The 72,089-nt window shown below is 36.6% G+C and overlaps 1 protein-coding gene across 1 annotated transcript; it reads left to right on the top strand.

Annotated features, from left to right (window-relative positions):
- The first annotated feature begins 27,919 nt into the window (after window positions 1-27,919).
- Window positions 27,920-48,109, top strand: NPFFR2 (neuropeptide FF receptor 2). The gene is made up of 3 exons (XM_008057939.1): window positions 27,920-28,273; window positions 33,435-33,534; window positions 47,026-48,109. Exons 1-3 carry the CDS (start codon window positions 27,946-27,948, stop codon window positions 47,858-47,860), a joined length of 1,263 nt encoding a protein of 420 aa, XP_008056130.1. The 5' UTR covers window positions 27,920-27,945; the 3' UTR covers window positions 47,861-48,109.
- Window positions 48,110-72,089: the final 23,980 nt, after the last annotated feature.

The following is a 72,089-nucleotide window of genomic DNA, read 5'->3' as shown; positions in this document are numbered from 1 at the left end:
ATGTCTAGTTTTTTACATTTAAAGGAAGATGGATTTCAAGGAACAGTTAAAAAAATCACTTAAAGTAAGTAGTATGATTTACATTTTAAAGATAGCTTATATACTATTTGTATAATATATATGAATCTATAAATATAGATATGGCTATATGGAGAGGGAAAATATAAAGAGATATGTACTTATATTTATGCTTGAATATGTATTTTTGAAGAAATATATTTCTTTATTGACTTCTTTATTCATCTTTTAAAAATATTTTATACATAAATGATTAATATGATAATTAATAAAGATTATTTTTCCATATCGTCCCTCCTCAGAGGCTTTCCTTTCTTTTTCAATTTTCTCTTTAGTGAATAATTTTTTTTGGTAAAATAAATGAACAAAAGCATGTTTACCATAATATTAATTTTCAAAGGGTTAGTAAGAAAAACATGAAGTCAAAATCTCAGCACTCAGAAGCAAACATTGATAACATCTGATGGACATAGTTATAGAAATGTCCAACGCATGCTACAGCTAGCTTGGTCTGTCAGAACTAACTGTATGCATCTCTTCCCAGTTCCGTTTTCAGGGAGATTACGTTAGTAGATGGAAATCAGTCATGTTGGGAATATTCACACCATGGAAATAGGCTACACTGAAAGGTTTTTTGGGTGTTGCTGTTTTGTGAGCCAATCATTAAACATTTATAAACCCCCCACCACTAGACATATTACTTGAAAGATAAAAATTTCTATACAGAGTCAAATGGAAATTACCTCATGTTCCACAATATTTAATAATATGTATTCAATTTAAAATTACTTTTAAGTTTTAGAAGAAATAGGTGTGAATTTAAAGGAATTGCTGAAGTCTGGAGGGTGGAGGAGGCACTGTCATGGGCCCTCTGTAAACCCTGTATTGTTTTCTCTTATCCTCTGGGGAGAGGGAAGATAATTCTTTGTCAGGAGTCTGCCCTGAGAACTCTGGCTGCCTTGGGTCTCCCTGGATTTTTAACTTCCTACTTAGCTCAGAAAGTCTATAGGGCTCCGCTCATTCTTCTCTCTGTATCCCCAGAACTCTCTCAAGGCAGTCAGCTGGATGGGTACTCTTTGGGTTACCCTCATTCATTTCCCATTTCTCAGTGATGACTATCCTTACTACCTGATAGTCAGTGTTTTTGAAACTATTGTGTCAATACATTTGCTCATTATCTGGTCATTTCAGATGACAAAGTGAATTGAGTTCTCATTATCTCATCTGGGATAGAAGTTCTAATTTGATATGTCTATATAAGGTCTTTTTCAAATTGTGTTGATACTGTGGAGAATTTAGCATTTCTTCTGATAATCTTCTGCCTTTATTTTTTTGAATTGGAGTCTCACTCTTGTCGCCCAGGTTGGAGTGCAGTGGCACTCTCATGGCCACTGCAGCCTCGACCTGCCGAGCTTAGGTGATCCCTCCGCCTCAGCCTTTCAAGTAGAGATGAGGTCTCACCAAGTTGTCTAGGCTGGTCTTGAACCCCTGGGCTCAAGCATCTTCTACCTTTAAAAGGGTTGGAGCCATGCCAACAAAATATTAGATGGTGAAGTCTTGATAAAATAAAAGGTGCCAAATAAATATGGGAAATTTTAAGAAAGGTGGTCTGTGGATTTGTGACATGCATATGTTCTGATAGTAGAATGAGATGTAAAATCTGTTTGAAACTAAAGCTGACCATTATGTTTCTACTTTTGTATTGACATTCATTGAGTATATAAGCCTTTATATTCCATTAAGGTGACAATAATGCATACTCTATCATAACGTGCATTCATCATCAAACACAGTGTTTAATGAAGAGTAAACACAATAAATACTGTTGAATTACTGTTTTATTTTGAAATGTAGATTGGATAAAGCATTAAAAGACAAGATAATATGATTTTTTATATGAAATTTGATGACTATACTGTGAATGTATTGTTTTGAGCAGAATGCTTATCTCATTTAAAACTCTTCTTGAGAATCTATTTTTAATATTGTCTAAAAAGAACTGTGTCAATAACAACCAAATCTCTATTCTTTAGAAATATATGATTTTAATGAAGTTTACTAACCCGGGAATTTTATAAGAACTAATTAGCATCTTATTTATACACACTAGAGATTTGTGCTCACTCAGTTATATATTCATGTAGTCAACAATTTTTTATACAGATGTTCCTTGGCTTATGATGGCAAACCCATCATAACTCAAAATATTACAAGTCAAACACATTTAACATTTCCATAAACACATTATGAAATTAAAAAATTGTAAGTCAAATCATCTTGTCAGGAACCTTCTTTATAATACAAATAAATATTTTTCCATAAATAAATCACGTCATTAAAAGTTTAACTGTTGTGTAGAAAAGTTGAAACATAAAATAATACTTTCAATAGTAATCACAGTAATAAAAACTTTATCAAGTATTATAGAAGGTTAGATGTTCCCACATTTTAGTTTTCTAAATAATTGAAATTTTCACTAAACAGAATCAATACTTCCCAAGAGGATTATTTGCTTATCATGTAATTTTTTTCCTGAAATGCATTCCATATATCTCTTTCTTCTTAAGCTTACACAATTTACATTTTAACTAATGATTCATTGTTAATGCTTGAATCATCAAGTACTGTTGTGTGGCTATAATGTATTCTTTTTTCATTATTTGGTTGTTTCAGATGACAAAGTGAATATAAAGTAGGAGTTCAATAATGTGTATTGGATAGAATAGATATTCCTTTAACAATTATACAAGCTACATGATGTTTTGTGAAATCTATGGGATCAATTTAAATGAATAATATGTTAGGCACCATATTATGTGCTGAAGATTACACATATTAGTAAGATGTAAGCCCTCTCTGTCAAAAGCTAAATATACATAAAAATATAAAAGGTGGTACAGAAATAATTTTGATACTGTATTTGTTGGAATAGGCCAGAATATATATGCTCTGGTAAGTCACAAAGGTAAAGTTGATTTATTTTAGGACTCTTATTATTTAAGATTACCGTGATAGAAGTTTAACGAAGTATCTTTGTATGAATTTTCCATCCTCATTCATATTGAGAAAAATGTTTCTAGTTTCTTTTCAATGGTAGTATCTATAGCTGAAACATAATCACTTAGAAACAGTCTTAAGAGCTAGAATTTACTTTAAAGGAAAAATAAATATTTATGCTATTTTCACTCACCTACATATTAAATAATAAAGTTACATTAAGAAACAAAACAAAATACTTGGTTTCAAAATTTATCATTGTTCTGCACATCATTTCATTTTATTTTAACACATTTGAGGTAATTCATATACCATTCAATTCACCTACTCCTGCACATTGCTTCTTGAAGAAGATATACCTAAGTGTATGCAATCTAAGATTTCAAAGATAAATCAAAATAAACATATTGGTATTGAATACCAACTCTAAAAAGATTAGAATAGATGAATAGGCACTACAAACAGACAAGATACTTATATGCTTTTTCCTTCAAGATATTAACATTCAATTATAGGAATAGAACATAGGTACACAAATATTTAAACAAAATATTAAAGCATAATTGCTATAATATAATAGAAGAGATACTATATAATAGTCAATGACTAAGAAGCAAATACATGGCATAAAATACAGGTGTTTAGGAATTTAAATAAAGAATATATATTATACATGAGATTCGTCAATAAAAATTTCCTAGGTGAAATAAGATTTGTGTTGGGAGTTTAAAGAAGGTGAGAAGAGAAGGAGAATGCTCCTGGGTAAAGATGGAGGAAGTGGTCACAGCATGAACAAAAGCAAAGGAGTGGAAAACTAAAAGATGCCCTTGAGGCGCAACGTGTGAAAAATAATCAGCTGTAAGAGAGTTTTGTTCTTGAGGAAAACTAACATATTTGCCAACTGGGACTCATGAGTTAGGTTGTTAGCCAGGAGTTCCAAAACGCCACAGGATATGGAGCATATCTTTCTGAAATATTATATTTAGGTGGGAGCTTTAACTTAAATGTGATTTTTGTTTTGAAAACTGATGTATACAAATTGGAATCTTATAGGTGTTTTAGCAAATCCCTCTAAAAATCAGGGGTATGGGTTTATTCATCTTAACTATTTGAGTTTTTTAGTGCCAAAACCAGACTATCAAGAATTGAAAAAGAAAAGATTGATAAGATCAATTGGGTTACGTTTATGGAGGAAATTGAATACCAGATTATTGAGTCTGGACTTCATAGTAGGAGTGAGAAGCATTCAAAGAATGCTAAGTAATGGGAAATATGAAGTAGTCTTTTAAAACATTACTATGGCAACTTAATATACAGGATGGGTGAATGAATAGAGATAATATGAGGAGGGAACTCCCACAAACCAGGAATAATTTATAAAAAATTATGTGTTTATTTTTATATGTTTAGACTTCAGTCATCTTCAAAGTACTCCCCGTATGATGCAATATACCTATCAAGACACTTTTTCCACTACTCAAAACAGTTTTTGAACTCATCAATTTCAATGCTGTTTAGTGCTTCTGTCTTTTTTTGTTTTACCTCTTTTACATGGAAAAAACGTTTCCCTTTGAGGACTTTTTCATCTGGGAAAGGAAAAAAAAGTCACTCAGGGTGAGTTCAGGTGAATAGGCAGGGGTATTGGCATCATGCTGTTTTTGGTCAAAAAACTGCTTAACGTTCAGCATGATGTGTGCGGGTGTGCTCGTAAATCACCCATCATGAAATAGGCAAGTGAGTTTAAAGAATCTTAAAAAAAAAAAAAATTAACTGAAGTTGAATGCAGCTTCTCACAACAATGTTAGCTGGGATCCTGATGCTGATGGGTTCCTAGAACACTTACATAGTGGGGGAAGCCTATATTATCAGAAGCCTGCCCTCAAAAAATAATTCCAGTTTTATTGGGGTCTCCCCTCATATGCTGTAATCAGTTTAAAATATGTAAACAAAGGACTTATTAAGACAGTTGCATCATTTCAAGAGCCAGTTCTATTATCTGATTTACAAAAATTGTTTGGGTCCTGTTATGGTTTGAATGTGCCCCCTAGAATCGATATGTTGGAAACTTAATCCTCAATGTGACCATGTTGACAGGAGGTAATAAATGGGAGGTGTTCGGGTCACGAGCATAGGGATAGAATAATGCCATTATAAAATGGGCTTTCAGGTGTGTGTTTGTTCCCTTGTGTTCTTTGACCTTCTTCTATGTGTTGACGCAGAAGAAAGGTCTTCATCAGATGTCAGTTCCTTGATCTTGGACTTCCCAGCTTCCAGAATTCTGAGGAAATAAATTTGCTTTTGTTTCCTTTTTTAAAATAAATTACTCAGTTTCGCAGCACAAATGAATGGAGACAAGCCCTCTTGTCTTTGACTATTTCTTGAAGATTTGAGAGCCCACTTCATTGTAATCCATAATGACTAATTTAAAATTTAAGAATTATTTACAGTTATAGAAAAATGTATGAAAGCTGTAGGTTTTTCTTTAAATAAATAAAAAGTGACAATAAACTAGTTATTTTGCCATGTCATGTCTAACCTGAACTAATAGAAAATATTACCCATTAATAGTCTGTGTTGTCTTCATCAGAAAAAAATCTACCTTCTAAACATATTTGATCAAAAATTATTCAAGAAATACATCTTATTTTGCATAAGAAATTGAAGCAGTTCTAATCATAAGCTATTATAAGTAGCAAGTGTTGCTCTGATCATCTGTCTTCCAAGAAAAATATCAGGCAAAAATTTTGAAATTGTTCTTAAAAATTAGTGATTTTATCAAAAGGTGGTAATGTTTTTTGATGATTAGCACTGTTGATGGAATATTTAATCTGCAGTTTTTCTGTAGTTCCCTAGCAGAATGAAGAGGTCCGTGAATGGTGCAAACCTTGAGAAGATAAGTGGCAAAGTTCACATTTCTTGTTCAGCAGGATCTCTGTTACATCCACACGAGTCTTCAGCCATTTTGAGCCTTTCATTTCTGCAGATGGTAAAATATTCTTTCACAGGAAATAGAGAAGCTACCGGGAGAATAAAAACTCTTGGGGTGCCCTATCATACCTAAGCTTCCCTTGCTGAAAACTCTATTTTTGACTTTTATTCATTTTCTTTCAGGCATGAGATCCTGTTTCATAATAAATAGGAGCATCTCAATTTCTTGTAGCTGCCAGAACAACTGTATTACAGCTGTCTATTTTCCACAAACACTTACAAGATGGTATATGGTGAACTCCCTGGTTAAAAATGTATTTTTTGGGTACATTTCTGAAGAGAGGCAAACTACCTCGTTTAAATACTCCTGTGCCTTCTGAAATCATCCAAGAGTCAAACCTCATAATTCCCAGAGCTAGGGTTGAAGTAAAGTGGGCTGAGGATACCTAGAATCAGTTATGTTCCATGTTAGAAAGGACACAGAACTAATTTTTCTATATGGTGTTTTTCTTATTCTTCTTTTAATGGAGTCCTTACAAAAGATATAGGTATTATTAACTTCTGGAAATCAATTCTTGCCTTAAAATTGTTTCAGGCATAAAGCCAGAAGTGACTATTAATGTTAAAGGAATATTTAAGTTCCAGAAGGATTCATATGAAATATATACATTCATAGTATATTGATAGATGCCACAGGAAATTTGAAATACTAAGTGATCTTTCCATAGTCCAAATATTTAAGAATTAATTATAGAAACTTATATAACATAAAAAATAGTTATAAACAACTGCAGTATAGTGACAAATTTTCTGTCAAATTTTAGAGATGTATGAAGTACTGACAATGCAAGTATGATTTATATTTAATATTTTCTAGGGATGTATAGTTGACATATTCAAAATCTTCCACTTAATTTTCAACAAAATATATACATTTTGAGAAGTAAATTTAGGTGTTTATAAAGTAAACAAAAAGCAGCTAAATTTCTCCAAGGTGCAATAGAGCACATGCATTAGAGTAGTGCTAAATAATTATATGAAGAAAATTTGGATAAATCTCAGCTATGTGGCAACATCATTTTTATTTGAAAAATTAAATTAAAAATTTTTTTAATTTTAAATATGTGGGACACAATTCAGGGTTAAGTATGCAAATGTTCATTATGCAGGTACCCATGTCGATGAGGTGTGCCCCACCTTCCCTGGCAGTTTCTCACTACTGCTGATCCCTTTCTTATAGTATTACAATACTTGTTCAAGGTCTGCTTATGAGTGAGAACATGTGATACTCTGTTCTTTGTTTCTGTGATTGATCACACAATATTACAGTCTCTAAGTCCATCCAAGTAACTGCAAAGTTTATAATTTTGTTCTTCTTTATGGTTGCATAATATTCCATTGTGTATATGTACCATATTTTTTTTAGCCAGTCCTCTTTTGATGGGTAGCACGGTTGGTTCCATGTTTGTGCTATTGTGAATAATGCTGCAATAAACATGCGTGTGCAGTTGTCTTTTTTATAGAGTGATTTGAGTTCCTCTGGGTACATTCCCAGTAGGGGGATTGTAGAGTCATATAGGAGGTCGATTTTTAGATCTTTTGGGAATCGCCACACTGTTTTTCACAGAGACTATACTAGTTTGCACTCCCACCAACAGAGTAGAAGTGTTCTCTTTTCGCCACATCCTATCCTGCATGTTATTTTTTGAGTTATTGATGATGGCCATCCTGACTGGAGTTAGGTGCTATCTCAGTGTGGTTTTAATTTGCATTTCTCTGATGACTAGTGAGGCTGAGCATTTTTCATGTATCTGTTGGTTGCTCATATGTCTTCTTTTGAGAAGTGTCTATTGGCATCATTTTCTCACTTTGTAATGGGGTATTTGTTTTTTTCTTTTCTGCACATTTGAGTTCCTTGTAAAACCTAGATGTTAGACCTTTATCAGATATACAGTTGGCAAATATTTTTTCCCAGTCTATGGGCTGTCTCCGCTCTCTCTCAGTGGTTTCTTTGGCTTTGCAGAAGCATGTCAGTTTGATGAGATCCTACTTGTCTATCTTATTTCTTATGGCATGGGCATTTGGGATTTTGATCAGGAATTGGTTGTCAGTTCCAATTTCCATAAGGGTATCTCCTGCATTTTCTAAAGTTCTTATAGTTTGAGGTTTTATGTTTAGATCTTTGATACATTTGGAGTTGATTTTTGTGTATGGTGATAGGTAAGGGTCTTACTTTAATCCTCTGCATGTGGTCAGCCAGTTTTCCCAGCACCATTTACTGAATAGGTTCTCCTCTCCCAGTGGTTGGTGGCAGAGGTTTTGTCAAAGATGAGTTGTTTGAACAATAGATGTTTTGCTTCTGTAATCTCTATCCTGTTCCACTGGTCTATATGCCTGTTCTTGTACCAATACCAGGCTGTTTTGATTACTGCAGCTTTATAGAAAGCTTAAAGTCTAAAACAATTTACAAGCAATATATAAAGTCATAAAACATAAAAATATATCAAATAGCATAAAATATATGAAAATACTAACATGATTCCAGAAAGACAATCTTATAAGAAACACAAAGGATATAATGCCTTTTACTACATAAAAATATGAATATTTTTAACTAAAAACACTGCATAAATTAAATGTCTAATCGTTAGCTGGAAAATAGATGTGAAACCTATGTGACAAAGGATAAAATCTTTAATAAGAAAGGAGTTGTGCCAGGCTCAGTGGCTCAGCCTGTAATCCTGCACCTTTGGGAGGCTGAGGTGTGTGGATTGCCTGAGCCCACGGGTTCGAGACCTGTCTGGGCAACTTGGCGAGACCTCATTTCTACAAAAAATCAAAAATCAGCCGGACATGGTAGCGCACGCCTGTAGTTCCAGCAACTTGGAAGGCTGAGGCGGAAGAATCGCCAGAGCCCAGCAGGTCAAGGCTGCGGTGGCCGGGGGCATGACACTGCACTCCAGTCTGGGCGACAGAGTGAGACTCCATCTCAAAAAAAAAAAAGAAAGGAGTTGTTATGAATCATTAACAACCACCAAAAAATGGGCATTTCAATATGAAATATAATGAAGGAAATTAACAATTCACTTAAAATATACAAATTCCCAAAATCTGAAGCTAAAGTTCAATTTCATTAATATTGTTTAAACATACATTAAATAAGAAGATAGCTATACTTTAAAATAGTACAATATGTCTATGTAATGAACATATATTGGTACCCCCTGAATCTAAAATAAAATAAATAATAATAATTTTATGTTGATCACATTTAATTTAAATTATAGCATTTGGATATCTTAGGTTGAATAAAATATTACAATAAAATAGTAAGTTGACAAAGATTTAAAAATGGGCAATGGGAATTTCAGCACCTACTATTTACAAGGAAGAAGCAGAAAGCATTTTTAAGCACTTCTGGGATAAATACATGGATCAGCTTTCTAGTATACATTTATTATTATCTGTCGAGTGGAAAAATGATCATACCTTTTGATCTATTCTCATTTTAAGAATATTCTAATAGAATATAGAAAACACTAATAAATATAAGCAATGATAAAATATCAAAATATTACATTAATACCAAAAGACTAAAATTTTATAATTGTCCAGTAGGATAAATACATTATTGTATATCTTATAACACATGAGTAGTCACCAATTAAAAGGAAAGAGTATTTCTCTATATTAACTTTGGAAAGAGTATTCCTTGATATGAACAACACCTTAAATGACAAAAAGAATATAAACTCTTTTTTTAGTACAATTTCCATTTCAAAAGTTTTCAGGTAACATGATTGTCACTTGCTAGACTATTCTTAGGGTCTCAAGCCTTTTGGGTTTATCCTTCTGATAATTACGTAACAGAAGTTTTATATGTAGCTATTCTGGTTCTCATTTCAGCTAAAGTCCTAAGACTATTTTGTGGGGCCACCATGCAGGAATCATAAAGGAGGGTAACAAGGAACAGATCCTCAGGCTGAGGAGATAAAAGACCCAGGGTTAGACATTAGGAGAGCCTTGAGCGAGCAGTTTGTTGGTGTGTGGTGAGTCCTACCCACTTATAAGATGGAGGAGTGAGTGCACTTTTCTTTCAAATCAAATGTGGGAAAAGAAATTAAAGGAGAAATACAAAGAGTTTAACATACATGCCTAGTATTTTGGAGCACACAGTGGAGACTCATGTCTGCCTCACACCTGAGATAGCTAAAGTGAAAGGGCCTAGCTGGCTGGCTTCTCTGATAGAAGGAAAGTTTGGTGACTCTGGCCAGCTTACACTCCTAGATTCTTTTTATACTACAGATGCATTCATATTAATGATGAGCCAGGGATAAGTGTCATATGTAAATGAAGGTTAACTGTGACACTACAGTCAGGTAAACCATAAGATTTCTCAAGGCAGAGGAAAGAGCCAGCAGCGGTCAGAGGTGAATTTCCCCACATGCAGAGAACATTAGGTGATAGCCATAGCAACAGGTTAGTGTCTCCGAAGACCCAGGAAAGTGCCCTCAAAACTCGGGTCAGTCCAAGGAATACCTCAAGACAACCCCAGAAGAGAAGTAAATCTTTTCTTGTGCTTTTCTACCTTCCTAAACTCTGATTCCTGCCCATGACTCTGGTGAGGATGGAAACTCAGATTGACAATATGGAAAGGGATATGCTGCAGAACAAGTCAGGAAAGAAAAAAACAAACAACCCCATTATAAAATGCGCAAAAGACATAAACAGACACTTCACAAAGGAAGACATCTGAGCAGCCAACAGACATATGAAGAAATGTTCAACTTTGCTCATCATCAGGGAGATGCAAATCAAAACTACACTGAGATATCACCTAACTCCAGTCAGAATGGCAATTATCAACAACTCGAAAAAAAAATAACAGCTGCTGGAGAGGGTGTGGAGAAAAGGGAACACTTCTACACTGTTGGTGGGAGTGTAAACTAGTGCAACCTCTGTGGAAAGCAGTGTGGCAATTCCTAAAAGCTATAAATATCAACCTCTCATATGACCCCACAATCCCCCTAATGGGAATATATCCAGAAGAACACAAATCACTCTACAAAAAAGACAGCTGCACACTTATGTTTATCACAGCATTGTTCACAATAGCAAGAACCTGGAAGCAACCATGCTGCCCATCAAAAGAGGATTGGATTTTAAAAATGTGGAACATATACACGATGGAATACTATGCAGCCATAAAAAAGAACAAAAGCATGAATTTTGCAGCAACCTGAATGGAACTAGAGTCTATAATACTGAGTGACCTCTCACAAAAACAAAGGTCCGCATATCACATGTTTTCACTCATATAATGGACCTTGAACATCCAATCTAATACTATAAGAAAATGACTGACAGTAGTGGGAAACTATGGAGGGGAGGGAGATGGGATTAATGGGCAAATATCTGTCTGGGGATGGGGAAGCACCTTTAATTAATAGGGTGCCTGAATGAAACGTATTTGTATACCTAACCCTTAACTGTACCCCACAAAAATATTGATTATCGAAAAAAAAGAAAAGAAAAAAAGAAAATGTAAAGTTCTGTTTATTATACCAGACTGAAAATATTAATTACTATGGCAATATTCGAAAGCATAAGTCTGTTAGAAACGTAATAAGACTTTTTTCAAACTTCATCCAGGGGCAAGGGAGAAATTACTGTCAAATAATAAAATTAAATGGGTAGCAGAGTAAAAATATAGTTGCTTTTACATTGAATCTCACAAGTCATGCTTGACAATACAGCTGTTATATTTAACTACAATTGTCTCCATTTCATGTACATTAGAGAATTCAGCATGCACCTCTATCCACCACCACAGACTTTGGGAATTCTCCTGGTCCTTGTCATCATTTATAGCTGCTTCTTTCTCCCTGTTCTATGCTAATTCAAATATTAGAACACAGGTCCTTTTCCTTGATGTTTGAAAAATATCTCCCACAAAGGCAGTTATATGTAGTAGACTCCTGCTGGCAATGTGGGATTATAGCAGTGTTGGGAGTGGTTTAATTTTCTGTATAGCACAGATGATAGTATAAAATTAAATACAAGCCGGGCTCGGTGGCTCAGCCTGTAATCCCGCACCTTTGGGAGGCTGAGATGAGTGAATTGCCTGAGTCCGCGTGTTCGAGACCCGCCTGGGCAGCGAGACCTCATCTCTACAATAAATCAAAAAATCAGCCGGGTGTGGTAGCGCGCACCTGTAATTCTGGCTACTGGGAAGGCTGAGGCGGAAGGATCACCGGAGCCCAGCAGGTCGAGGCTGCGGTGGCCGGGAGCGGCCACCACACTCCAGTCTGGGTGACCGAGTGAGACTCCAACTCAAAAAAAAAAAAAATTAAATACAAGTCATGCTAGATTTTAGAAATTCCTTGATCTTACTTATTTTAACTTCATTCTGGTCAGTTTTCAACCCTCAAGTTCCTCACTCTCTAGCTACGTTGATGGCTTTCACACTTTGAGGATATCCTCCTATATGTTTCCCAGCTTTGCCAGTTACTATTTGTGGGGCCTGTGTCAGATTACTTATCTTCCACCTTAATTTCCTTATCTATTAAATTGTGATACTCTTAATAGCTGCTTCATATAATTGCTAGAAAAATTAACTGGTTTGACACATGTAAAGCAATTAGCTTAGTGCCTGATACAGAGTCAATATTTAATAAGATACTCAACTATTTTTTGTTTATTCTACTCATCATAAGTATGCCCTAGAGGGTAAGGTATGATGGGAGTAGTTTCTCATTTGAAGAGCACTCCTCAAAGTGCTCACTTTTCCTAAGTGAAACAATCCTCACCCCAATATAATGTGTTACCTCCTTGAAAATAATGTTATTTTCCTCTCTAGGATGTGTATGTAAAAATATAAAATAAAAAAACTGGTAGGAAATACACTAAAAAAATATATATGTGTCTTTCTAGATATAAGATTATGAAAGTTTATTTTTATGAATATTTTACTTTATAGAGGAAACCTGTATTGCTTCTCTAAAATTCAGAAATCTTACATGTGATCATGACTTATTAATAATTTTATGAATATAGGCAATCAATGAACTCAATCAAAGAAGTTCTGGGACATTGAGGGTATTCCTTAGACCCTTTCTCTTGCATTGTATACTAAACTTCGGCCCAGAGTAATTGATGAGGCCTCCAAGTAGGGTTTTGTGGTGTTACCTAACACAACAGAGTGTTCAGTCTATGAAATATTTTCATTTTATACCCCAGTTTGCATGACATTTTCCAGGAAGACATGCCTCATAAATCCACATATTCTGTATTTACTTACTATAAGCAATACTTATTTATTTAATGTCTTCCTATGAAGACATTAAATAAGACATCCTAAAAAATATCTTTAGTCTTTCTAGAAGGCTAATTATTATGCCTATAAGAACATTAATCTGAGTTGTCAGTCTTCTTTTATTTTCCTGGGTGCATTCTCCTGCTAGCTAGGGAGAAATTGATTACTGGCCAGCTGCTTTAGCACTTTCAACCAATTAACTGTCTGAGCTCAATTAATATATTCTTGGTAAACCTTTCTTTGGTTATTATTATTTGTCTTCTTGCATTTTAAGAAAAGAATAAGGCATCCAATATCTCAATATCTCAATGACTAACAAGATTTGAACCACTCAGTGGGGAGTATGAATAAAGTATGTTCATAATGGACTTATTTCTTTAAAGGTTTTTTGATATATTCATTACATCTTAATTACTGTTCATCTTCAACTGCACAAAATTATTTAGACCTTTTTATGTTATTTAAAGTAGACATTTAATTGAATATGCAATGTTTCTAAAGTCAAATTCACTTTTTCCTTTAGACAATACACTTCAACATTTTTTTAACAAATGGGAAGCTTCAATTCAGATTTTCAAAACATTTTCTTGTCCTGGGAAGCATTATTTGCATAAGTCTTCTTTTCATTTAACTACATCAATGGAATTACAGACCCTCTAATACATCATGTTGCTATTTGACAGAGAGATTAATGTAATGTTTGACACACCATACATTAGTAAAGCTTACATTATCAATCAGGACAACGCGTCTTTTCTTTTCTTTAGATTATAGATTAATGGGAACCCAATCTTCTCTCTCTAGAGAAAAGAAGTCTAAGGTTTTTTTTTCCATATTGGTCATTAGTCAGCATCAGATCTCAAAGGGATGTCTTTCAATATTGGTCATTAGCACCAGATCTGAAAGGAATGTCTTATAGTGTTATTCTCTCTGCCCTTATGTGTTGGCAGGGAAATAACATAGTTGTCTCTTTCCCTGGGATTGAAATTTACTTATAAGCTCTTTTACTGTTTGCTGTGATCTGTTCAAACCCACATCCTTCTTCCAGTAGCTGAGTTTTCTAAATCAGCAGGCGTGTAACTTACCACAGAGCCAGCAATAACAGCAACCTTGCTAGTACTTCCCTCTTGTCACACTTCCAGGGAAATGTGGTGAGTTTCGGTGTATAATGAATCATAAAACTGTCCTGCCACTTGGTAAAGGAGTTTCATAGAAACCATGAGAAAACCTTGACATGATGCACAAAGCAAATTTTCAAGTGCATGTCTTGGTCTGTTTGGGCGGATACAACAAAATACCTTAGACTACACAACTTATAAACAACAAAAAATTATTTCTCACAGTTCTAAAGGCTAGAAAATCCAACATCAAGGCACTGGCAGGCAGAGTCAGTGTCTGGAAAGGACCCTCTTCCCCACTGCACCTTTAGCTGTGTGTGTCCCCACATGATGGAAGAGGCAAACAAGCTCCAGTAGGACCCTTTTGTAAAGACACTAATTCCATTCATGAAGCCTCTGATCTTTGACCTGTTCATTTCCTAAAGACCCTTAATCCTACTGCATTGGGCATTAGATTTCAATATATGAATTTTGGGGAGCACAAACATTCAATCATAGCAGTGCACATTACAGAATTGTCAACTATAGGCACTATGTTGTATGGCAAATTTCTTGAGCTTATTTATCTGCATAACTGAAGCTTTATAGCAGTTGAATTACTCCCATTTCCCTCTCCTTCTAGCCCCTGATGATAACCATTCAATCTTCTGCTTCTATGAGCTTAACTAATTCAGATACTTCATAAAAGTGGAATCATACAGTATTTGTCTCTCTGTGGCTGACTTACTTAGCACAGTGTCCTACAGAGGTATCCATGTTGTCAGAAATGGCAGGATTTCCACAGACATTTTAAAGTGATTCTTTCCCTGTTGACTGACCTTGGGGGACAGATTCCTGTTTTATTAGCCCTTCAGTACATGACTTGAGAACTCAATGCCTGATCCCTTCAGGAACCAGATAATGGTTCTTGAAATCTGGCTAAAGCATCTTTCTTATTCCAAATACCTTCTGAGACAACAACTGTAGGTACCCCTTAATACTTCCTCTAAATTCCCATAGGATCTTTTTTTAATGAATGCTTATTTCCCTGACTATACAGGGATATTGACTATAGATGAAGAACTTTTGAACAGCTGTGCTCTCAGTTCACTGAGTGGGTTTACCCCTGTCTTGTTCCATCAAGCTTTTCTTATCTACAGAATGTATTGCTACTGATTTCCAAAAAGTAAGGTGTCACAATCCAGAACTCCCAAGAGTGAGCCAGACAGTTTCTCTTGCTTCAGTTGGGAGCGATTCATGAGACAGCACCTCGGTAATGGGTTGGAGAAGTCTGAAGGCTTTGTGCTAGCCCTTGTGGCAGTGAAGTAACCTGCTCCTGTGTGCAGCGATTCCCTTTTGTGAACTTGCTCTCCTTCCAAAGTGGGCTTTTAATATCTTACTTCCAATTTATGAGTGACCTTTTGTTGTGCTGCTTGATCCTTATATCAGTGTCTCTGACATCACCCAAGACAAAATTGTTATTGCTAGCCTCAATATTTTCTGATGGGTGTGGGCAACTTTGACCATTGTGGTGTGGGCAACTTCTGTGGTGTGGGCAACTTTGACCAATACTCAGTAACTGGCTATCAGTTGTCATTCATATGGTTTATTAGGACTAGCTATCTTGGTCAGAGTTCGTGCTCAAAAGTCAAAAAGTCTTCACTGAACTATTTTATTCCTGCTGAATGCTCCAGTCTGTGTATGTTCTGGCTTCAGATGTACCTTACATTATCTGAGCCATCAAATCATAAAATCCTAATAGACTTCCCTCTATCATCACCCTCTGGAAATCCTTTTGCAATTGTTTCTGCTCAGGGCCCCTATTCAAATTAAATTATCTTTCTGGTGATTTTGTGAATAGGGGCCACTAGGATTCTTAGATGAAAAAATTTTTAAAAAGCTTCTGCCAAAACCAAAGTAAGCCCTATTTGTCTCTGAGTTGCTTGCTCATTGACAGATGCTCAAATAGACAGCTTTTTTAAAAAACAGTTTCAGGAATGTCTCTGTTTGCTCCAGTCCATGTGATTTCCAAGTCTCTGAATTTCAGCTGAATTTATCAACCTGCCTCTATATGTCAAGTGAATCACTATAGTCTTTAACTCCTCATGATTTCTTTCTCAGAGAAACAGTTAAGATAATCAATGTAATTTACTAACTTGTTTGAATGTTTATTAAGCCCAAGTCTCACATCATAAAATTATGGCAAGTATGTCAGTAACTTCAAACATACTTCTGACAATACAGTAAATGTATACTGAGTTCTATTCTGTGAAAATGCAAATTGGCCTGGCTGTTTCCTAGAAATGGGAATGGAGAAGAAAGCACGAGCTGAGTTTATAATGGCATTCCAGTCCTCCTTGGCCTGTTGTGCCTTCTGTATAGCCTTTATCACATCAGGCACAATTGAAACTACCAGGAGAAATACTTGCTGAAAGCTTGATTATCTAGTTAGTCTCGATGTGCTGGCTGCACAGATCTGTTAAAAGAAGAGCTAACAGGAACCAGTAATCACACCTCAACTATTCCTTAATCAGGATAATAGTCTCTTATACATTCCTGGCATTCTATATCACTTACAATTTATTCTGAGTGAACACAGGAAGTGCCAAAAGTTCCCATTCATCATGGCCAATTATTCCAGAAAGAGTGATTTAGGCCAGATTCGGTAGCTCAGCCTGTAATCCTAGCGCTTTGGGAGGCCGAGGTGAATGGATTGCCTGAGCCCACGGGTTTGAGACCCGCCTGGGCAACTTGGCGAGACCTCATCTCTACAGTAAATCAAAAAATCAGCCAGCTATGGTAGCGCATGCCTGTAATTCCAGCTACTCGGAAGGCTGAGGTGGAAGGATCACTGGAGCCCAGTAGGTCGAGGCTGCAGTGACCGGAAGCGGCCACTGCACTCCAGTCTGGGCGACGGAGACTCCAACTCAAAAAAAAAAAAGAGTGATTTGGACAATATTACCCTGGCCTTCTCAAAAAAGAATAAAGGCAGCATTCTTCATTGACACATAATATCTGTTCCAATTATGCATTCAGCTAAAGGCCATGTAATCAGTGAAGACCCTGGTCCCTCCAATATCATGTCTCCAAATTCTCCAACTTTCACCTTTGGGCCCTTCTGAGCACCATTTCTATCTCCCATAAGTGCTACTGAACATTGAAAACCTCTAGCTATGATACTAAGAAACTTTGCCTTCAAGTCTCAGGTTCTTTTACCCAAATCATTGCAAAAGGCCGAATCTTCCTTGTTGGGGAATGTGTAAGTGTACTTCAACCTCTCAGTCAATCTTTTTCAAACTTGATAGTTTTATTCATGAAAATACATTCAGGCTGCTGTTCAAGTACTTTCTACTTTGAACTGGGATTATCATCATTTGATTTAACTTCTTGCAGACTACAATACTTAGGGTGAACTTGTAGTAACACTTTAAGAGGGGGAAAGAAGGGTCAGAACAGCGCTTTACCTTCCAAATGTCTTTTTATTTCTCTCCTCATGCCACTCCCTTTTGTAAGCATAGATTTCTTGTCATCAACAGCCCTCTGTGCATTAACCGAACCAGCAAGTCCATCCATTGTCTCATGAATATTCTCTTGACTTCCCAAGAGCAAGATTGTATAAGAAGCACAAGACAGGAGGGCTTTTCGTATTAGTGTCTCTTTTCATTATCTGTGCCAGGAAAATTAAATTGAGAATATCTTTATGGTCGTCACAAAACCTGCTTGTGGTCACCTGTAGCATGCCTATAGTGTGTGAGGGCTAATGACATTTGTGTTGAGTGATAAGGGAAATTACCCCTCTTAGGATAGGTTTGCTTTGCTTCTACTTTTTTACCAATTGTAGTAGATTAGCTGTCATACATCATGAATTACCTGGTCAAAGATATTTGCAGCTATTGAATATTGTCCTTCAACTTACATATCTCTAAAATTAGCGAAGTGCCCTACACTGTTTAAGAATCTCTACAAATAATGCTTCATCAGACATCTGCTGGTATTCTTCTATAAAATGTTTGAACATTTTCACAGAATATCCTTGGGATTCAGAAGCTACCTGGCCGTGTCCTCTAGCTATGTATGTAGTTTTTTGAGTATCAATGACCTTAATTATGTTACTTTGTGAAGGAGTAAGACATCACTCCAAGTAGCCATAGAAGCATGAGTAGGTCTTCCATAAAAACAAACAACAACAACAAAAAATCCAGCCAATTTCACAGCGTTCTCTTAAAGGTTTCACTTTACCAGAGGTCCCTAGCACTAGCCAGGGGATATAAATTTTTCTATGATTCCTTCTTCCAGCCACCTCTTATTAATAATCTTCTTAGCCATTTCCCTTCGATCTAAGTCTACTCCCTCCACATTCCATCACCTCAAAACTTTGCTATGACCTACCAACGATAGTTGGCATTCATTCTTTAATTAGAATTTCATTATATTTTTCCCATTTACTTTTTACTGATAAAAATCACCTTAGCCATTATGATGTGTGGAACTAAAACAGTCCTGCTTTCATTGTCAATCTGTGCTATCATGAAGTCCCAGTACCAACAAAACATGATCCAAAAGCCTTATCCATTATGAAAATATACTAATAATTTCATGAACACAGGCAACCAAGAAACTCAGATCATCCAGGAGAGTTGTCTGGGACATCAAGAGGTGTTTGAGAGGTGGTCTCTGGTTCAAGTGGAAGATGAAGTCTCTAGGTTGTGTTTACTTGGTTGTCACAAACAGCAGGAGGAATATTTAGACTGTGAATATTTCCATTTTATACCCCAGTTTAAGGGACATTTTCCAGGGTACACAGCATCATAAATCCTTAGGTTCTCAATGTATTTTTTATAGGCAATCCTCGACCAAGGACACTCTGTTAAGAATGTTTCATAGATAAGGAGTTTTCTAGAAATATGAAGTCTGTTTACTCAGAAGTTTGATAATTTTTTAATTATTATTTTTATATTTTATTTTAAAGATATGGGGTACAATGAGGATTAGGTATACAAATAGATGTCATACAGGTAAGGTTTAGCCCCCCTTTGGTCCCCACTTTGTCTGGTTTGAGATCAGGTACGCTTTTTGATGTTATGTGCTCCCCCTACCTCACCCTGGCAGTATTCTGCTACTGCCAATCCCTTTCTTATAATATTATGGTAAATGTTCAGGCTCCACTTATGAGTGAGAACATGTGGTACTCAGTTCTTTGTTTCTGTGATAGATCACTGAGTATGATAGACTCTAAATCCATCCAAGTTGATGTGAAGTCTATAGGCTTAGTTATGTTGACAAGGAGATTGGACTGTGTCACCTACCTTCTTATTTTCTCCCAGGGTTAGAAATGGATAGCCAGTAAGCAGCTTTAACTCCTTCTTATTTAAAAAAGTGTTCATAAACGCAAACTTAGTGAATTTTCAAAAACTGAAATTGTAACCAGCAGCCAGATCGAGAAATATCACAGTTTCAGCACCCCTGAAGCCTCTCTTCATGCTTGTTTCAAGTCACTAATTCCACCCAAGGACAACCAATCCTCATGATATAATTTCATGATTAGAAAATATGTCATTTTAGGTAGTTGATTCATATTCACATAATAATTCATTTGCAGATACATATAGGCACATGTGTAGATAGTAACTTCCTGAAGTATAGGATAGAGTCTAACTTCTGTCTGTGAAAATAGGAAGCTTTCTAAGTATGTTGCTTTCAAAAGTTGTCTTAGGTGATTGAAAGTAGTGCACAGATCCTATTGTTTATTGCTTCATATTTGAGTATGAGAAAATATTTATATATTCTGTTAAAAAAAACTCAAGCAGTGAAGAAGAATAGAAACATGTAAAAGCTTCCGCATTACCTCACACTACAACCCACACCTATTTCCAGAAATAAATACTATTAGCAAATTTTTTCTATGTTTAATCAGAATTTTGCTTTTGACACAAGCAATGTAAGTTATAAATTGTTATATGTCCTAATTAGACAATCCATATTCATTTTAATGGCTGTATTTTATTATAGTACAGAGGCTGCAGTAAAGGCTATCGAGTCAGACTATCTGGTTTTAATTCTTGACCCTGGTACTTTCCAGCTGGTGACCTAAGGTCAGTCGCTTAATTGTTTTTCCCTCAGCTTCTTCACCTGAAAATAGGAACAGTGATAATCTTAGGATTTCCTTAAAGAACTGAGTTTATATGCATATATTTTATAATAGAATCTGGCAGAGATCAAGTATTCGATGGGTTTGTTATTATTAGGATAACCATACTGTACATTTGATTATTAATATTGATAATGTACCTAAATATTTGTCTACTTGTGGCCAATTATGTTGTTTCTAAACTTTTCCTATGACAAAGTTGCAATGAATATAATACCTTCATGGATCTTTACTCATAGATGTATTTATTTCAATAGGTTGTGTTCCTAGAAATAAAAGGTAAAGTAGAAAAAGATGTACATTTTAATTTTATTGACATTCCAAATTCTGCTTCAAAAGGCTTATCTATTTATCCTTTAGTAACATTGTATAAAAATGTCCATCTCCCTGCATCTGTTGTCTGCCAACACCAGATATCATTAGCCTTTAAATTTTTTGTCAAATTTTTGTCAGTACCCGATGCAGTGGCTCACGCCTGTAATCCCAGCACTTTGGGAGGCGGAGGCAAGAGGGTTGCCTGAGCTCAGAGATTCGAGATCAACCCAGGCAACATGGCAAGATCCCGTCTCTACAACAAATCAAAAAATTAGCCAGGCATGGAGACATGTGCCTGTAGTTCCAGCTGCTTGGAAGGCTGAGGTGGAAGAATGGCCTGAGCCCAGCAGGTTAAGGCTGTGGTGGCTATGAGTGTGCTGCTACAGTCCAACCTGGGCAACAGAGTGAGACTCTGACTCAGAAAAAAAACCCCAAAATGTCAGCATTATGGATGTGGGTTTTGATGGTGGGGGTGTGCTCCCTGTGACTGAGTGAGAAGGGAAATACCTGCTTCTACACAAGGTCTCAGCACCAGGTCTTCTGGGCATGCACACGCCTGATTTCCCAGGTGGAGGAGAAGTGGGTACTGCCAAATTCAGTTGATACCATAGCAGTTTCCCAGTTTACCTCAAATAACTCCCTATGGGTTGTCTACTGTTTCTGTATATTCTGACCCTGATCTTGGAGTGGTCCTCAAACCCTCCATTTTCTTGACAATTCTTTTTTGATTGTGTTTTAATCTAAAATTCTCTCATGAGTCTCATTTCTCTCTTTATTCAAACTTAACAACATTCTGTGTCAAGGGTTTCTGGGTTTTTAAGAGCACTCTTCTCCTGCTTTCTAAGATAGCTATACATTTCTTCCTTTAGGCTTTGAATTTTTTTTTAGAACTTCAAATTTGTACTTCTCAAAAATTTAATTACATTTTAATTACATTAAAGTGGTTCTTATTTTCAAACATGCCACCAAAATTGATTTTTTTTAAATTTTTGGACAAATATTAAAATATCGTTCTAAGATAATAAAATTATAATATTCTGATGAACAAATGCTTAATCATTTTATTCTTCATTTGTACACTTATTAAAATGAGGATAAAAAGACATCAGAGTAGGTTATTCACAGCAATATACTTATTCTACTGCCAGTGTTTATTGTTTTGAAATTATTGTGTATATTACATGCAAATATCAAAATCTGACTAATGTGTGTAATAAAGAAAATTTTTTATCTTTTTCTGTATCAAGTTGCAGTGAATATACTTGTTTATATATTTTACTTACAGATATATTTATTTCAAAAGATTATATTCCTAATTTATCTTACTTTTATGTAGAATTCCACTCTTAAAGCAAATTATTTAATTACAATCATGTGTTTTCTTCCATAATATTATCATAGTAAGAAAGCTAATGGACTTAAACTTAAAAATTAGGACTTATAAAATGAAAAACAAGAAGAAAAATATTTTATTCATGCTACGGAATTAAAGAGAAGTCTGTAAACAGTTTACTTGAGGTGTAAAGTATATCAGCCATTTAATTAACAGGCTTATTTCTTTTATGAACATTAGTTTTATTAAGGCTTTTGTTCAGATATATTATAATTATATATGATATTCTCCATCGGTCTTCTACATTACTTCATTTTCTGCACTTCTATTATTTGTCTTATCTTTTTGTTTTGTTGTAGGCAATTTTTCTTTTTTTTCCCTCACCTTCATAGTTATCTTCATTTTTACATTTCTTTTTCTCCTTTAGATGCCATTTGTTTGATCCACTGGCATACTAATTAATGTTTAATAACCACATTTTAAAAAAATTAAAAAGCACTTATCTGTAGAGCTGCCGATTTTCATGGTGTAAATATTGCTACTGTGGTTGCTTTTAAGCAGTTACCATGACATCACTGAATATGCATTTGGGAAGAGATGTGTACAGCTGGCTCTCACAAGTCACTATGAACTGGCTGGAGTATGCTATTATCTGCATTTCCCATTATAGAGAAGGCTGAGGCTTGGTTCATTTCACTGTTATATTCTCAGTCCATGGTAACTAGCAGATTGTCAACACAATCAATATTTGTTAAATCAATGAATGAATGAACAAAAGATCTCAGTTCCAAGAAATTGTAGCGTGAAGTAAAATTCCGTGATGGAATGTCTGTGTGATACTAGGACTTTCCCCTTCCCTTTCAGAAACCTGAAGATGAAACAAAATATAAACAATTTCAGTACCCAGTCCTTGAGATCAGCTTTAGAAAAAAATGATGTTAACAATCATAAAATGATGTTAATGAATAAAAATAACCAAATAAAGAGTACACCACACATTCTGGCCCTAAACACAGTATGAATAAGGTAATAAAAAAAACCCCTAAGGTTTATTTACAATTCTATTAAAAACAAGTAGGGAGGAAGAAAGGCACAAAGGAAGAGATAAAGGAAGGAAAGACAAGAGGGAGAAAGTGAAGAACATATGAAGAAAGGAAAGGAAAATAATAACAAATATACATGAGTGCCTATGCTGTGTTCTACACCTGCTTAAGCGCTTTACATGGATTATATTGTAAGCTTAAGAAAATGTGTTCTGAAGTCAGGCTGTTTAAAATCCCACCTCTGCTTTTTACTGATGATATGATCTCGGTAAATTACTTACTTTGGCTGTTGCCTCAGTTTCCTGCCCAGACTGTTCTATGGTAAGACCATAATGAGCAAATATATCTAAAAAATGCTTAGTACTGAGTTTAACGTGTGGTAAGTACCTAACTAATTTTAGCCACAATTATTTTATGAAAACCTAACAATGACACTGTGAAGTTTGTAGAATTATTATTTTCGTTTTTTAGATGAAAAGTCTGAAACACAGAAAGATTAAATAATGTACTCAAGGTCACACGGATATTAATCACACAGTTATTTTCTTCCAAGAAATGCTAGTAGAAAACAAGATGTGGCATTTTAGTGCAAGCAATTAGACTCTTGAGCCTATGCTCTTAAACACTAATCTATTACAGAAAGACATGTATATACCTGTAGTAGAAGAAAATTTTAGACAACAAAAGTTTTACAACCAGAAAATTACAAAAACAAAAAAAAACCCCACAATCTATGAAACAAAAATGGAATGAAGATATTAATAAATCAATTCAATAAATATTTTTCCAGTGTCAGATACGGTTCAGTCGTGTTTTTAGCTACTGATAACTCAGCTCTGAACCAAGTAGTCTTTACTCTCACAGAATTTATTTTCTAACACAGTGTAAAATGACTTAACAAAATGAAAATGTGCCTGGTGAAGGTAGCAAAAATCTTTAAGATAAAATAAAATAAATATAATTAAAAGCCAGTAATTTTGGAGGGCTAAAGTATATCAACATATGGAAAATTGGTAACCATGGTAGAGAATATGACAAGTAGAGCAGTTAATGACTTTTGACATGATGGAAATAGTGAGAAGTTTAAGGGGATTTATATTTTTCAAGAAAAATCAGTAGAAAATAAATGTGCTGATACAATTAATAAGATTAGAGGTTTAAAATCTCTCTCATACAATATGTAGGAAAGATACAGCACTCGTATGTGAACAAAAATATTGGATTGGATTCGAGTTTTCTATACCAAAACTTCCAATTGATAGTAGAATATGTCTTCAGGGATTTGAACAAAACCAGTGGGATCAAAATAGTATGGACATTGGTTGTAATTCACGTTAAGAGAATAAGGGGTTTGTCTCATATGTGTAATGACTCAGCAGATATAACAATTTTGAAACTCCTTGATTTTGTAATCATATACACATTTTAATTATTTATAATACAATTAAATACAATATAACAATTTAGTGCATGGAGAAACCCTCTTATGAAAAGGCTGAAATAAACATTGAGTGAATTTAAATGTAGAATAGAGCTCTATGTTTGAGCAAATACAATTGTAAAATAGAAAATAAATGTTATAATTACTAAATAAAGCTTTCAGCCTCTCAACTATATATATAGAAAGTACAAGGAAAAAAAAAACCTGAGAATACTACAGAAATTGGGAAAAGGAAGAAAGGTGGTAAGACAATTGGTTTCCTACTGCCGCTATAACAAACTGCCACAACTTAGTGTCTTAAAACAACACAAATTTATCATCTTGTAGTTCTGAAGGTCAGAATTCTGAATGGCCTTCACTAGGCTAAAGTCAAGGTTTGGCAAGACCACATTTCTTTCTTAAGGCTCTGTGAAAGAATCCATTTTCTTGCCTTTCTTTTTCAGCTTCTAGAGGTTTCCCACATTCTTTGGCTCATTGCCCTTTTCTGTCACTTTATTTTATTTTGTTTTGTTTTATTGTATACTGAGCTGTGGAGTACATGTGAGGATTTACTGTATAAGTAGATTGCATGCAGGTAAGATTTGGGCTTCTAGTGAACTCTCTCTCTCCCTGGTAGTAGACCTGGTACCCAATGGGAGGTTGTGGGCCTTTATCCTCCTCCTTTCCTCCTTCCTTTGGCAGTATCCAGAGTCTGTTGTTCCCCTCTTTTTTTTATTTTAAAGATGTAGGGTGCAATTCAAGGTTAGATATACATATGGTCATTGTACAGGAAAAGTTTGGGCCTCACTTCAGTCTCCACTTTACTTGGTTTGAGATTAGGTACCCTTATTGATGAGGTGTGCCCTCCCTCCCCTGGCAGTTTCCCACCACTGCCAATTTCTTTCTTATAGTATTATGATAATTGTTCAGGGGCTGCTTATGAGTGAGAACATGTGGTACTCAGTTCTTTGTTTCTATGATAGATCACTGAGTATTACAGACTCTAAATTCATCCAAGTTGCTGTGAAGTTCATAATTTTGTCCTTTATGGCTGTGTAGTATTCCATCTTATATATGTACCACATTTTAAAAATTCAGTCTACTTTCTTTTTCTTTCTCCCAAAGTAGGAGGAGATCCTAGGAGGTTGCCCTGTCCTGTCTACTTTCGTTGGGTAGCATGGTTTTCCATGTTTTTGCTATTGTGAATAGTGCTGCAATAAGCATGCGTGCACAGTTATCTTTTTTCATAGAATGATTTGAGTTCCTCTGGGTATATTCCCGGCAGGGAGATTGCAGTGTCCATGGGAGGTCAATTTTTAGATCTTTTATGTTGTTCCCACATTTGTGCTCACCCGTTCTGTCTTTAAAGCCAGGAATGATCCATCAAAGTCTTTCTCACATATGGAATCACTCTAGTACTGACTTTCCAGGTTTCTCTCTCCCTTTTAAGGACCTCCTTATGGTCCAGGATAATCTCTCATTTTAAAATCAGATGATTAGCAACCTTAATTCTCATCTGCCATGTAACCTAAGCTATTTAGAAATTCAAGAAATTAGGACAGTGACATTTGGGAAGTCATAATGTCAACCATAAGTAGTAGAAGGTTTAAGTTTTATAGCTAAGGACAAGTATTCACTCATTTCGGAAGCAGATAAATATAGAAATATTTTACATAAATATAATTGTCCTAATTTGGAGGTTGTAAGATATTTCCTTACCATAAGATTATACATTATAAACTTATTAGATATACATGTCTTGACAAAAATATTGCTATAATGATGTGAGTTCTCATGTATTACATCAATGGGCATATGATACATTTTTGCCCCACAACTTGAAATGTTAACCTTTATCATTTAACTAAGGTAGTTTTGACAGGTTTTCCACTGGAAAGTTACACTTTTTACTTGAAATTAGTAAGTATATTGTGAATAGGTAATTTCAGACTCTATAACTATGCTCTTTCTTATCAAACTTTTGTCCACATTAAGTAGTCATTTTTAACTGTTTTCTGGAACACACTAACAGTGTGGGGAGATCAACTGTGTAACTTCACTGTCAAATTACTTTTTATTTATGGCACATATAACCTTCTGTTCAATCAACAAGAAATGCAGAAATGATAAGCAGGCTTGAGGCTGCTGTTCTTAGAAAGGCCTGCTTGCCAGTTTGACCATTTGCTTGAGTCTGGAAACTTAAATAGGAAACAGTTCTCTAGACTAATATTCAAGTTTCCTTATATGATAAGGAGGCTCACTATGCCTACACTGTACCAACAGCATGGCTTATGTTGAATAACTACTTTCCATCTGAGAGTCTGGGATTTTGATACATGCTAGAAATAAGGTTCCCACTTGACCATTCTCAAATAAAAATCATGAGTCTTGGGTCTCTAATGAGCTTCCCTGGTAGACAACACCTCACATATGTTGTCACAGCTTGTTGCTGGAGGAACTAAGCATGTCTATTGTGACTTCATTGAGAGTAGGTTCATGGGAGCTTGTGCCTAGTTTCCTGAAGTCTTCGCCATATGCACCTTTCCCATTGCTAACTTTGCTTTGTATCCTTTGCCATCTGAATATTACTTGTGAATGGACTATAAGCTGAGTCCTGTGAGTCTCTCCTATGACACACAAGAATTGATTGAGATGTCCACGTTAAAACATATAGCTTCTAAGTAGTTCATTGAGACTTTCTATGGTAATAGAATTATGCTAAGTGAAATCAAGACAATTAAGCCTAGAAATGTTTTAAGACACTTACCACATGATGGCTATGTCTGCAATAGAAGTGTATAAAAAAGAACTTTCAGTTGCCTGAGTCAAAGCAGAATAAGGCAAATACAATAAGCTGATTTCTTCAGGAGTTTGAAGACATAGGCACCCCATCTTGTTCAGATTACCAGGAAAGCTAGAGGCATGTTAGATATTATTTTAGATAAGCCTAAAATAATAGGCGAGTTGTACTAGATTACAATCCCCGGAAGCAGAGGGATGGAGAATTTTGGAAGATAAGGGAAGTATTGCAGATGTAGAGGATATGTTCCCCCAAAATGAAATATAGAGTCTATTAAGAAACAAAATATAATAGTAATTGTTATTTGTGGCACAAAGCAGAACTTTCTAATGATCTTGGTGTAAATTCTAATCATTCAAATGCCTTGTGTATAGAATGGTTTTAATGCAAAATTTATGAACTATTATTGAAGGTTCCCTCAAAATTCCACGGCATTTTGAAAGCATCCCTCTTAAGCTCAGGCACAGAATTCATATTCTACTCATTCCTAATGACAGTTTCTTCTCTGCCTCTCCTCTGTTAAGGTTCATCATGAGTGAGACACGGGACTCAAACTCTTCAGAAAGCTGGCATCCCATTTGGAGTGTTAATGACACAAAGCAGCACCTGTACTCAGATATTAATATTACCTATGTGAACTACTATCTTCACCAGCCTCAAGTGGCAGCGATCTTCATTATTTCCTACTTTCTGATCTTTTTCCTGTGCATGGTGGGAAATACCGTGGTTTGCTTTATTGTAATGAGAAACAAACATATGCACACAGTTACTAATCTCTTCATCTTAAACCTGGCCATAAGTGATTTACTAGTTGGCATATTCTGCATGCCTATCACACTGCTGGACAATATAATCGCAGGTATGTTGATTTGTGTGCAGTATAAAGATGATATGAGGAAATGTTTGTCCAATATCCCTGTCGTCATGGCAAAGTCGTTCTTTCACCCATTCATTCATTCACTCATTAACAAATATTTACAGAGGTTACCGGGAATTGCTCTAGACACGTGCCCTCATGGGGTCTACATTCTGAAGGAGAAGGCAGACAATAAATAGGTATATAATTCATCAGAGAATGAAAAGAATTATGGAGGAAAATAAAAGGAACCGAAATGAAAAGTGAGGCTGTTATTTTTGGCATGTTTACTAACGATCATCAGAGAATGAAATCTAGCATTTCTTACCTGAAGCCTTTGAATTTGCTTAATAATGTCTAGAACACACTTAATATGGAAGAAATATTACTATAAACTGTAATGTTCAAGGAATGGATACATCCGGTTTCAACTGATACAATATCTTCTATCTAACATAAAAAGAAACTTAGGCCCTCCTGTGGTTAGCTAAAGAGATTTCTCACAAATTTTGAGGGAAAATTGAACAATCTTAATGATTTTTTTCAAAAAGTAGTAGTTTACATGTACACCATAGATAAGTTAACATTACAAGAGCTAGGGAATGTCCCTATAGACTTCTGGGTCCACAGTACTCCTTTGTTAGCACTTTTTTTTTTTTCCAAGTCGGAGTCTCACTCTGTTGCCCAGGTTGGAATGCAGTGGCCTGCTCATGGCCACCTCAGCCTCGACCTGCTGGGCTCAGGTGATCCTTCCTCCTCAGCCTTCCAAGTAGCTGGAACTACAGGTATGGGCTACCACGCCCAGCTTATTTTTGTTTTACTGTAGAGATGAGGCTGATCTCGAACTTCTACCCAGACTGATCTCGAACTTCTGAGCTCAGGCAATCCTTTCACCTTGGCCTCCCAAAGTGCTGGGATTACAGGCTTGGGCCCGACTGTTAGCACTTCTTTACAAGCTCCAGAATTGCAGGAAAAATTTATCTCCAACTCCAAGTTCAGTTTGAGTGCACAGCACCAGCTTGGGAATATTGGTTGTTTTAGTTAATGAGTGGTAGTCAAGATATTCACACTCCAAATCCACACAAAAATGAAATGATAACAGCCTATCAAATATATTTAGAGCATCATGCATTATGAGCCCTAACATAGCTCTTCTCTTTTTGTAGCATTCTGCATCAGTTTACTAAAATAAGAAAAGAGGTTTCTCTTTGGAATTTCGGTGTCCTTCCTTCCTCTAGAGTGGGGTCAGGGAGAGTTCAGAGTGCCTGTTCTGTCGGTCATGTACTATATAGAGCCAAGGTTTTGTGATACTTATCATTAAAAAAAATTGTTGCTGGGCGCAGTGGCTCACACCTGTCATCCCAGTACTTTGGGAGGTGGAGGTAAGAGGATTGCCTGAACTCAGTAGTTTGAGACCAGCCTAAGCAACTTGGTGAGACTTCGTCTCTACAAAAATCAAAAAATTAACTGGGTGTGGTGGCTGACGCCTGTTGTTCCAGCTACTCAGAAAGCTGAGGTGGAAGGATCACCTGAGCCTAGCAGGTTGAGGTTACAGTGACCATGAGCATGACATTGTACACCAACCTGGGTGACAGAGTGAGACTGATCCTCTCCCCCCCAAAAAAATTGTTGGCCGGGTGGTGGCCCATGCTTGTAATCTCAGTGCTTTGGGCAGCCAAGCTGGGAGAATTGCTTGAGCCCAGGAGTTTGAGGCTGCAGTGAGCTATGGAGCTATTATCACACCACTCCACCCCAACCTAGGTGACAAAGTGAGATCTTGTCCCTAAACAAATAATCAAGTAAAAAGGTATTTATTGAGAATGTAACATTCTCAAGATACTGTGCTAGACAAGGAGAGGGTGTACAAATTGATAAAAATTATTGTTATTGTTCTCAAGTGAGTTATTTTGCCAATAAGAAGTGCTTTCAATATTTTCTCCCATAAATATTTTAAAATTAAATTGTTATTTTACAATTTTTGCACATAGATTACTCCTTCTTGCCTCTTGGTTTTCAATTTCAGAAGGCACCCACTGTCAGCACTTTTTGCCTTCATTTTTGGTAATTGCTACCATATTTCTTAGTAACATTTAAAAAATATATTGTCTTCAAACCGTAGTAGATATAAATTTAGTTCTCATAATCCTCTTCCACCACATAAACACAAACATACATTCACATTCTTCAGCTTTTCTCATTCTCCCATTATAATTATACCATCATTTTTGCTGAAATCAATATTCAGAGTATACATTCCTATTTTATATGCATTTAACCTCTGCTGAGCCCTGAAAAATGCTATGATATCAATTTCTCTCATATTTTTTTTCCCTAGATTTACTAAGGGTATATTTTGATGGGCTTAGTTGTGGGTGTGTACCTATCATTAATATGTCCTCAAACTCTCTTTCAGGAGTGTTATATTCTTGTCAATATCTTTAAACATATCAACCTATAAAATGCATCTTTTTTCTTGGAGGTACCTCTCTTGGTGCTTTTTGTCCTCCTGTTCCTCTTCATACACGTTACTCTCCCAGCATGGAACTCAGCTACTGCTCTGGGATATTCCGTCACAGATACACTAACAATTGTCTTCACCTCTTTGTGTACTCATTGCCCCACTTTCTGGATGCTATATCTTTCTTGTTTTGTTTTGTTTTCTCCTGTGAAACAGACTTTGGAATGAAATGTATTTTTGGGTCTTATACACCTGCTAAAGTATCTTTATTCTATCCTCAATATTTTATTAGTTAGCTGCATGGAGAATTCTAGGTGGCAATTTTCTTCCCTCAGAATTGTGAAGGGATTTCGGTGTTGTGACTGCTGTGAAATGTGATGCGACTACTGAAAAGTCTGATGCCATTTAATTCCTGCTTCTTTTGATTATAATCTATATTTTGGTTTTTTTGGACTGAAAGCTTTTAGAGCTTTCCTTTATCCCTAGTGTTCTGAATTTCATGAAAGTATGCCTTGGATTTAGTCTTTTTGTTTTTCATTTATCATGCAGGACACAAATTAGGCCCTTTCCATCAGAAAATGAATGCCCTGCAATCCAGGAGATTTTTCTTGTAGCATTCTTTTCTGTTTTCCTTTCTTCTACTCATATGAGTCAGATATTGGAGATTCTGAGTTGCCTTTTTCAAAAAAAATCTTTTCTCTTCCATGTTTGTGCCCCTTATTGTTCTATTTTCAAAGATTTTCTTAGCTTCCTTCCAAACTTTATGCTGCATTCCTCATTTTTGTCATCATATCTTAAATTCCTTGAGTTCTTTTTATTTTCTGCATGTTTCTTATACTACCATGCATATCACGTGCTCTATAGGTAAAATATGTTATAAAATAAGTTATATCTCTGAGGTTATTTGCAATATTTCTGTTTGGTTTCCATTTTTTCATCTGTTTGATGCCTGTCAGTTTTCCCAGAAGTGTCTGTTTATTCTTGCTTCCTTTTCTAGTACTTGAGGTTCTGCTAGTGGTAATTGCTACTTAGCTGCTTGCACTTATGTGGCTGCCTGGAAGTTATGCATGCCTGAGATTAAGGTTAGGACAACTAGCCACTTGTTACTTTGGGCTGTTCACTGAGTAATCTATCACTGTCAAAATCTGCATGTCAGTGTTCTTGAATAGGCTGTTTTCCCCAGAAGGAAATTCTCTGATCTCCTGCTGTGGGGATGGAAGGCCAGCTGCTGCATTCTACTCTGGAGCTGAGTGGGTCTCTGGGCAGGTTTTGCTGTGCAAGGGTGATGTACCTTCACTTTTGCTGTGCAGGGGAATGAGGTACTTTCACGCAATCCTTCTGTGTCACTCGAACACTCATCACCCCTGCTTCTGGTGACTTATAGTCGTAGCACATGGAGTTCACCTTCCCAGAGAGTAAATTTCCATTCCTCTGTCGGCATGGGAGAAAAATCAGCAGCATCTGATTGGATTTATACATAATTTTCCATCAATCATGTTGTCCTCCCAAATTCTCATTCAGCAGTACCTGATGCCTCAGTTTCTGTGGATTTGTACTCTTTTGTCCTAGAGTTGTCATTTCAGTGGGGTTTTATGAGGGAGATACCATGAAACATATGCTTATTCTTCCATGTTCCACCATGGGCTACACACACCTTTTGCATTTTTTGTTGAAAAACAATACTGTCACAACCTAACAAATTTTAGGACTGGGAAAACATATTCTCTTTTAGTTTTCTTTCAGTAGAGTCACCCAAGGTCTTATTTTAAAATGGTCTAGATAGGTGGTTTTAAAAACATATATACTTGGGTATTTAGGTTATTTAAGATCTTTTAAATTAGCTGGGAATATTTCATTTTTGAAAAATTGAAATAAATTGCATGGTTTTTTAAAAAAGATAAATATTAAAAGTCAGAGAAATGTGCGGCATTCATCTTTTGAGAAAATAGAATATTTACTTAGGGAAGAACCTTGTTACTTTACCATATTAGCAAATGAGTGCTTAGAATATCAAATTGCGATAGTAATTTTACTAATTTCTTTCATAAACTTTGTTGTAGCTAAGGTTTAGTTAGGAAGTAATTCCAATAGACTATTTTTGTTCATACAAAGTACTCTTTGATCTGAAAGTGCCTCTGAGGTAAATTTACTAATTATATTCTATGTAAACCAATATAGCTTATTTATTTTGTACATAACTCCTGATTTCAATAAAAGTCATAATTGTATGAAGGTCAATAGTTTGTAATCTGGAACCCACAACCAAGGTTCAAGTCCTTAATATGCTGGTAAATATCTGTGGTAAGATATGTGGTCTTTGTCTGTTTGTTACGTTGTCTATATTGCAAGAGAATAATAAAGTCTTTGAATGCATGTTATGTAGATTAGAAATGTTAATAGATACAAACCACTTATTATAGTGCGTAGAATGTAGTAACTGCCATATAAGTTTTGACATTACTGTTAGTGTATTGAAAAACAGAGTTCTAGAGATATTAGGGAAAAATGCTAAGAACATTGATTGTCCTCTGGCATTCATTTAGTAAACAGTTGCATTGATCTTGATTTCACACCTTCTGTTTATATTTTCAGTGAGGTTTTAAATACATATAATCTTTTGAAAGACTGTTGCTTTTCAGTCTTATATTTTCAGTGAGATTTAAAAAATATATAATCTTTTGAAAGACTGTTCCTTTTCTCTTTCAGGATGGCCATTTGGAAATACAATGTGCAAGATTAGTGGACTGGTCCAGGGAATATCAGTAGCAGCTTCCGTCTTTACATTAGTTGCAATAGCAGTGGATAGGTAAGTCAGCAGCAAACTCCAAATCCAGAAAAATGGGCATGTCTTCAAGCAATCCACCTGAAAAATATGTGACCTACTATATATTCACATATCTTCTCCAAAATGTGTTACTAATATCTACCTCTTTAAGAGCATGGTATATACCTACTAAAGGTTTGGTAATAAAATAAAACTATTGAATTTTTATTCTTCACATTTAAAATTTAAATAATTAGGTATGGTACAATTTTACTATTTTCACATTAGAATCTAGAATTTTCTAAATGGAAATGCAAATGTGCTGAAATAACTCTGAAATTTTATCTAGATTTTAAAATTAAAAAACATTCATCCATTTATTCATTTAGACACTTTGTTGAGAGTTTATGACAAGCCAAGTGTGTAACATCTAAAACAAATTAGATGAGATGCTGCCTCAGGAAGTCTACAATCTGGTAGCATAGACACACTCATTAAAAAAATTTATGAATAATGCTATCGAATGCAGGTTCAGTTAATAACAGCTATACAAAAGAGAAAATAACCAATTCTACCTGTCAGGACAAATAAGTGGGTTCACAGAAGAGGTGAGACCAGTCTAAATCTTGAGGAATCAGAAATTTGTTTTGGAAAGAAGTTGGAGGAAGCGTATCTTGGAAGATTAACATATACATAGAGCACCTGAAATGGAGAGCACTTGTCCAGAGACGTGCAGAGAGGTAGTTCAACTGGAGCAGCAAAGGCAGAGTGGCACGCTGGGCCACAAAAGGAGGCAAACAGAGATTTTCAACAGGCTTATCTTCCACTTTAAGGAGTGTAAACTTTGTTCAGATCATGGCAGAAAGCTGTGAAAGTCTTTTTTTTTTTTAATTTTTATTATAAAGATGTGGGTTACAATTTAGGGTTTGGTATACAAACATTGATCGTGCAGGTACCCCTGTTAATGAGGTGTGCCCCTCCTACTCCTAGCAATTTTCCTCAACTGCCAATCCCACCCACCACCCCCAACAACAGTTTCCCATTATTGTCAATTGCTTTTTTATAGCATTATAATTGTTCAAGGTCCTCTTATGAGTGAGAACATATGGAAATCTGTTCTTTGTTTCTGTGATAAATCACTGAATATGATCAACTCCAAATCCATCCAGGTTGCCGCAAAGTTCATATATTTGTCGTTCTTTATGGCTACAAGATATTCCATTGTGTATGTGTATCACATTTTTAAAATCCAGTCCAGCTTCGATGGGCAACGTGGTTGGTTCCATGTTTTTGCTATTGTGAATAGAGCTACAACAAACATACGTGTGCAGGTATCTTCTTTGTAGAATAATTTCAGTTCTTCCAGGTATATTCTCAATAGGGGAATTGCTGGGTCATGTGGAAGGTAAATTTCTAGTTCTTTCAGAAATCTCCAGACTGTTTTCCAGAGAGGTTGTACAAGTTTGCATTCCCACCAGCAGTGTAGAAGCACTCCTTTTTCTCCACATCCTCGCCAGCATCTGTTGTTGTTTGTTTTATTAATGATGGCAATTTTTAAGGGGTTAGGTGGTATCTCAATGTGGTTTTGATTTGCATTTCTCTGATGATGAGGGAGGATGAGCACTTTTTGCATGCGTCTGTTGGCTGCCCGTATATCTTCTTTTGAGAAGTGTCTATTCATGTATTTTGCTCACTTTTTAAAGGGGTTGTTTGTTTTTTTCCCTTCGGTGCGTTTGAGTTCCTTGTAGATCCTGGATGTTAGGCCTTTGTCAGATACACAGTTAGCAAATATTTTTCCCATTCTGTGGGCTGTCTTCCTGCTCTCTTGATGGTTTCTTTTGCTTTGCAGAAGCTTGTTAATTTGATGAGGTTCCACTTATCTATCTTATTTCTTAAGGTTTTGGCCTTTAGGGTTCTGAGAAGAAATTGGTTCCCAGTTCCAATTTCCATAAGTGTGTCTCCTGTGTTTTCTAAGATTCTTATAGTTTGAGGTTTTACGTTTAGGTCTTTGATCCATTTAGAGTTGATTTTTGTGTATGGTGATAGGTAGGGGTCCTGTTTCCATCTTCTGCATGTGATCAGCCAGTTTTCCCAGCAGTCTTTACTGAATAGATTTTCCTCTCCCCAGTCATTGTTTTTGGAGGTTTTGTTAAAGATGAGTTGGTTGAGGAATTGACGCTTTGCTTCTGGAATCTCTATCCTGCTTCATTGCTCTATGTGCCTGTTTTTATACCAATACCAGGCTATTTTGATTACTGTAGCCTCATAGTAGAATTTGAAGTCTGAAAGTGTGATACCTCCTGCTTTGTTTCTCTTGCTAAGGATTGTTTTGGCTATTCATGGTCGTTTATGTTTCCATATGAATTTTTGTATTGTCACTTCCTAGTCTGAGAAGAATGATGTTGGTAACGTATGGGTATTGTGTTGAATATGTAGATTGTCTTTGGACGGATGGACATCTTAACAACGTTGATTCTTCCTATCCATGAGCATGGTATATTTTTCCATTTGTTTGTGTCTTCTTGGATTTCTTTGAGCAGTGTTTTGTAGTCCTCATTGTAAAGGTCTTTCACTCCTCTGGTTAGGAAGATGCCGAGGTATTTCATTTTTTTGGTGGCTATTGTAAATGGGATTGTACTTTTCATTCGGTTCTCTGCCTGCTTTTTGTTGGTATATAGGAATGCAATTGACTTTTGCGTGTTTATTTTGTACCCTGAGACTTTGCCAAAGTCCTTTATCAGTGTCAGTAGGTTTTTGACAGATCCTCTTGGATGTTCAAGGTCTAGAATCATATCATCAGCAAAGAGGGATAACTTGACTTCCTCTTTTCCTATTTAGATAACCCTGATTGTCTTTTCTTGCCTAATTGCCTGTGCTAGGACTTCCATCACAATATTGAACAAGAGGGGTGAGAGTGGGCAGCCTGTCTTTATCCAGTTTTCATGGAAAATGCTTCTAGTTTCTGTCCATTTAGCAATATGTTAGCTGTGGGTTTGTCATAAATGGCACTTACTATTTTGGGGTATGTTCCTTCTATACCTAGGTATTTGAGGGCTTTTATCAAGAAGGGATGCTGGATTTTATCAAAAGGTTTTTCTGCATCTAATGAGATAATCATGTGGTTCTTGTTTTTACATCTGTTGAAATATTTAATTACATTTATGGTCTTGTGACTATTGAACCAGCCCTGCATCTTGGGGATGAAGCCTACTTGATCATGGTGGATGATTTTTGAGATGTGTTTTTGGAACCAATTTGCTAGAATTTTGTTGAGGATTTTTATATCTATTTTCATAAGGGATATTGGTGTGTAGTTCTCTTTCTTTGTTGCATCTTTACCCAGTTTGGGTATCAGTGTAATGTTAGCTTTGCAAAATGATTTGGGGAGAATTCCATCTTTCTCAATTGCCTGGAATACTTTCAATAGGATTGGTATCAGCTCTTCCTTGCATGTTTTGTAGAATTCTGCTGGAAAGTCATCCAGTTCAGGTCTTTTTTTGGTAGGTAGTTTTTGTATGACAGAGTCAGTTTCCTGGATTGTTATTGATCTATTTAGCATCTCAATGTCTTCTTGTTTCAAACTGGGTAGGTTGTATGATGTCAGAAAGTCTTCCATTTCATCTAGGTTATCAAGTTTTTTCCATATAGGTGTACATAGTAATTTCTGATAATCTTTTGTATTTCTTCAGGGTCAATTGTGATTTGATCTTTTGTATTTCTGATTGTGTTTATTTGGGCTTTTTTCTCTCTTTTTCTTGGTCAGCCTGGCTAGGGGCCCATCAATCTTGTTAATTCTTTCAAAGAACCAGCTTTTTGTTTTGTTGATGTTTTCTATGATATTTTTGTCTTGTATATCCCGTATTTGGGCTCTTATTTTTGTGATTTGGGGTCTTGTGCTAAAGTTGGGGTTTTGGTGGTCTTCTCTTTCTAGCTTCCTTAGGTGATTTGTTAGGCTCTCCACTTGTGATCTTTCCATTTTCTTGATGTGTGCTCGTAGGGATATAAATTCCCCTCTTAAAACTGATTTTATGGCATCCCAGAGGTTTTGGTAAGATGTTTCTTCATTTTCATTTGTTTTCAGGAATCTATTACTTTCTTCTTTGATTTCAGTGTTGACCAAGTCATTGTTCAGCATCATGCTGTTTGGTGTCCATGTCTTTGTGGATGTGGGGGAAACTTTGTTGGTGTTGATATTTATTTTTATTCCACTGTGTTCTGAAAAGGTACATGGCAAGATTTGAATCTTGTGAAATTTGTTTACATTTTGTTTATGGCCAATGATGTAGTCGATCTTGGAGTATATTCCATGTGGTGGTGAGTAGAATGTATATTCTGTGGTCTTTGGGTGGAGGGTTCTGTAAGTATCAATTAAGCCCATTTGTTCAAAGGTCTCATTGAGGTTCTGGGTGTACTTGCTGATTTTTTGTCTTGATGATCTGTCAAGGGTTGTGAGGTATCAAAGTCCCGAGCTATGATAGTGTTAGAGTCAATCTCTTTTATAAGTTTGCCTAGAAGCTGCTTTATGAACATTTGTGCTCCTATGTTAGGTGCATATTTGTTTAGGATGGATATTTCTTGTTGATGGATCAAAACTTTTATCATTATATAATGAACTTCTTCATCTTTTTTGATTTTTGATAGCTTAAAGTGTATTTTTTTCTGAGATTAAGATTGGAACTCCAGCTTTCTTTTGTGTTCCACTTGCCTGAAAATTTGTTTCCCATCCTCTTACTTATCTCACCAGAAAGGACTGTGACTGTCCTTTCTGGTGAGATGAGTCTCTTGGAGACAATATATTGTTACCTCATGATATTTTATCCATTTTGTCATTTTGTGTCTTTTTGGTGGTGTATTTAGTCCATTCATATTCAGGCTAACTACTGAAATGTGAGGGTTTATCTTTGTCATGATGTTCTTATAGAATTGTACTTGTTTGTTTGTTGTCTTTCTTTTGGTTTTAGGGGTTGGTTCATGTGTGTTTTCAATCTTTTTCCTGCACGCTTGTGAAGAAAATTGTTCTTTTCCCCTTTTTATCTTAAGAGTTTCTTGTAGGGTTGGCATAAGTTCTTAGGGATTGGATGTCTGGGAAAGATTTTAATTCTCCCTCACTGATGAAGCTTAGCTTGGCTGGGTAGGTTATTCTTGGTTGAAATTGTTTATTTTTGAGAACTTGAATATTGGACTCCAAGCTCTCCTAGGCCGAAGTGTTTCTGTAGATAAATCTGCTGTAATTCTTGTTGGTCTTCCCTGGTAGGTAGTCTGATCTTTTTCTCTTGCTACTTTTAGGATTTTTTCTTTTATATCTACTTTGTTCAGGCAGATTATTATGTGACTAGGATTTGGTCTTCTTATTTGTTGTCTTTCTGGGATTCTCTGAATTTCTTGTGTTTGAATTTTTGTATCATTAATGAGGTGAGGGAAGTTTTCTTGAATAATTCCATGGAACGTTTATTCCAGGGTGGTCTCTGTCTCTTTTTCTGCCTCAGGGAGGTCAATTACTCTTAGATTCATTCTCTTTAAGTAATCGTTCATCTCTTGAAGGTTTTGTTCTGTCTTTTTAAGCTTCCTTTCTATGTTTTTGATAGTTTGGTTTAGTTCTATATTTTGGTCTTCAAGTTCTGAGATTCTGCCTTCTGCTTGGCTAACACTGCTTTCTATGTTTATTAGTTTGTTATTTATTCCAATCACAGTATTCTTTACTACAGTTATCTCAGTTATCAACTCCTTCCTATTTTCCTTTTGTCTCTTCTCCATTCTTTTTATTCTCTCTCTTAATGTCTTGATATCTGGGTTTGTAGTATGTGATCAGTCATTCTGGGGACTCTTCATTGTTTTCATTCCGAAGTCTGTTTTCTCAATATCTGATCTCCCAGGATTATGTATGAGACCTATAGTGTTCTTTTGATTTTTCTATATTTGTGTTGATTTGCCTCCCCACTACTTCCCCCCTCCCGTCTTCTTTAAATCTGTTGTTCAGGGGTGGTGGAGTTGCTTTTTGCTTCTCTTTGCTCAATCTCCTATTCTTCCTCATGTCCATCTTCTGACTTTGTTCATATCTGAGGCTGGACTGTAGGTTGAGGGTTATACATTGTGCAGCTTTGAAATTTATTTGAGGGGGGAGCTGTGATTCAAAATTTATCTGCAGTTCCCACTATCCACAGACAGGTTATGGATATGCTGGATCTTGCTTCCCACTGCCTTGTAATCTGTTCATGAAGCAGGGGTATTGGTTTGCTCCCTCTTGAGATGTATTGCTCCCTTACACAACCATAAGGTCTTTGCTCCCAAGTTGGAGATTGGGCAGAGCTCAGTGGGCATGTTACTGCAGGTCTCTGCCTGGTCACAGGGCTCCAGGTGATCCTAGATTCTACTGAAGCCAGATCCAGCTGGGGGTGGGGGGCAGAGTGCGAGACAGCTGGTGCTGTAGGTCGGAATGTCACATGCAGCTTGGGCCTCTTTTTTTCTTTATTCTTAGATCCCAGGCTGGAGGATGTGCACAGCCGGTTGGAGTTCATGGGGCAATGCAGGACTCTGACTGGTCTCAAGCTCCAGCTGTTCTCTGGTCCCGCTGTGGTCAGGGTCCAGTCAGGGGTGGTAGAGTGCGAGACTGCTGGGCGTTGTTGGTCAGTGTAGTGGTCAGGTTGGCTGGGGTGGGGTGGTGTAACCTAGTACTCAACAGGGAAGGAACCTTGGGCCTCCCTGGGTGGTGGAGGCTTGGGGTGTGGTTGTGCCCTACAGCCAGGGAGGAAGCCTGGAGTTCCATGGATGGCACTGGCTTGGGGCAGGGTGGAGTGCTTAGGTCTTGGAGGGGGCCTGGAGCTCTGAAGGGCATACGCCGAGGGCCTCCACGGGCAAGTGGCGGCAGCTTAAGGAGGGGCTGGGCGCTTCAGCCAGGTCGGGGGCCTGGAGTTCTGAGGGGAGGCACCGAGGGCCTGTGTGGGTGGTGGCGGCTTTGGGCCTGGTGGGGCGCTTCAGTCAGGGGGGAGCCTGTAGCTCTGAGGGGTGGGCGCGTAGGGCCTCCACGGCCAGCAGCAGCTCGAGGAGGGGATGGGCGCCTCAGTCCAGGTGGGGGACGGAGCTCCAAGGCACAGGCCCAGGCACAGGGCCCTATGCAGGTAGCAGCAGCCTTGGGCCTGGTGGGGCACCCCAGCCATGGATGGAGCCGGTAGCTCCGAGGAGTCGGAGTATGGCCTCCCTGGATGAAGGCAGCTTGAGATGGGACTGGGCACCTCAGCCAGGGCAGGGACCCAGACCTCCAAGGGGCTTCAGCCAGGGATGGAGTCGGTATCTCCAAGGGGCAGGCACCTATGGTCTCCCTGGGCAATGGCAGCTTGAAATGGGGCTGGGCGCCTTAGCCAGGGTGGGGATCTGGAGTTCCGAGGGGTGGGCGCTGGCAGCGGCTTTGAGCCATGTGCGGGGCACTTCAGCCAGGGATGGAGCTGGTAGCTTCGAAGAGGGGCGGGTGCAGAGGCCTCCATGGGCTGTGGTGGCCTGAGCAGGGTTGGGCGCCCCAGCCAGGGAGGGAGCCAGTAGTGGCTGGGTGCCCGGCAGTGCTGTGTAGCCAGCGAGGGAACCCAGATCTCCACAAGGCGGTATCTACAGGCAGTGGCGGCTTGGTGCCAGGTGAGGTGGTGTAACAGGGGAGGGGGCCGGGAGCTCCACGTGGCTGGGGACTGGGACCACCTGGGACGGAACAGTGGCAGCTGTGGCCCATGGTAGCCGGGTGGTGCATGGAACTGAGGGCCTCTAGGTCTTGGAACACTGTGGTTGGTGGGGGCCGAGGGGTTAGGGGAGAGCAAGAGTCTTTATGGGAACTCACTTTCCAAGAATCTCACAGTCCCACCTGTGCCGTTGCCATGTCACTGGAACTGGAAGTCGTTTAAACAAGAGAATTATGACTCACTTTTCACTTTAGAAAAACTAGCAGTAAATGAAATGGACTGGAGTGATGTGAGATTAGAGACAAGGGCAGCAGCGTCTGTAACAACATAGGTAGGAGAGGATGGACACATCTACTGAGTCAGTGGCAATGGAGGGAAGGGACACTTGAGTGGGAAACTGAGCAATGACCTGGAAGATGTCTCCCTAAGTGGAACGGGTTTAAGGAAACAACCACCAGACGACAGTGTGTGTGTGTGTGTGTGTGTGTGTGTGTGTGTGTGTGTAAAGAGAGAGATAGCGAGGTTAAAAAATGTAAAATGCAGTGAAATCGTTGACATCAAAAACACAAGTTGATAGAGTCTATTTTTAATATTAATCTATTATTTGCATAATGGTTTAATCTATTCCTTAGAATCTATCATGTAGATCTTTATTTATTTGGTTTACAGGCAAAAAGAGTAAAATTTAAGCATATGCCAAAGATATAAGATTTGCTTAAACTTTGTGGGGGTTAATGATTTCCAAAATTGCTATACTGAATTATTTTATTTATATGCCACTTATTTATTTGTAGTATTAGTACCAATAAGTAGTGCCACTACTAAATTATTGTTTTATGTGAGTGTTTATAATAAATTCTATAGTTATATCACTGCATATATTTAGAATGAATAAAATACTATAATATCATTTGCATTTTCTATTTGAATCTTGAGTCATGTGTACTTCCTCGTTGTGTTTAGTACTTAAATATCCTTAAATTCTTTTCTCGCTGTTTCCATCATGCCTCCTGAACATAGATTTAGACATAAACATTGATCTTCATTCTGAAAAGTAAGTGAGATTAGAATCAATAAATAGCTTATGCTACTTTTAATGAATAATTTTACAGTGATTAAGAGGAATGAATTAGGTCATAATAAATCAACATGCATACACCTGGAAAGCATAGCATCTTAGAAAAAGTTTGCATAATGATACATACAATATGGTGTTATATGTAAAATTTAAATCATAGATGATGACATACTGTAAAAGCATAAGACCATGAACAGAATAGATACATAGCAATGTTGGGATGTCTGGGGAGAAAGGAAGAATGGGTTTGAATAAATTAACTAAGAATATTTCAACTATATAATGTTTTTTTTCTTTTTAAAACCCCTTGTAAATATGACAAATAGTTAATATTTGTTGCATTTGGGTATCAATAACACAGGTATGCATTGCCTTTTTTGTCAAATTTTCTAAATTCTTGAAAAACCTTAAAAGTGAGATTAATCAATACATGAATATAGGGATTACTTTTATTTTTTGTATGGAGTGTTACTTTTTTAGAGAGATACTTTACTTTAGACACATGTATTTTACATGTGTCTGATTTGCTTCAATGAGGTAATTTTGTTTGCATTCGTTTTTAATTGTTCTGAGGTGGCACCAGTAAAATAAAATAATACTAAAATGTTCTTTTTGATAAATGTGCATTTAAAAAATATTGATAACAGCAAAATGCATAGATAACCAGATAGCTATATCTTTCATTTAAATAGAAGTACTTGATTTGAAAATATCTTTATAGGCAAGAAAACAGTGAACTTTATTAAAAATGTTCCTCATATCATCTTATAATTAAAAGGCATAAACATTATTTTAATTCAAGAATTGGCATAAATAGCTTATTATGGAAGTTTCAAAGAAAAGTTTTCTTTTTTTATATGACTGAAATATTTTAAAAAGAAATATAGGAATTATTTATTTATTTCATTGCATAGCAATCAACCCTTCATTGTTATATTTAAATTTTTTTTAAGTTTTTATTTTAAAGATGTAGGGTATAATTCAGGGTTAAGTAAACAAATGTTCATTATGCAGGTACCCTTGTTGATGAGGAGTGCCCCCCCACCCCGACAGAATTCCACTATTGCCAATCCCCCCCCGCCCCACTCCTAAGCAATTTCCCACTACCTACAATCCTTTTCTTCTTATAGTATTATGATAATTGTTCAAGGTGAGAAGAACAATTATTCTCTTATGAGTGAGAACGTGATTCTCAGTTCTTTGCTTCTGTGATAGATCACTCAGTATTATAGACTCTAAGTCCACCCAAGTTGCTACAAAGTTCATACTTATATTTAAACCTTATACTCAAATTTATGAATTTCAGAACTCTATTTTTCAGAATTTATTTAGTTTGATTGAAATAAGGACAGTTCTGTTCTTTTTCTATTATAAGTTTATATCAATGAGGAGAAAACTATACTAAGCAATTGTTTAGAACTGGGTAAGTACGAAATATTTTAATGCTGCTTCTACAAAATAAATATCTTTTCATATACTGTGAAATCTTGGAGTCCTTATCTCAACTACAGGAGGAAAAGGAAAAATCACTAACCTAAGACGGCATTTTTGAGAAATTATCAGTCTTAAAGTAGTATAGTACAGGTAATACTATGTTTCAAAAGTGTTCAAAACCATCTGTATGCCAATGACTCCATATTTTAGTCAGAGTTCTCCGGAGAAACAGAACCAATAACAATAGTCACACATAAACACACACACACACACACACACACAGAGAGAGAGAAAGAGAGAGAGAGAGAGAGAGAGAGAGAGAGAGAGATTTTTTGGAAGGAATTGGCTCACATAATTAGGAAGGCTGATAAATCCCATAATATGCTGTCTGTCAATTGGAGATCCAGAAAAGCCAGTGATATAATTCGGTTCAAGTCCAAAGCCTGAGGACTACAGAAAGCCAATGATGTAAATGCCATTCTGAGGGAGAAGAAGATAGTATCAGATTTTCTAGATTGAGCTGAAAGGCAGGAAAAAAACGGAGGGCAGATTCCTCCTTCCTCCGCCTCTTGTTCTATTCAGACCCTCAACAGATTGGATGATGCCCCGTCACATTAGGGATGGCAATCTACTCTATTGAACCCACTGGTTCAAATGCTAACCTTATCTGTAAAGATTTTCACAGGCATACTCAGAAATAAGATCAATCTGGGCACCCGTTAGCCCACTCAAGTTGACACTTCTATAGAAGATGCTCTCAGTACATATGTCTCTGGCACCTTTCAGTGAGTTCTGCTTTACATCCAATTGCTAGTATTTTTATCTCTATGTCTCCTATCCAAATTGTGCAAAGTTTCCCTGTTCTTAAGAAGAGGTCAGAAGTGTCAGGAAATTAATACCTCTAGAAACAGTCTTCAATTAAAAGTTTATGGGAGTCGGTGTAGAAATACTCAGTTTTCTCTCCTCTCAGGTTAGGTAATTTTGAAACTAACGGCTTGATACACATCCTTTACTACCTACCTTACCTTCCATGTATCACTTCTTTATACTTTCAGTTATCTACTGCTACATAATAAGCCACCCCAAAAACAAAGCACTTAGTGAGTTAACAATGACAGTAATATTTGTTATGGTCATGCATCTGTGATATGTACACGTTCAGCAAGTACAGCTTATCTCTTCTACTTGGTATCAGGTGGTTCAGCTTCAAGGTTAAGGCTAAAGCCTCTTTCACTCTTATCTTGGGAAGACTTGCACAGGTGGGGGCTAAAAGAACAGGAGGTACTCAGGCACTCTATCTGTATTGGTGTCTCCACACTGGCTCTCCATCATAGCGACTTCAAGGCACCTGGACTTCTTGTCTGTCCGTTCAGAGCTCTGAAGCCTGTGTCCTGAGCTGTGTCTGAGAGGGTACCAGCAAAAGTCATGCAGTAGCATTTCTGTTGCACTCTTTTCATGAGAACTGAGTCATTAGCCCATAGTCAAGGGGAAAGGAATAGGATTTGGGAGAAATGTCAAAGAACTTGGACATGTTTTAAAACCACCACACATTTATTCCTTGCACTTACACTCAGATGCTTCCTAAATTCCTTAATTGTAAAAATGGTTCTGCCTCTAGCCATGTAATATCCTTCAATGAATCCCTATCACTCTTTGAATAAAGTCCAAACTCTTTAGCACAATTTTAGTAATTACTATACTGTGTTTACTCTTTCCATTGGTTTTTCTTAGTAGGAACCACTCTCTATTTTGTTGGTCTTTGTTTTCCTGAATATACATATATATATATACACACACATAATGTGTCTGTGTGCATATATATTTGTTTAATAAAGAAATAAAAAATATCTAAAACTTCATTAGTTTGTTTTCAAAAATAACAAAATACCTAAAATATGCCTATGTAATTACCCATCGTTTCAGGTGGGTGAATGGTAGCATTATTGATTAGAAGACCAGAGAGACACTTGGATGTTAAGAGAGAAGACCTTACACAAGAGGGAGTTACAAAAAATGACAAAGAGCAGTCAGAGCTCAAGCTAACTAATCTTTCTATGAAGATATGTCAGATAAGTTAATTTGGAGTTGCTGCTTAGCCACTTAAAGCTCTACATTTTCTTATCTGCCGATCTGGAAAGTAACAATTTTTATAGCACTTCAGTTTTATAAAGGCATTATACAGATCAGAGATTAAATAAATAATAGTACTTTGAAGAAATATAAAATGTTACACAGTTGCATGTTAGTATGATTATCTTACAATTAACATAATGAACTTCAATAATGACAATAACAAGAGCCACAATAACAAAATAGTAGTAAGATAAATCAAGCTTACTCTACATACTGATGTGGAATTTTCATGCTCACCAGAGGACATTGAATGTTAGGAAGGATCATAATCAGAACTCATAATGAAAACTCACAGACTTTTATAGCTGTGAAACAAATCACCCAAATGCTTAATGGCTTTAGACAACATTGCTCTATTACTTATTTCTCATGGTCCCATGGGTTAAGGGTTCCACCTGTCATAGCTGGAATCACTCATGCTGCAGCATTGCTCTGGGACAGAAACACCCAAAATGGACAAACCGTTATCCCCAAGGGTCTTTCTCCACATGCCTCTCATCTAAATTAAGCTCCTTGCAACCTGGAAGCTGTCTTTTAAGAGAAAGCATTCCAAAAGGACAAGCCCCAGTGTGCAAGAGCATTAAAAGCTTCTGCTTGCCTTGTGCTTGCTAATGTCATATTAGCAAGTGACATAGCCAAGCATACATACAATGTGTAGGGGACCACACAAGGGCATTAGGAAGAAAGAACTCAAATTAAGAGTTTAAATTAACAGCTTATTGATTGTTACTGATTTTACAGTCTATGTCACTACCATAGAGCTAGCAGTCTACTGAGCACACTGTAGAAGTTAAGAGTAAGTGCTCTAAAGCCAAATTACTTGTGTTAAAAAAATCCCATGTAACTGTGGGCCAGATTTTTACCTTTCTTAAGTCTGTTTTGCCATCCTTTAAATAGGGAGGCTTAAAGAGACGGTCCATGCAAACCAATGGAACAAGGTTTCAAATGTTCCTGTTCAATATATGCTAGTTACCATTGTTACTTTCTATTATTCATAGTGTCTGATATATTATGCTTATTCAAATTTTGAGTTTAATTTTTTCTCATGTATCAGTTACAGAAAATGGCCATGCCGCTCTACTATAATTCTGTGAAAGGACTATGGATGGGAGGCCCATAATTACTTAAATAATTTAAGTAATCTATTTTTCATGGATAAGTAATTTATTCATGACTTGGTCAGAAGTTATGGGGCAGTGCCTCATTGATGTTTGCCTTCAATTTCAGGTTCCGATGTGTTGTCTACCCTTTCAAACCAAAGCTCACTATCAAGACTGCATTTGTCATTATTGTGGTCATCTGGGTCCTGGCCATCACCATTATGTCTCCATCTGCAGCAATGCTACATGTACAAGAAGAAAAATATTACCAAGTGAAACTCAACTACCAGAATAAAACGAGCCCAGTCTACTGGTGCCGGGAAGACTGGCCAAATCAGGAAATGAGGAAGATCTATACCACTGTGCTGTTTGCCAACATCTACCTGGCCCCCCTATCGCTCATTGTCGTCATGTATGCAAGGATTGGGATTTCACTCTTCAGAACCACAGTGCCCCACACAGGCAGGCAGAACCAGGAGCAGTGGCACGTGGTGTCCAAGAAGAAGCAGAAGGTCATTAAGATGCTTCTGATCGTGGCCCTCCTTTTCGTCCTCTCCTGGCTGCCCCTGTGGACTCTAATGATGCTCTCAGACTATGCTGACCTTTCTCCGAATGAACTGCAGGTCATCAACATCTACGTCTATCCTTTCGCACACTGGCTGGCCTTTGGCAACAGCAGTGTCAACCCCATCGTTTATGGTTTCTTCAATGAGAATTTCCGCCGTGGTTTCCAAGATGCTTTCCAGCTCCAGCTCTGCCAAAAAAGAGCAAAACCCAAGGAAGCCTATGCCCTAAGAGCTAAAAACAACATGATCATAAACACATCTAATCAACTTGCCCAGGAACTTACATTTCAAAACCCACATGGGGAAAATTTGCTTTATAGGCCAAGTGCAGAAAAACCCAAGCAGGAATTAGTGACGGAAGAATTGAGAGAAGCTACCAATAGCAGTGAGATTTAAAAGGAGCTACTGTGAGAATCCTAATTCTACCATGTGTTTTATGTTTAATATCATCACTTTTTGTGGCTTTGTACTTCAATTATTTCTAAGAATGTTCTAAAGAAAATATTTATTGAGAGCCTTGTCTGGCAAGAAAAAAAATGAGTAAACAAAAATGGTCAAATGATCATAACTAATCTTATGGGGTACAAAATATGTACAATGACTCATACGAGTTGGCATAAATAAATTCATTTCTAGGAAACAGTTTTCAAAGCCTGACCTTTCCCAATGTAATCATTCGTGTATGAGTCAAACAAATCAAGCATGTGTGTGAGTGTGTATATACGTTTTTCCTCAAATTGTGATAGATGAGCAAGGCTTTGCATGAAACTGCATTTTGTCAATTCTCCCTTTGATTTTGGGTTTGACATTTTAGGCTACAGAATTATTAATCTGCTTGTGTTTTTAATATGTACTAGTTTTCTAAGAAGTGTATTGAATGTCATGAAGTTATTTGCTACTGTTTCTTCATCTCCATTAAATGAATGGGATTAATCTAGAGGAAGCAAGATATTGTAGGTCCATGGATGATTGTGTCATAGAGGACCTCACCCGTGTGTTAGAACTTCAGTAGCAAATACAGAGACACATATATCTTTGAATTTAAAAGTTGTATTATTTCAAAAAGAGTACAAAGGACGTGTTGTTGGTTTTTTTAATAAATGACATGTATGCCTTAGTTGTACCCACATTCGTTAGAGAGTTGATTCAGAATCCCAATTTGAACCCCCTTTCTGACAGAATCTCTGATATAAAGAGGCAAGTCCTTTAATAATGCAGCATTTAGTAGAGGAATGACACCATTCTTTTGAAATGTTTAATCACAGAAGTTCACAATCATCATAAGACTCTCATATAGAGAGCAAGAACAGGTAGAGACTATCACTTTCTGATGGGCCTCCTGATGGATAAACGTATCTACCAACACCTGAAACTCATAACTAAATTGCTTGCCTTTTACTTCTTACCTATCTGCTCTCTATTACTTTCAATCTCGTATTACCTAATGGTTGCAAATATTTCCTCACTGAATCTCATCCTGATGTTCAGTCGTACCTTCTTCAATTCTTTCTACAGTTGACAAAATAATATTCTGAAGTAGATGACTGATTTTTTTCTGCTTACTAAAAAGCCTACAGAAACTTTCTGCTTATTAAAAGATGTACAGGTACTCAAAGCCCACCATGGCCTGGCCCTCATCTTCTGACGCTTCTTGGGCACATATTGTTTTCTAAACCCCAGTGAAAGATGGTCAGCTAGGTTGTGGTGCTTTTTTTTTAATCAGTTTCTGCTTTTCTCCTTTATTTGCCTCCCATTCTTTGTCCAAGATCTACTCAAAAGCTACTTCTTTCAGAAAGTCTGTCTGCATTCTAATAGCAAAAATTATTACTCCCTTCCCTAGCCTTAAGTACCTCTTATATGACAACGTAATTTGTATTGTAATTGTTCTGTCTTATACTTGCAACTAGAATATAAATTTCTCAAGGGCATGATGAATTAGGCCTCACCCATCTTTAGACCCCATGCAGAGTGGATTGCAGTAGCAGGCAGTCGACACATATGTGTGAGACAATTGTTATAGGCAAAGCCATCTGTCAGTTTGCTTAAGAGGAATATCTAATGCTGAAAAAATAGATTTCTGCATACAGATTCTAGCAACTTATTACATACAAAAGAGAGCTTTTCTAAACATTGAAACACCAGAGGTACAAGATGAAGACAGTTAAAATGTCTTGAACATGTATAGTCCCTAAGAATTTGGATTCTGTAATCATACAAGATTTGCTACCTACTAGCTTGGTGCTTTGAACAAGTAGATTCTCTATGCTTAAATACTCATCTGTAAGACAGGAATAACGGTAGTTTCTTCCTCTTGGTTTGGTGTATTAAATGATAGTGGTAGATTTTGTAAATGAAATACAAAGTAGCTGTCTCTTAGTAAAGATCGAATAGTTGCTGGTGTTTTGACAATACCTGGAAGTATTAACAGGAGTAATAGTTATAATAGTCTTAATGCCATGCTAGGTGATATTTTATATGCTTGGTAACCCTCATAAGGGCACTCTGAGCCATTTATTATCCCTATTTTACAGATGAGAGTACAAAGTCTAATAGAAGTTGGCTTACCCAAAGTCATGAAGCTTGAAAGTGGTAAAAAAAAAATGTAATTTAGATACATATAATTCCAAAACTTTATTTTTTCTTCTACACGATATTATCTGTGTCATGGTGAATTTGCTTTGTACTACTTCTTAACCATGTCTTCAATCACATTTTTGTGATTGTAGAAATCTGCTCCGTGTAGAATTCTTAAAAAACACAGAATGGTACAAAGAAGAGAACAAAATTGCAAATAATCTCTTTACCAAAAAGGATTTTTAAAAAAACATTGAAAACATTTTAACTAACACTTAGATCAGCACCCTATACATATATGCTTGCTGATAGCAATTATTTCCTTAAGGTCAATTCCTAATAGGGGAAATCACCAGAAAGGCACCTTTGTAACACATTTGAAATGTACCATTATATTATTTTCCAAAAATATATTAAAATCCCAACTTTGTGGTTGCCTATCTCGTGGTATCCTTAACACATACTAATTTTTCTTCTACTTTTGTACTTTAATAGGTGAAAAATTATTTACATTTGTTGTTTTGCTCACTACTGTAGTAGTAATTGTTCTATATTTCTTACTAATTTATGTTTCTCCTTCCCATTCCTTGACCAATCGCCCTGTGTATTTTTTGTTTTTGCTTTTTATTCATTACTGTGCACTTTTTATATTTAAGACATATCATCCCTCCTTAACAGGCAGAATTCTTTTAAAAAAACAAGTTAGATATCACTTCCTTGTTTCAATGCCATCCATAGTTCTCTTTCAAATAAAAATAAAAAAAACTCTAACACTTACACACTTTTACTTTTTCTGCCCTTGTCTAGGTCAACCTCATCTTAAACCCAACACTCAGCATCCACACTGACTGCCTGCCTGTTCTTCTGACATATGCCACGCTCTTTGCTGCTCCTAGGTTTTGCACCTATGTTCTTTCTGCCAAGAATATTCTTCTCATTTCTCTTTACAGGCTGACTCCCTCTCATTCTTCAGGGCCCAACTCAAAGTTCACCTGAACCTTGTGTATTTCCTTTATAGCACTTCTCATTATCTGTACTTATCTTCAGAACTTATTAATCTACTTGTTTAACATCTATACCTCCTACTAAGAAGTAAATTCTGTAAGGGCTTTTTGTCTCGTTGATCATTACATCTCCAGTGTCTAAGAGAGTGCTTGGTACATAAAGGACACATGATAAATATTTTCATTTTATTTTATTTTAAAGATGTGAGGTACATGCTCAGTCTCACATGATAAATATTTGTTGAACAAATTAATTAACTACAAATATTTTCCAGTTTTTAATTTGTATTATAATTGATTTATGAATGTAAGTTTTATTTTATTTTCAGATACTGAAATAATTCAGAATGTGAAAGAAACACTGTATAATGCAAAAATCAGATGAAATAAAATGAAAATTATTCCTTATTCTGCGTCACCTATTTATAACCATTCTTGCCTTAATTTTGGGATATGTGTACTTTCTTTCTTTAATAAAGCTATGGTCCTGTGGCATATGCTTTACAGTATTTTTATTCATTTAGTGTGCCAAGGATGCATGCAGGTGAAGTTTCTCCCTCTCCCTAGTAGTGGACCAGGTACCCTTTGTATTGTCATGTGCTCCCCACCCTCCTCCTTCCCTCCCTCCCCTAGCAGTGCCCAGCAACTGTGATCCTTACCTGTGTTAGTGTGACTAACGTTCAGAGTTCACCTATGAATGAGAGCATGTGGTATTCAGTTATTTGTTTCTGTGATAGATCACTTAGTATGATGGTCTCCAACTTTCAATGGGCAGTAAGATTGGTTCCAAGTTTTTGCTATTGTGAATAGTGCTGCAATAATCATGCATGTGCAGGTGTCTTTTTGGCAGAGTAATTTATGTCCCTCCAGGTATATTCCCAGAAGAGGGATTGGTGGATCAGATGGAAGGTCAATTTTTAGTTCTTTTAAGAAATGCCACACTGCTTTCCATAGAGGTTGAACTATTTTGCACTCCCATCAATAGTGTAGAAGCGTTCTTTTTTCTCTGCGATGGAATCAGCATCTGTTGTTTTTTGACTTATTAATAATAGCCATCATTACCAGGGTTAGGTGATATTTTCCAGTAGTTTTGATTTGCATTTCTCTGATGACTAGTGAGACTGAGCATTTTTTCACGTGTCTGTTGGCTGCTTCTTTTGAGAAGTGTCTGTTCATGTCCTTTGCCCATTTTATAATGGGGTTGTTTGTTTTATTTCTTTCACCTAATTTGAGTCTCTTTTAGATCCTGGATGTTAGGCCTTTGTCGGATGCATACTTTGCAAATTTTTCTCCCATTCTGTGGGTATCTTTACTCTCTTGATGGTTTCCTTTGCTACACAAATGCTTTTCAGTTTGATGAAGTACCACTTGTCTATCTTAGCTTTCATGGCATTTGCTTTTGGGAACTGGGTCAAGAATTCTCTGCCTACTCCTGTGTGCATAAGGATATTTCTTATATTTTCTTCTAGGATTCTTATAGTTTGTGGTTTTACATTTAGGTTCTTGATCCATTTTGAGTTGGATTTTATATGTGGTAACAGGTAGGGGTCCAGTTTCATTCTTCTGCATGTGGTCAGCTAATTTTCCCTGCACCATCTGCCAAATATGGTCTCCTTTCCCCAGTTGTTGTTATTGGTGGCTATGTCAAAAATGACTTGGTTGAGAGACTGTGTTTTTACTTCTGGAATCCCTGTCCTGTTCCATTGGTCTCTGTGCCTATTCTTGTACCAATAACCTGTTTTGGTTACTGTAGCCTTGAAATAAAGTTGAAAGTCTGGAAGTGTGATACCTCCAGCTTTGTTCTTTTTGCTGAGGATTGTTTTAGTTATTTGTGCTCTTTTTTGTTTCCATATGAATTTCTGTATTGTTGTTTCCAGGTTTGTGAAAAATGATGTTGGAAGTTTGAAGGGTATTGCATTGAATCTATAGATTACCTTGGGTAGGATAGACATCTTGACAATATTGATTCTTCTAATCCATGAGCATGTAATTTTTTCCATTTGTGTCATCCTTGATTTATTTGAGTAATGTTTTGTAGTTCTCATTATAAAGGTCATTTACTTTTCTGGTTAAGTGGATACCAAACTATTTCACTTTTTTGTGGCTATTGTGAATGCTATTGTGCTTTTTATTCATTTATTGTGCCTGCTTGTTGCTGGAGTATAGAAATGCAACTGCCTCTTGCACATTGATTTTGTATCCCGAGACTTTACCAAAGTCATTTAACAGTGAATGGAGGCTTTTAACAAACTCCACTTTTCTTTCTCTCTCTTTTTTTTTTTTTTTTTGGTTGACTCTTTAAAATATTATTTTTATTTTTAATATATAGAGACAGGGTCTCACCATGTTGTCCAGCCTGGTCTAAAATTCCTGGGCTCAAGCAATCCTTCCACCTTGGCCTCCCAAAGTGCCTCCCTAGAGTTTTCAAGGTGTAGAATCATATCTTGCATGGAAAGGGAAAGCTTAACTTTCTCTTTTCCTATTTGGATACCCCTGATTTCCTTCTCTTGCTTGATTGCTCTGGCTCAGATTTTCTGCACTATATTGAGCAGGAGGGACGAAAGTGTGCATCCTTGTCTTAGTTTTGTTCTTAGGGAGAGTGCTTCCAGTTTCTGCCCATTGAGCAAAATGTTGACTGTGGGTTTATCACAGATGGATCTTAACTATTTTGAGAAATATTCCTTTTATAACTAGGTGCTGAAGGGTTTTTATCAAGAAGGGATGCTGTATTTTGCTGAGAGCTTTTTCTGTGTTTAATGATATAATGATGTTGTTCTTTGTTCTACATCTGTTAATGTGCTGATATATTTTTATGGTCTTTCAAATGTTGATCCAGCCCTGCATAATGGTGGATGATCCTTGAGACATGCGTTGAATTTGATTTGCTAGAATCATGTTGAGAATTTTTGCATCTATGTTTATCAAGGAGATTGACCTGTAATTTTATTTCCTTATTGAGTCTTTGCCAGGTTTGAGTGCCAGTATGTTAGCTTCATAAAATGAGTTGGGGAGAGTGCTATCATTCTCAATTGCCAGCAATACTCTCAATAAGTTTGGTGTCAGCTCCTCCTTCCAAGTCCTGTAGAATTCAACTGGAAATCCGTCTGGTCTGGGAATTTTTTTGGTGGAAAAATTTCTTATGACTGAATCGATTTCCTGGATTGTTATTGTTCTGTTTAGAGTTTCAATTTCTTCTTATTTCAACCTTGCAAGTTTGTGTGATGTTAGAAAGTCCTCCATTTTTCCTTTAGGTTTTCTAGTTTATTTGCATAAGGTTGTTCATAGGAATCTTCTGAATTTCTTCAGGGTCAGTTGTGACTTAACTTTTTGCATTTCTTTCTTTCTTTCTTTCTTTTTTTTTTTGAGTTGGATTCTCACTCTGTCACCCAGGCTGGAGTGCAGTGGCTGCTCCTGGCCACTAAAGCTTCGACCTGTTGGCCTCTGGGGATCCTTCTGCCTCAGCTTTCCACCTTTTGCATTTCTAATTATGTTTATTTAGACTTTCTCTTTTTCTTTGCCAATCTGGCCATGGTCCATCAATCTTATTTATCCTTTCAGAGAACCAGGTTTTTGCCTTGTTTATTTTTTCTATGATATTTTGTCTCCTATATCCTACAGTTGTGATTTTATCTTGGTGATCTGGATTCTTCTGTTGAAGTTTGAATTTAAGTGGTCTTGCCTTTTCAGCTCCTTTAGGTGTGATGTTAGGCTGTCTGTTTGTGATCTTTCTGTTTTCTTGATGTGTGCATGCAGTGCTATAAGTCTTCCTCTTAATACTTATTTCATGGCATCCCAGAGATTCTAATAGGATGTGTCTTTGTTTTTGTTTGCTTCCAAAATTTTTTTTTATTTCTGTCTTGATTTCCATGTTGACCCAGAAGTCATTCAGTGGCATGTTGTTTAGTGTCCATGTCTTTGTGTGTTTTGGAGGGACCTTGTTGGTGGAGATATTTATTTTTTATTCCATTGTGATTTAAGAAGATGCAAGATATTATTTCAATCTTTTGAAATTTTCTCTTGCTTAATTTATGAAAATGTGATAGATCTTAGAGTATGTTCCATGTGCTGATGAGTAGAATGTATACTCTGTTGATGTTGGGTGGAATGTTCTGTAGATGTCTATTAAATTCATCTGACAGAGTGTTAAGTTAAGGCTCCAGATCTCCTTGTTGACTTTTTTGTCTCTTATTATCGTTAGTGGGATATTTAAGTCTCCAGCTAAAGTAAATGTCCTCCCTTAGCTTATTTAGTAGTTGTTTTATAAAACCTGGCGTTCCTGTGTTGAATGCATATATGTTTAAGATGAATATTTCTTGCTGGTGGATTGAGCCTTTTATCTTTATGTAGTGTCCTTTTTGTCTTTTGATGGTTTGAAGACTGCTTTGTCAGACATCATAATGGCTACATCTGCCTGCTTCTGTTTTCTGTTCACCTGAAAGATCATTTCCCAGCTTCCATCTCTGAGCCTGTGTGTGATGTTTGCAGTGAGTTGAGTTTTCTGGAGACAGCATGTGGTAGGATCATGCTTCTTTATTCAGTTTGCCACTCTATGTCTTTTCAGTAGCACATTTAGTCCATTCGTGTTCAAATTGATTACTGAAATGTGAGTTTATCCCTGTCATGAGGCTCTTAGGGGGTTCCATTGTCTCCTTTTTACTTGTGTATTTTTATTTTTGCAAGTATTCTGTATGCCCTGTTAACTCTGTACTTGCCTGTACTTTTGTGGTGTGTATAACCATTCTTTTTTTCCTGTGTTCTTAAGTGAATCCTGAGGGGCTTGTCTGGAGGCAGTGTATTCTTTTAGGAACTGGATGCCTGGAAATGATTTTAGTTCTCCATCATTGATAAAGTTTCACTTGACAGGGTAGGAAATTCTTGGCTGGAATTTGTTATCTTTAAGAACATTAAAAATTGAACTCCAGTCTCTTCTGGCTTGTAGTGTTTCTGCAGATAAGTCTGGAGTGATTCTGGTGGATTTTCCCTGGTAGATAGTCTGAACTTTCTCTCTCATTACCTTTAGGATTTTGTTTTTCATGCTTATTTTGTGGAGGTGGATTACTATGTGACGTGGGAATGGTATTCTCATATGATACCTTGTGGGGGGAGTTCTCTGAATGTTTTGTGCTTTAATGACCTCCTTTCTTGCAAGATATGGGAAGCTTTCTTGAGTGACTTTGTGAAATGCTTGTTTCATGGTGCTTTCCATTTACTGTGCTGCCTCATGGTTACCAATCAGGCATAGATTTGGTTTCTCACCATAGTAACATCACAGAGACTTTACTCCTTCTTTATGAGCTTTTTTCTATGTTTTTAACAGACAGGGGTAATTCCACATTTGGTCTTCAAGCTCTGAGATTCTTACCTCTGCCAGGTTGACACAACTTCCAGTGAGTGTTAGTGTGCTCTTAATTTCCAGGATGAAGTTTTTCATCTCCATTATTTTAGAATGGGATTTTTTTTGAAATTGGCTGCCTCTGCTTAAACTTACTATATAGCTTTAGTGAGTTTGGTGTCTAGTTTTTCTTGGTTCCTGTTCATTTTTGCCATCCAATCTTTGATTTCTGCAGCTGTCATCTGGGGCAAATTGTGCTGGTGGTTTCCATTGTTTGTGCTCTGACAGTGCTTTTTTAGGTGCTTGCTTAGGACTCTGAAGGCTGTCTGTAATTTTCCATTGACTTTTTTCCTCATTTGTGATAGGCCTTTCTTTGCTTTCTATAATTCCTATATTGATTTGTTAGTCTAAAGATATTCAATTATCCTCTGTTCTAGGGTCCTTTCTGTGATTCAATGTATGTCACTCAGTGAGAGAAGAAGGGGAATTCACTTCTGTTTCCTCCTCCACCTTGTGGTAGGTTTCCATTTCTGTACATTTTCTTTTCTACAGCTAAACTGGTCAGACCAGTTTTCAACCCCTGCTACTTGCACTTGGAGAATGAGTGGATGGATGGATCTCCCATCTGCTATCTGTGGTGTATTCATGTTGCTCCTTCCCTATTCATGTGTGCACTTTGCTCTTGAAATAGAGTGAGCTGTCTTATGTATAGCAGGGAGTGGGCTCATCCTATAAAGGTGCAGGGTTTGGAGGTGTTTCTTCCTGGTCTGGCTAAGGAGATGGCCATCAGTCACTGGCAGTACATATCAACTGGATTTACTCTGCAGGCAAGCCATCCCTGCCCATGTGTCACTAGCCCAGCAGGAAGCCATGCTGGCAAAGGCTTTTTCCCATTCTCCCTGGGCTGCAGTTGCCTGCTGCTGTACCCTGCCCAGGATTCCTCCCATGTGGGATTGATGACTCGCACACAGCTGGGAGAGGATGAATTATGTCAAAGCATCTTTGGCTCACACACCCACTTTCATTCACTGGCAGGGTCTCAGTTTTTGTGTGAGCCTGGTGGACAGAGATGGATGGGGTCCTTGGATTCTAGCATCTGCCATCACTTTCTGATTTCTGTGTGTTCAAAGAGAACATTGCTGGGTGCAGGATGTTTTACCCATCTGAAAGTGTTCAAAGTGTCTCCACTATCAGCAGCTGGGTGTCTACTCTCTTTCGTACTCAGCAAAAGAGGCACCAGTCTGCTGCTCCATGGTGGCCATCTTGGATCTCCCTCTAAAAAAGCTTTTTAAAAAACAGTGGCTATAGAAATAGATATTTATTTATCTCTCATAAAATTGTAACTGATGTCAGTGGTTCAGTTTAGTGAAAACTTTATTTATGATCCAGGTTACTTCATTTTGATTGCTCTAGAGTAGAGGTCACAAACTACCCTAAAATCTGGCCCTCTACCTGTTTTAGTAAATAAAATTGTATTAGAACACAGCTCTGTCCATTTTTTTACACATTGTCTATGACTGATGTTGTTCTTCAATAAAAGAGTTGAGTAGTTGAGACAGAGACCATGTGGTTCACAGAGCCTAAGTATTTACTATCCTACTAATTTTGGAAAAGGTGGCTAATCCCTCCTTAGAACATTGTTGTTGTCTCCTTAGTCACAACTGACCAATGGGCACATGCATGTATAAGAACATGGGAGGAGTAAAAAAGAGCTCTAGGGCAGGCAGCTTGTCTTTAAATTAGGGGGTCACTGAGAAGGTATACAAGTTACTGCCACTTACATACAATTGGTCAAATATACCCACATAATCACCCCAGGACCCAAGGAGAGCTGGGAAATATAGTCTCTAGTTAAGCAGCCGCATGCCCAGGTTGTATTCTACTGCTATAGAAGAGGAAGAGAATAGATTATTTCAAATTTGTATGTGGTTAAATACACTAATTTTTCAAATTTTGATGTCATTCTTAGTTTTGATTTTAGAAAGTACTTTCAAGAATTTACAGAAAATATTTACCTTCTGTGGTAAGTATAATAATAGTGACATCCCCCCATTCCCAGCAATATGTCTATGTCTGAATCTCTGGGACCAGTGACTATGTTTACCATACTTGACAAAGGAGCTTTAAAGATGTGATTAAGAATCTAGAGAAAATCATTCTGAATTATCTAGATTGACCATATGTAGTCAGAAAGATGATTATAAACAGAAGAGAGACCCAAAAGGGAAAGCAAAAGGAGATACAACTGCAGTAAAGAAAAGGCATGCAATGAGAAGAACTGGATTCTCCTCTGTCTTTGAAGATGGAGGAAGGGGATATGACTAAGGAATATGAGTGACCTCTAGAAAATCAAAAAGGCAAGAAAATTGGTTTTCCTGTAGAGCTTCCAAAAGGAAGCACATCCCTAACAATGACTTGATTTTAGTCCTGTGAGACCTGAATTGTACTTACAATTTGCAGGACTGGGAGAGCATAGAACATACATTTGTGCTGTTTTGATCCACTAAGTTTGTGGTCATTTCTTGTGGTCACTTAGAAAAGACTAATGCAGATTCTGGTGCCTGGAAGCGAGAAGCTGCTGTGACAAATACTTAAATACATATAAATGACTTGAAATATGGCCATGAAGAGAGGTTGGAAGAATTTTGACAGGTGTGATAGAATAAGCCTAGGTTTCCTTAAGCAAGCTGTTAGTAAAAATATAGATATTAGCTATTCTGTTAGTGAGGACCAAGAAGAAAATGAGAAACACGGTAGAGAAAAGCATTTATCACCTTGAGAATACCTACATTGCCATAAAAAGACTGTTGTTAGAAATATAGATGTTAGAGACATTATTTGTACAGGCTTAGAAGGAAATGAGGAAATGTTATGGGAAACTTGAGGAAAGGATATTCTTGCTATGCAGTGACAGAAGTTCAGTAGAATTGCAATTAGGTGGAAAATAGAATGTGTAAACAATGAACTTTGATATTTAGCTGAGAAGATTTCTAAGCAAAGTGTTGTAGTCATGGCCTGGCTGCTTCTTATTGTTTATAGTAGCATTTAAGAGGAAAGAGTTAAATTAAGGAAACAACTGATAAGAACAATTAGAAAACATGTTTTCATGATTTGGAAAATTCTCTGTCTGTCCAGATTGTAAAAAGTGATACCATTAAGGGATTCATTGTCAGAAAAATCACGCTATGTGGAAAAAAAACAGGGTATGGCTGGACAACCTTTAGCTAATATTTCAGAAGTAAACAAAAGATCAGAGTAATCAGAAAGTAAGCATGTGACTCTTGGCTCTCCTTGCCATTCTAGTAGAAGCCAAAAATGTAGATGGAATTATCTTTGAAAAGTCTGTTGAGGAGCCTTTGTGTAATGGATGTATCCAATGGCATACATAGGATACTCACAACGTTTTGGGGAATGTTATACCAGCAGAAACATGCAGGATTAGACTGAAAGGGACTGAGAGGGTATGAAATGAAAGAAGTCTGTCAGACCTCTAAAATTCTGTAGACAAGAAACAGGCTGATAAAACCATTGACTTGTAAGCAGGAGATACCCTTTATGAACAAGGCAAGATGGCAATGAGGCAGAGCCAAGATCTCAAAAGGGAGAGTCATGGGCCCCCAGGACAGCTGAGAGCCCAAGGGAAAGAGTCACAAGCTCAAGCTTGAGCAGAAAACCCAGAGGCCAAAACCATGAGTCACAGAGGGCTGTTCCTAGGGCTTGAAATCTAATGGAATTTGCTTGACTGGATTTAAAAAGAAAGAATGCTTGAGATTGATGACGCCTTCTTTTCTTGCACTTTCTTCCCTTTTTGTGGGGGCCAGCCCCACAAGGGTCGTGGGAAGTGTTGAAGGAGAGACGGATAGGCGACGGTCGAAGATCATATACACTTACACCTGCCTCTTGATCAGATGACAATTTAATGCTAGTTAATACAGAGCTTTTATACCATTTTTGAAGGGGCAAGACAAAGAAACCTCTTTCACATTCATATCTTTTAAAAGTTACCAGCTAGTAGTCTTAGTAGCGAACAAACCAAGATTCCCATAGGTCTTAGTAGCAAACAAACCAAGATTCCCATAGGCCTCCAGACAACGTCTTATTCATAAAGCCAACAATGACACTCTCAGTCCAATGTCCCAAATTACAAATGTTTCAAGAAAGTTTCTTTAAGTATATATTTCTTTATGTATCAGGAATATTCTCATCTTAGGCTCTTATGTTCTTCAGAGTCCCGTGATCGCCGCCCTTGTCCAGATGTCCTCGTTACTTTTCTCTTATCTTGCAGTGCTTGTTTCTAAGGAGAACTCAAAAGAAACTTTTAATAATGTTCCCCAGGTCCCTCAAGGTTGCTTTCTGTTTTAGCTGATCTTGTCATAAAAGTGTCTGATTATTATATTATGAGTTTAGTGAAAACCTACTCTATAAATGTTAACTTAGAGTTTTAACTATAGTATTAAGTAAAAACCTTAACATAATCTTTGTCCTAAGTTAGTGAAAACAGTGTTATAAATCACCTACAAACTCCTAGATAAGTGTTAGAACTTATAATGAATTTATAATGAACTTACTATAAACTTGTGTTTCTAAAAATCCTTATGTCTAAACACTAAACTGCATAATTCTAAATCAAATAGTGAATATACTTATATCATTTATTACTTCAGTAATATCTAGTAACTTATAACCAAGTGAAAGAAAGCATTCTTGATGTGCTTCAGAGTTTAACCCTTGCATATGTTAGAAAAGGCCAAGTGGCATAGTGGGAAAAATGGAAAAATAAACTATGATATTTCCAGGTTAGCTGTGAGTACTTCACATAAACATGCCATTTTCTTCTTCCACAACTGCACAGAATTCTTCGGCGGTATCAAACAGCAAAGGTGAAAGACAGAAGGGCCTCAGCTTCCTGGGCTCGCCCTGCGGCCCAGGGTCTTCGGCCCACCCGGACCCTGTCAATCAGGTGGGCCTCCAAGGCTGGCTCCCAACACCCTTTTTGAGCAGGAATGTCCATAACTGTCATCCTCTGCCTGTCCTACCAAGTGTATTTGAGGAGCAAGTAACCTGCACCTTTAGTTTTATAGGTCCACAGATAGAGAGGAATTGTGCCACTAAGTATCACAAGTTGGTGGAAATTTTTTATGGCAACAATACAAAATTAATACACTTTATTTTCTTTTTTATAATTAATTATTTGATTTCTTTGAAGTATTTTTTTGTAAGGGCAAAAGTAGAATTTTTATACTTTTTAATCAGTTTTTTTTTTTTCCATTCAATGATATGTCTGCCTGGCTTGTGTTCTAATTAGTTAAGGAATTCTAGTTAGAAAATGCCTTCTTTCTTAGATAACATTTATGAAGCATCCAGCTAGCTAACCTCACCTGGTAGTTACCTGTACCACTTTCTTGCCTAGGGATTGTGCTGTGGTGCATTTTCTTTCTGTGAGCAGTGAGTGTTGGGGGATAGTAGAATGTGGATTATACGACGCACAGATTAAGCACATGTTTGGTTCAGCAAAATAGACATTAAACAAATACATTAAACATATCCACAGTTCAGCTTCAATTAACTCACATAGAAAGTCACAATCTGAAGAACAGAAGAAGCTGTGTAAATTTCAGAATAGATATGCTTTATGTGTTATAGCTTTTACTATAATATGGAAAGAGGATCACAATAGTCTTTCCTGTGGCTAATGCTTAACATGGAACATAGGCAGTATAGTGTGGCAATTAGGACTTACAGGTACTGGAGCAGGACGGAGATTGAAATCAAGGATTTACTGCTTGTTACCAGTTGTGTGATTATGTGCAAGTTACTTTCACCTGTGCATCAGCGTCCTCATCTGCAAAATGGGGTGATAATAGTACTTATTCACAAAATTGTCCTTCATATAATTGTGTCTACAACCACATATTAAAGGGATAAGTCAATTTTATAAATATTGGATAAGAAAATAAAAGTAATTTTCTTGACCTGCTAGATTAGCCCTGAGTAGTGACATTTTATAAGCTTTTATCCATGTTACATAGTGTCTGAGTTATAGAAGATGACATATCTGTATCACATACATACTAATTAAGGCTAAAATGGAAAAAAATGAATAAAAGAAATTAAAGTGAAAATCACAATCCCAGAGAAACGACAGTAGACTCAAAATGGACAAGAGCTATGTGTCACTTTGTTGCATATATGGTATATGTGGGTTTTTTTGATTTATTGTTTTCTTCTTGTGTGCTGTGGGCTTTGGTGGGCAAAGAGTCTGCTTTTCAATTCTTTGTATATCTTTAGTGCTCAGCATGTTGCCCTAAACATATAGGTAAATAGTAATAGATTTAATAAATTAAATGTCAGAACAAGTATTGTTACTTATGAACTTGTTATTCTAATGTTATAATTGTTTCTTATAAAATGTTATGATGTATGATTGTGAATTGAAATAAAATGAATAAAACATCTTCCTAATAAGAATTCTTGATTTTTCTATTAAGTATTTCTTTTAAACAAATATATTTGTATTACTCAAGGTCTCACAGTGTTGCTTTTCTTTTTACTTTTCTTGTTAGCAAAGCATAATAATAATTAGCAAAATTTCAGATAAAGAACTTTTCTGGCAACTATATACTAGCATTTTTATTCTATTAGGTATTTTATATGGACTCTAATTTTCTAAAATATTTTTTTAAAAATTGGAATCTCTTTTTGGAAAATTATTTTTGAAATATCACAACATACTAGTATCATATTACTTATTTTAAAATTGTAGTCATTAGGCATTATTTATTAAATGTAAAAAGTTTTCATACATAGTCAAGTGGTTTTATCATTTAACTTTGTCCAATTAAGAAAATCAAGCCCCAAACCCTTAGTGGTACCACTCTTAATAAGGCTATGAACTGCTGATGCTCTTTAAGTCTTCACAGTATCATTATGCGGTAGTTGTTAGTATTGCCATTTTAAAGATGATGATCTGGCCTCACAAATATAGAGGAAATTTTCCAAAGTAACAAAACAAGTGAGCAATGGAGCCAAACTCTAATCCACATCGGCATTTAATGACCACTTATCACGAGTCAGGCCTTGTGCTAAGCTCTTTACAGTCATTGTATTATTATCTCCACAAGCTATGAGGTAGGTGTTATCCCTAACCACCTTTTCAGACAGACACAGAACTTAGTCTTAGAAGTATTAAGTATTTGAATAAGGAAGTAATTAAAAATGTTTATTAAGGATTCAGATTGTCTGACTTTGGTGCCCTGGTTCTGCCATCTAGATATAAGTTGCTAAAACACTTGTTTTTTTTTTTTAAAGTTTTCAAACAAAGTTTGTTAGCGAAAGAAGAGAGAAAAGAAAGAGAGACATGCTGGCATGGGCAAAAGAAACCACTGCTAAACTCTTAATACCTCAGTTTTCTCATCTGTAAATGAATATGAAAATAGGAACATTTGAAAATTTGATACAATACTATATGTAAATAGATTGGAGCTATACCTAGTTCTCTTTTACCAATAGAAAGCATAGTTCATACCTGTCTATTGTCAATTACTTATTTTTGAAAGGCTCAGTACTATGTAGATAAAGTACAGTGCTAATTAGATGCCTATTCTAAATTGGCCACTTGGACAATAACAATAACATACTAAAATTAAGTACTTTATTGAGTTTTATGTGCCAACATTTTATATAATTTTTTTTTACTTCAAACTATCAGATAAGTATTGTTTATCCCCATTTAATCAGTGTCAAAACTAGAACTCAGACAGCAAGTGACATCAAAAATTGTATATCCAAGCTCTGAGGAAGGTCTGAAAGCCTGTGTTCATCAGTCTGTACTTCTAAATGGAGCTTCCTTAAATGGCCAAACATCAAACATAATTTTTAATTCTCAATTTCTCTTATAAACACCCACTAGCAGTAGAGTTACCAGGAAGATGCATCAAATGACAATGCATTTTCTCTTCAAAATTGTAGCAGGGAGAACACACTAATGAACCATGTATAACTAATCTCAGACCATTTTGACATTTCATTTGAAAGCATATTTTAGACCAATTTTTTCCATATAGCCATTTTACTTCTTACAAAAACTGAGAGAGTTTAGAAATGAAAAAAAATTAAGTGGCTTTATAATAGACATTTGGAGGTATAGTTGAAATCTAAGTAGGTACATTTTCAATTTAGTTTAATGCCCAATTAGTGGGGTCAGAGATCAGTTGATACATGTTTGCCCTCCTGTTTTCCAGAGGGATTATTTATGTATTTATTTATGTATGTATTTATTTACTTATTGAGTTGGAATCTCACTCTGTCCCCCAGGCTGGAGTGCAGTGGGACACTCATGGCCACTGCAGCCTTTGACCTGCTGGGCTCAGGCTATCCTTCCGCCTCAGGCTTCCAAGTAGCTGGAACTACAAGCACACACCACCACACCCAGCCAATTTTTTGATTTATTGTAGAGACAAGGTCTTGCAAGTTGTCCAGGCTGGTCTCGAACTCCTGGGCTCAGGCAATCCTCTCATTTTGGCTTCCCAAAGTGTTAGGATTATGGGCTTGAGTCACTGTACCCTGTAATTTAATTTAATTTAATTTAATTTAAAGATACACCCTAAATTGTTTCTCAGAGGGTTTGTAGTGATACTGACCCATGGTAATGAGCACAATAATGTAACTTGTATTGGTTTTCCTTCCGTCCCTATCTCTCTTACCACTCTTTCCTTCCTTCTTCCTGGAATCACTGCCTCGATAAACTTCTGCCACCCAAATCCTTGTGTGATGACCTCTAGAATCTGAAAAGGACAAGATCCAAATGGATATCTAGGAGAATCTTTTTTCAGGATAATTTCAAGACAGAATTCTGGAACGAGAACACTATCCAACTCAGATGGTAACAAAGATCTCATTGCTGATGGGATACCCAATTATGGGCAAAAATGGTAGTAACTCTTTCCTTACAGTGTCATCATAATGTCTAAGACTGTCATTGTGGTAGACTGAGATGAGGTATAGGATGAAGACGAAACCTGGACTATGCAGGAGAGTTGTTACTTGAGCAGTAAGGAGGTAATGGCCACTATAAGGATGGCGGAGTTGACTGGCTTTTGACCTCAAAGCCCTAAAAAATGAGAATAAACAAGGAGTCAGATAACTATCAACTCATGACCTGCTGCAAAAGCCAGGCCTCCATGGCGGCCTATAGAGAAATCCTGTACATTTTCTAACTGAAAACAGGCTATATTAAGAATCAGACCTGAGATTTTATTAAAAATTTTACTGAGTAACCAAAAGTTGAATGTGTAGCCCTGCCAGGTTTCCCATATGCATAGAGAGGGAGTAGGGCCATGAGATTTGGGATACTGATTTGGGTGGATACATTTAAGACTTGTACTCTGATACCATCAAGCATCTTGGGCTAGCAGAAAAAGCTTCCTGCTGCTTGGAGAAAAGAGCAGTTTCTCAATGTCTGAAGACCATGAAGATATCTCACTCATCTGAGGAAGATGTCTTCCAAGATAATGCTTGCCTTCAAGATCCATTTCCACTTTCCTCATTGCTGAAGATGAATAACTGAGGTCAAGTCTCAGTATAGACTTAGGGAGTTACTATCACTAATGAGGGGATACGTTTTTTAATTATTCAAAGAGTTGCAGTTTGTGGCTAATATGCATCAAGGGAAATCAGGAAAACCATAATTGAAAATGGATTTTGAGGATGTTGGATCAACTAGAATAGAAGGTATGGTAGGGTAGGGCTTATTGACTTAGTAACAAGTTCCCTTGACTCAGGATTTAATGTCCTCACAAATGCCTGGAGATGTTAAGACAACGATCAGTATCAAATGAGATAGAGATGCCAGAACTGCCCTGATGGAGTGTTCAGGAAGGGGTAAAAAGCCTCAGAGGTAGGCATATTAAAGCAGATTTATGATCTTATACCAGAGACAACAAATGTTCTCCCTTGACAGAGGCCCTGAAGAATACCAGTAAAAAAGGTATGTCTTTCAGTCGCACTCAGTAGAGATGTCCTCTGCAGGCCAGTTGACCGTTCTGCCACAGAAATGATGAAATTCCAAACAGTAAAACCATGTGGTGGACTCTTAGGAATCAGAGGTAAAGGCACATGTAATAAAAAGAAACTGCAAAGTGGCAACAGAAATCCATTAATCCATGGAAATATGTGGTAATGGCTAACATTGTTATCATGATTCCTAGTTAACATTGAAGCAGATGAAGGTCAAGTAATTAACAGAATCCAGGGATGCATCCACTTTATAGTGGCTATAATGAGTCTGTGGAAATACTCTGTGGTCATTTTTCCTTCCTAAATGCATATTTGAGATTGAAATACTTAGCGTTTGGCAGAACCTCCCATTAGTTCCCAGATTTACAGAGTAAAAGTCATTTTGGTAGGAAAAGTCATTTTCTCTCAAAACTTAGAAGGCATTGTTCTTTTAACTTCTAGAATCCAGTAGTGCTATTAAGTTTGCTCTTCATCTAATTTTTTTTAGAATACATTTTTCCCTGTAGAAAATTTTAGGGCATTATATTTTATTTCTCCTTGATATGGTAGACAGATTTTAAATTGGCATTTACGATTTTCACCTTCTGGTATTCACTCATTTGTATAATTTCATCCTTTTGACTTGCTTCAAACCAAAATGACATAGCAAAGGTGACAGGTTGCCACTCTTGTGATATTACACTACATAAGAATCGATCTTGCTAGTGGATCTGCTTTCTTTCCCTTTGCTGACTTTGAAGGAGCAAACAGCCATGAGTCCTACGGTCTCAAGGAGTTGAATGCTGCCAACACCCACACAAACAGGGAAGCTTGGGCTTCCTAGGTTGAGCCTTTAGATGAGAATCTAGCCTGCACCTGAACTATAGTCTATTCATACCCTAAGAAGAGGTCCCAGTCAGGTTATATATACCTGAATTTCCAACACACAAAAACTGTGCAATAATAAAGGTTTGCTGTTTTAAGCTCCTGGGTTCTTGGTAGTTTGTTATGTAGCAATAGTTAACTCAAGACAGTTCACATTCTTCAGCTTTAAAAAAGCGTTTCCTTCTTGAGAAATAATCAGATCCCCTCTTTCAGAATCAAAGCAAGGCAAAGGGAAAGGGCATGAGGGTTGGTTTTTTACAAGGTATTGCAAATGAAAATATCAGTGAACTTGAAGCAATGGCATGAATTAAAACTGTTAATGTCTATTTTTTTCTGCTCTCTGTAGACAGAACTCAGTAAGGGTATGTTTCTTTCTGAATTCCTTCTCTATGATTTGTTTTACATGAACAATTTTATCTCTGTGAATAAAGAGCCTTACTTATTTTTCAATTTATATGACTTTTATTTCTTTTACTGTCTTATTCCTAGTACATGTTGGGTTCTCTGGAAGCAGATGCAGAGAAGTAGTATAAGATGCAAATATTTTATTAGGGTATATTACTTTTCAATCCTGCTGTTAAAAGATTCCCATAAATTTAGTGCCTTAAGACAACACATATTTATTATCTTACATTTCTGGAGATCAGAAGTCTAAAACAGCCTTCACTAAGGTATTGGTAGGATTGCATTTGTTCTGCAGGTTCTTGAGGAGAATTTATTTTCTTGCCTTTTCAGCTTCTAGAGACCACCTACCTTTCTTATGGTTTCTGCCTCTATCTTCAAAATTATATATGCCAGGCAGCTCCTCTCTCCTCTTCCGCTTTCTCCACCCTCCACCCCCGTCTCTCTCTCTGACAATCCTACCATCATCCTCTTATAAGTACCCCTGCGACTATATTGCACTCATTCAGATAATTCAGATAATCTTCTCATCTCAAGAGCTTTAACATAATTAATTTGCAAAGTCCTTTTGTCATGTAAGACAACATATTCAAAGGTTTCACAGATTAGGACATGGATACTTTGCAGGGGAGCATTATTTTACTCAGGGAAAGTTTCTATTAACTGCCTTTGTCTCCTGTTTATGACCATATTTTCATATTTATTTGCATATCTTGTGGGGTTTTTTAAATACTATAATGCTTTGCCTATAAAAATCGATCCCCTCTCCCTAGAGTTTGAGGCAAAGCAAAGGGAAAGGGCTGTAGGTTGTTTTGGTTTGTTTTGTTTTTTACAAGGTATTGCAAAAGAAGAGATCAGTGAACTTGAAGCAATGACATTACTTCAAGCAAATTAAATGTTTAAGATAAACGTTATTAAAATTTTAATATAAAAACGTGGCATTTAGTCTGGCCTAGAGTTTCTCAATCTTTTAAAAATTGTTGTCCTTCTAGAGATGACTTTTAGATTTTTTTTCTAATCCCTATCCCTTAAAATTTTAACGTCACAGATATATTGTATAACTATTTAAATATTGTGGTCTCTTAGGGACCAGCAGCCATTATAATATATAAGAATTTTCACTACTCTTCCCAAGGGCCAATTTTTGCCTTCTTAAAAGCACTGTCACTTCCAAGGAGAAGGTATGGTTAGATTCCTACTTTTCCTTCAATGATAGTTAACGATGCAGATAATTTTATTTCCTAACATCTAATATTTATTGCTTCAAGTTCCTTCCCTTAGAACCTTGGTCTAGGACCTCAAAACTTTATACTTAGTCTTATAAGCCATTTTCAAAGGCTTTTCATTTAAGATTAATTGTGCACAAATGTTGCTTGGCTATTTTTTTAAACATCAGTTTTGTTCACAACTCTGTCCCTGTCCAACCACCATTAATGACTCTTCTTGTCATAAACAGTTAAGATACATTGCTTTCAACTTGAATCCAAAATTCAATCAACTGCCCATTCTTTACCTTAGGAAACAGATGTAGCAAAAGTTCTGGGTCCAGGTGCAAAAGAATGAATGGCATAAACTCCTTTATTAGTGATGTCTTTGCATGAGTTTAGGTGAAGTCATAGCAACAATTATGTCCTGTACTTTCCATCCTGAAATTAATCCGTATTCCTCAGGCTATGAAGGATCCTCTGTAGTCTGACACCAAATTGTCCTTAAACATAAACTCACTTATTTATTTCACTAATCTTCTGATTTAGACAAATTTACTAATACTTTTCTCACAGACATTGTCATCATGCTTTGCCGAGAAGAGTTATCTACACTATTTCCTTCACTCTTCAACTTTTTAAACACTATCTAGAATTATAAGGTAAAGTTCAGCCACCTTTGACATTCTCCTTGACTGTAGTGATGCACAATTGATTATTTTCTACTGTGGAAGCAATTATTGTTTTCGACATGTATGTGGTGGCTAAGCTAATTTTTATCTTTTCTGAGAATCACATAACTACATTCATAAGTGTTAAAAGTGGCACTCCTATTTATTATGTTTAAGTATTAATTGAAACAGAAAAGAAAAATCATAAGATAAAATTGCATTAAGCATAGCAAATGAGGAAACTCTGATTTTATGAGAAAATTCCAATTAGATACTTATTATGTACCATTTAAAAAACAAATGTCTCTTTATCACAAATGAAAGATATTGCTTTCAATTGTTTGTCATTTATCTCACCAAATAAATAAATTATACATTGCAGAGTCATTGATTGCTTGAAATCTATCTTTTGATTAGTCACATAATTTATATATTAGTAAACATTCCTCCTTTTGCTCATCTTAATAATTTTCATTCCTGGCTGGGTACGGTGGCTCACACCTTTAAACCCAGAGCTTTGGGAGGCTGAAGCAGGAGGCTTACCTGAGTCCAGGAGTTTGAGACCAGCTTAGGCAGCATAGTGTGAACTAGTCTCTACAAAATATAATAAAATTAACTGGTTGTAGTAATAAAGGTAGCGCCTGTAGTCCCAGCTACTTGGGAGACTGAGGTGGAGGGATCATCTGAGTCCAGGAGGTTGAGGTTGTGGTGAGCCATCATCGTCATCCACTGCACTCCAGCCAGGGTGATAGCGTGAGGTTCCGACTCAACAAACAAAATAATAATAATAATAATTATTATTATTATTATTATTGTTTTTCCTCATATCTAAGTATGTCTTATGTTTAAAAAGAATGATTTCAATACCTACTTACTGCATTGTTTGTTATTCAATAATAGATCTAGAAGAAGATGGGTATACCAAATGTAATGGAAGGACATTCAACAAGACTTGAATTAAGGGATAGATACGTTAGGTGCATGGATAGAAAGCCTCAGCATCATAATGTAGCCAATTATTCTCAAATTAAAATATACTTCAAAATAAATCAAAATCCCAGGAGTGTTGTTATGAAACTTGACAAAGTGATTCTGGAATGAATGTGTGGGAAAGTATCTAGGAAAGCTGGGACATTTCTTACAAAGAAAAATTAGGAGACGAGAGCAAGAAAGATTCCAAGAATTATACGAAACTAGAGTAATTAAAACATTTTTGCATTGGAGTAGGGATAGATAAACAAATCAATAAACTGTGTTCAGAAAGTTACTTTCAAAGTTAAAAAGTGTTCCTTGTCTCATTCCATCTGCACAAATTCCAGATAAATTATGTAATTTAATACTAAATGTAAAAAAAGTCCAAACTACTAGAACAAACAAACCAATGTAAGCACTGAAAACTCATGAAGTGCTAGTGTTGGTGCAAATTGGTTACAACCACATTTAAGAGCAATTTGGATCCATTTGGAAAAGTGAAAGATGTGGATACCATTAGGGCACAATAATTTCATTTTTAGTTATATATGCCAGACAGTGTCTTCAATATTTGCACAAGCATTTAAGGAGTGCTTTTGCAGCATTATTGCAATTTACGTATGTATGTATGTATTTATTTTTGAGTTGGAGTCTCACTCTGTCGCCCAGACTGGAGTGCAGTGACCGCTCCCGGCCACCGCAGCCTCGACCTGCTGGGCTCCGGCGATCCTTCCACCTCAACCTTCCAAGTAATTGGAACTACAGACATGCGCTACCACACCCAGCTAATTTTTTGATGTATTGTAGAGATGAAGTCTCGCCAAGTTTCCCAGGCGGGTCTCGAACCCGCAGACTCAGGCAATCCACGCACCTCAGTCTCCCAAAGCATGGGATTGCAGGCTGAGCCACCGAACCCGGCCATTATTGCAATTTTAAAACATTGAAAATAGCACATTATCAAAGAGATTAGCAATAGACCTAAGATCTATTTGCTGCCTCTATTGGATAAAAGAAAAGATGGACCATAATATCTTCTTGTTAGCATGCTATGACAGATCTCTTGGCAAGCACCAGTGCTTTCACCAGCAAAAGCATCCTCATCTATGGAATAGTCTTAGGAGGTCATACTTTGTCTATTTAATGCATATTTACATAACTTTATTTATATAGGGTATGGTTCACTGGAATATGTCACATATGTTGCAAGATTATTGGAGAATAAAATGCAGCATTTTCACAACTGAATTTGCTTTCTGTGCTTGTGATGCCACACTGTCATTTAGAGACCCCACATGTTAAAGCTTGGCATGGTATACCCTAAGATGGCAAAGGATGACCTTTGAAGTGATGCTAGACTTCCCACTTTGCTTGTAACTTGCAATTAATGTATCCCCAAAATGATTAGGACAGTTGAATACTTAATAATATCTCTGATGCTTTTGAGTTCATTTTGACAATCCAACCCTTTGTACCTATCTAATAGAGAATATAGACATAAAATATGGTTCACAAAATAGATGATATATATTGATAGCACTGAAAGATTTTAAAAACACAATTTTGAATGCAAAAATCTATGGAATGATA

This window comes from Carlito syrichta, unplaced genomic scaffold (genome assembly GCF_000164805.1).
Source record: "Carlito syrichta isolate Samal-C Ts95f unplaced genomic scaffold, Tarsius_syrichta-2.0.1 Scaffold303158, whole genome shotgun sequence".
Lineage (NCBI taxonomy): Eukaryota > Metazoa > Chordata > Mammalia > Primates > Tarsiidae > Carlito > Carlito syrichta.
This window is presented reverse-complemented; position numbering and strand designations above follow the sequence as displayed.

Coding starts and splice junctions, on each gene's coding strand:
- NPFFR2 (XM_008057939.1), top strand. CDS start 27,946: ATGAGTGAGACACGGGACTCAAACTCTTCAGAAAGCTGGCATCCCATT. Junction 28,274..33,434: donor GCTGGACAATATAATCGCAG/GTATGTTGATTT, acceptor TTTCTCTTTCAG/GATGGCCATTTGGAAATACA. Junction 33,535..47,025: donor GTTGCAATAGCAGTGGATAG/GTAAGTCAGCAG, acceptor CTTCAATTTCAG/GTTCCGATGTGTTGTCTACC.